Genomic DNA, 72,089 nt, shown 5'->3' on the forward strand with positions numbered 1-72,089 from the left:
GGCGTCAAAAATGTGAGCGTCCGCCGACGATCAGCCTATGCCAGGGGCTCGTTCCCGGCCACCTCGCGAGCTCGCAATTGCTCCGCTCACAGTCGGCGCTGCGCGTGAGACTGACGGTATACCGCCGCCAGCCCTCGCATGGCTTGCATATTGTTGCGCTTATTCTTGCGCATATTCTTGCGCGTACACGCCAGTGAGACAAGAAAAGTATCGTCATGTAGCGGCAACTGAGCTCTATCTCTTGGTACCCAATTTAGGAGTCTAGGCCAGGTTGCTGTCACGGACGGAGGCGTCTACCACACGCGACTTTTGAAAAAATGCGGTTTTTGATGCTTTTTGGATGCACAATAAAAGTGAGAGCGCGCCAAAGTTTCAGTGTCGGACTGTGGTGCGTGTAATAACCATGGAAGCGCTGCGGGAACTTAACTAGCCGATGTTCACGATTTTCTTGTGACAGCCGCTCGTGCTGTTCGTGCTGCTATTTGAGAACCCAAAGAGTAGAATATTTTCTCCAGGACGTCGAAAGCGGCACGACGGCTTCACAAGGACACTATAGACACATGTAGATTGAGGCTCTGTGTCACTGCTTGCGCGGTACGTGCATGAAAATTCCATGTTTACATCCAGCTCTCTAGACCATGCCAGTAAAAATGAGTCACTATTTATTTACATTTGATTGATTACATTAGCAGTTGTGGCAAAGATAATCCGATTCACGCACGTTACAATACTGTTCAGGCGTTAGAACGGTTCTCATCAACGCATCGTCGAACGAAGATACGCGGGCGAAGTTCCTTTGAATATGGATCTTCTGTCTGTGCATGTTCATGTAGCTTGAGCAGTAGACACGGTCTTTGCTTAATTGCATGTTCATGGCGAAGATACAGACGGCAAAGCTGCGGCGAGTCGAAATAGTGTCAAAACACAACTGTTACAAACGAAATCACTACTGGCAACAGCTAGAGGAAATACTCACTCTCGCAATGACTCCAAACTAACTTGGGTTTTGTACCTGAAGCCGGATACGGCTCCCGTGCTGGTGGCGCTAATCTTCTTACTCTCCTCGTTGTTCATTAGCAGCGGCGGCGGCTCCTGACACGGCAAAGTACTCGCCGACGGACACAGAAATCGTTGTCTATGATTCCATGCTAACTGAAGGACGTCTCCTTGGGTAGACTACAAGTACCACGGTCCGCTGTCTCAAGAAAAACTCGAATATCGACCAGTGAACTTCTCGCAGCACTTCCATGGTTATTACAATCACCACAGTCCGACACTGAAACTTTGGCGCGCTCTAACTTTTATTGCGCATGAAAAAAAAAAGTTGATTTTCTGTGCACTCAGATATCATATACGGATGCATGTACCTACAACGTTTGAAGAATAGTCGAGGTGGGCTTTTTTAGATATGGGCGCTCAAAAAACGCATTTTTTCAAATGTCGCGTGTGGTAGACACAGCCGTCCGTGACAGCAACCTTGCCTAGACTCCTAAATTTGGTACCAAATTATAGAGCTTAGTCTGCGCTACATGGCGATACCTTTCTTGTTTCACTGGCATATACACAAGTACAGCAATAAGCGCAATAATATAAGCGATTTTGGTCGTCGTTGCCGAATTTGCGTATTTTTAGCTTCAAAATAGCAAAACCACCGCCGGAAGTGATTCGACGCACTAGAAGCCAACATAGCTGAGAGTGCGTGGAAAAAAATTCAAAGCCGTGAACGCGTTCGTTGGAAAGATATTGAACCCTAAAATCGCTATGCCTGAAAGTGCGCCGGACCTGCCATACTCTTCCCGATTTTTTTTCTCGGGAACTACGGAAACTTGAGAAAAAATACTTGCTGTTCCCTTCTCAATCTGAGCCAGGCTACAATATATATTTTTTTCAATAAAAATTACTGCTGGTGCCCGGACGACCTTGCCTGAGTTGAGATGGAATCACCTAGACGGCGTTACATCAGCAACATATGCTCTTGTTAGGTGTCTTCGAGGAATCGCCACAGTTTTGTAACAACAGGACGTCGCTCGAGGGAGAAACTGCAGCACAAAGGACAGCCCAGTGGGAAACAATCGCTGCCCATCTGAATGCTGTTGGGCCACTCCACCAGGATGGGAAGGGGAGGCAGCAGTTGTGGAAAGATTGGAGATATAGAGTTAGAAACAGAGCAAGACAAGTATCTGAGAAAATGCACACTGCAGGAGGAGGCAGTGGCTTCATTGCTCCTGGGCCAGGTGCCGCACCAGTGGACATCTTATCCCTTCTGTCTAAAATCGATCAGCGTGTCGTGGCACTAGTTGGCTGGGACCAGGGATGGGCAGTATTTAAATACATTGTATTTGAAATACTATTTAAAATATAAATACATGTATTTAAAATACGTAGTTAAATACAGGCCAGAAAAATATATTTATAATTATATTTAAATACAACTTTCCGGGTATTTACACGTGTAATTACTGCGTAAATACGTGTAAATACAGGAAGTCCGTTAACTTCTCCTGTCTAATTTCCTCCCTCCTAGCCTCTTCACAGGAGCCCTGCATAGAGGCTACAGGCTGCCTGTTATTCACCCTGTTGGAAGGTCTAGCGTCGACCTAGAATTTCACCGTCACACACAGAAGCTTAGTTTACTGTCGCATTCTTGTGAAGAGAATGCAAACTTCGGACACATATCACGCAATGCGTGAGCTCTTTGGGACATCATCAAAAATCCAGGTTCATCGACTCTGGTTCGCTTTGTCTGTGGATGGAATGTATTGCGAGGAGCGGTGAAAAACTTCTTGAGGGCACAAACGCCTGACTCGCTGTAGCATTCCACGAAAAATAATTCGTGGAAAATCCAGGTTCATGGAGCCTTGTTGTCCAAGAGAACAAGAGGGCTTATATGGCAAAATCTCCGTGTGGTCACAAAGGGCTGGTTTGCTTTGGTATTTTAAGAAGAATGTGTCTGCTTAGGTATGCATAGCTATAGAACTGCGAACTTCTTGTCAACGGTACGGAGAACTCAGGTTGAAAGACCCCCGTTGCCCGAACGAAGATGTGACCCTATATAAGGAACTGGGGAAGAGCATGGACCGTTAGCTACCAGCTACGCGTAGGTCGGCAACGATGGCTGCGATGCGACGAACAATTTTGGATGGCAAGTTTTTCGCCGTGGTCATCGAGGATGGACAGTCCGTGCAAGCGCGATGCGAGTCGTGTAGAACGATCATAAAAGGCTCATATTCAGCAACATCAAATTTCAAGCTGTACCTCAAGGTATGTATACAAAATTCCTCGTTGTGTTTACTCTTGCTGCATATTCAGTTTCACTGTGAATGCGTTATGTTTCAAGTGATTAAAATGTACTAATTGCGTTTCTTGCCTTCCTTCGACACAGCGATCACACCCAGCGCTCTTGACCCAGTACGAAGATGCAGTAAATGCCAGGCCGAAACGAAAAATTAGCGATGTCAGCCATCTCGATGGGCCCAAAGAAGCAAAACAAGCACGAATGACAGAATTTTCGCTCAGGCCTGTCACCCAGCATGATTTCGACAGCTTGTTGAAGGATTTCATTGTAACAGGCCTCCATCCCCTCCAGCTTGTGGAGCAGCCGGAGTTTCTGCGATTTATTCGAGGTGAGTTCATGAAAAGTGAGAAACAACACGTACCACATATTAATATTGCATTGGACCTCCTTTTCAGTAATTTGCCCTTCTGTGGAGGTCATGTCCCGGCGAACGTTGGGTCGACGGATTGATGACGCCTACGTCGTGCACTTGTCAGCGGTTAGAGAAAGACTGCAGAAGGTGCCTTTCGTGTGCCTCACAGCTGATGTGTGGTCCACTACTACTAAAAGCTACATGGGAATGACTGCTCACTGGGTATGGTGCTCGATCGGCTCTCTCGTATTATGACAGCTTCCACATTTTGCCTTTCCTTCTCCGTTACAGATCGATCCTCTAACCCTAGCCAGGGGCTCGTGTGCGCTGGCATGCAGGCGATTTACTGGGATCCATTCCTACGACAGAGTGGCAGAACTGCTCCAAGACATCTGTGAGGAATACGGCATTTCTCTTGAAAAGATCTCCTCGACGGTAACAGGCAATGGCTCCAACTTCGTCAAGGCCTTCAAGGAGTACGGCATTCAGATACGTCTTACTGACGACGATGGTAACCACGACGCTATTTGTTCTTACTATGTAGTACGCAGCTGTTGTAGTATACATGCCTATGCCGCATCGTATATTAGTTAAGGGAGTTATTTGGTCGTCTGTTCCACGCAGATGATGGTGAAGAACCCGCGGCGGAATTCGAAGACATCTCCGAGGCTGTGCTGTCCCGTCACATCAGGTGTGCCTTCCACACACTGAGCTTGATCGCTACGACAGACGTCAAGCGGGCCATTGCGCAAAACCCTGCCTGCGAAAGGCTACACACCGCGTGCATCGCAAAGTGCGCGAAGTATTGGTCTGCCCCGCATCGTCCTAAGAGCGCTGAAGTTTTGAAGGAAGTTATCGGCCGGGTGCTTCCGACTCCATGCCCTACTCGCTGGAATTCGTTTTTTGATGCCCTTGCAAGTCTGCTGAAGAGCAAGGAACGGCTCCCAGAGGTAGCTCAGCGCCTGGAGCTTCCGTTGTTCCGTGAAACGGAGATGGACTTTATGGAAGAATATCACCGACTGCTTCATCCAGTTGCTGCTGGTTAGTTACGTAGATGCTGTCGTAGCGGAACACCATGAACAATGTTGATTACCTTGTCTTTTTATGATTGATTAGAATCAGTACCAAGAGAAGCAGCTTTGCTAAATTGCGGTAATGGTGTTATCTTATTTGTAGTAATGTCTTTTTTTCTCTCTATTTGCTGCAGCGCTTGACCGGCTTCAGTCCAGCAAAGACTGCTTTTATGGGGAGTTTCTCCCCGTCATAATGACGTTGAAAGCAAAGTTGGACTCCTTCAACTGCAACGTGAATCTGAGCGCTTGCCGCCGATTGCCCACGCACTTGTACAGGGTCTTCAGACAAGGTTCTGCAACTTCCTCAACTTACTGGATGACACGTCAATCGTCGCGGCTGCCTCGCATCCGTTTTTTAAGACAAGGTGGGTACCGAAAGATGGAGCAGAGCGCAAGAGGAAGGTGACGGAGCTGCTTCTGAGAGCTGCGGAGCAGCAGGCTGCTACCATGGAGGGTGAAACGGAACGTGCGGAACCAACACCTACTGAGGACCACTTCTTCAGCTTCGACGAAAGCTCGCCGAAGGAAGATGGCGATGGAAACAGCACCCACCTGGAGGTTCTGCGTTACTTAGAGGATCCCAGGACAGACATAACAATGCTGCCGGACTTCCCGGTAGTACGGGGCGTTTTCGTGAAGCATAACACCAACCTCTGTTCTTCGGCTCCTGTAGAAAGACTATTTTCGTTTGCAAATCTCGTACTGCGGCCTAACAGGAGACGTCTTGAGGATGGCATGTTTGAGAAGCTGCTGGTATTGAAATCGGGTAGTGATATCAAAATAAAATAAAAGTTGATAATGATTTGACGTTACAAGTAACAAAATAAACGATAACAAAAGTGGTACAATTGTGTCTGCTTGCGCTGACTGTAGTCAAAATGGCACTACTTGAATTGGCGTGATCCCTTAGCTTGATCACCGTATTTACGCATGTAGATACAGTATTTAAAATACTGTATTTATATTTTGTATTTAAATACACGAAAATTGAAAGTATTTTGTATTTATATTTAAATACGACGAAATCAATGGTAGTTTGTATTTATATTTAAATACATAAAAAATGTATTTATGCCCATCCCTGGCTGGGACAGGGTGACCAGCATCGCAGGAGGGGTTCAGGTGTCCTCCAGAGAGGAAGCGGCAGTGCCGATAGTTACTGCTTCTGTTGTAAGAGATATATAATGTCATAATCATAGCTGTCAAATATGTCACGTCATGAAACTGAAGGCAATTATATTAACCTGAATTTTGCATCAGGAGAATCAACGTGCTTCAGTCTCTCATAGTCTTGCTTTATTCTTTTTGAGATAGCATGATGTCTTTATTTTTCAGAGTGACATGGAGCCACTGCCATAGAGGAGACAGTTCCAGCAGCGGTACATAAGACTACTCAAGTACATTCTCTGTGGATGCTATTGTACCACAATGTTTTATGGCTCACAGGGGGAGGCCTCATCTGAAGCTCCTGAGGTTCAAAGTGAACCCCAGCAGCAACAGCAGCAGGAGCAGCAAGGGCTGCGAACGCGAAGACCCTGCCGGAGGCGAAGGCGGCGGATTCCGCCATCCATCGCCACTGATGTGCTTGAGCAGCAGCGACAATTGGTGGCGGGACAGAAAAAAATTATAGACAGCATGACCGCACTCGTTCAGGTATAGTAAACACAAGTGCACATGTTTATGTGTCAGAAGCAGTGTTGGGGAGCACATGATTTGCGTTACTATGTCAGAGGCTGTTGTCTCACGTACTCAAGCAGCAAAATGTTTTCAAAATGTTACGGAAACAAAACAGTCAAGGAACTAGCTTAAAAATGCAGACATTGCTCACGAAGGAAATGAAGTGCTCAGAGCATTTTATGGGACACAACGGAACATTCCATTGTGATAGCAGTTTGGCAACCTCTGAAGGCATGTTTCCAAATCATTGTTGTACTCGATAAAGATCTCATTTAATGCTGACGTAATGTACTTTTACAATAAGTACAGTTGTTCACTCCTATAAACGAGTACGCTGCAGTCCTGTTAGATCGGGAGCGAAGACATAAGTCAAGCCATTAAGGCAAGCTAGCATCCAGTGTGACAACCCATGTCATCAGCTGAACTGTAACATGCAAATGCAATGCACGACATCTTGTGACCTCTGTGTCGTCAGCCACTCTGCCATATCACTTTCTGCTTTTCTCCAGCCTCTGCACCCTCATCAACAGCAGCTTACCATCATAATTTTTTAGCATTTTACAGTTTCCTGACGCTGTACAATATCACTACTGACTGACTCATCTATTTTTTACTATGTTCACTTTTTATATATGTAAATAACTACACCCTCACTTACTGATAGTATAGCAATGAACTATTTATTCACTATGTATTTATTATGTATATACCAGTGTTGGGGTTAACTCGTTACTGTAACTAAGCTACGTTTTTCAGTACCTTTCAGCTTAATTTTAGCTTTTAATTTTAACTTTAGCTTTTGAGCTCCAGTAACTTCTTCAGGAACATGTTCATTTTTCAGTAAACTTTCTCAAAGTAACTTGGAGAAAGTTCAGTTTTATTACATGTACCTTTGTTAGTAACTTAGTTAGATTTCTTGCACTGTAACTTAAGTGGTAACGACTTCCCTTTATACAGTAATTTCCCAATCTCTGGTATATACGCATGTCCATATTTGATACGGGACACTGTAATCCTTCAATAAATCAGTTCTGTCAGTTTCGTTACTGGTGTCTGTTCTTGTTTATCAGTTTTCCTTGCTTATCACACACATTTCTTTCAGTTGATCCTCTGTGTGAGGAGGCTTTAGTTGTTCCCATCTTGAAACCAGGCACCTCTCAAATACCCTATGCTCCTTTCGCCCTGTGAGCCTAACAAGCTGTATGGGAAAATTAATGGAGAGAATGGTTTTGCATCGTCTCGACTTGTGGTTTGAAAAGCAAGGTGTGTTCCCTTACGAAATGGCAAGATTTCGTCGTCACCGAAGCTCCATGGGTCCAGTTCTCAACCTAGTCTCTACAGTCCAACATGCTGGTGCTCACATCATCGTGCCGGATCGTTGGATCGATTTTCCTGGACATCAAGAGCGCATATGATACTGTCTCGGACGTTTGTGTGCTGCACGCCTTGCGCTTTTTTGGGGTATCCGGTCGACTCTTCCGCTGGCTGCAAGACATCCTTATGGGCCGAACTGTCGCTGTCCCTACATCCCAAAGCCAAAGCCCTAAGCATCATGTTCATCAAAGAGTTCCCCAAGGAAGCATGTTGAGCCCAACACTCTTTAATGGGGTGATGGCGGGCCTATAAAATCGATAATTTCCCGCAAAGTGGCGTTCTCTGTTTATGCAGATGACGTTACCCTTTCGAAAGTAGTAAAATCACGACCAATTCAGTGCCGCTTTAAACAATGCACATGCGTACCTCACGGAACTTGGGGTTGACCTTTCGCCCGAAAAGTGTGTCGAGCTCCCTTTCAAACTCAAGACTATGAGAAATTTCCCTCTTTGGGTTGGCGCCAATAACCTTGCGCCTGTACGTTCCCATCGCTTCCTTGGCGTGGTCATTGATGAAGAAAGGAAACGTACACAAGCGAGCCGGTGTAACGCTGAAGTGGGAAGCATCACCTTGAGCTTGAGGGAACGAAGCGCTGGGCTCACCACATTAAGCTCCTTGAAACCAAAGTGCAGCGATGGCCCTCTGCAATTCAACATGTTTCTGGCTCAGGGGCTCTCAGGGGCTCTCAGGGGCTTTCATGGGGCTCTGATCAGCGCTCCCTTCTAGCAGTTCACACAGCTTTGGTGAGGGCGACTGTGCTTTACAGCCTTCCAATCATGTATAGCATTTCCACAACATCATTATATACCCTTCGGACCCTGCTTTCTCGAAGCTTTCGTCGCTGCCTAGGAGTTCCAAGAATGGCTGAAACACGGCAAGTCTTGGCTGAAGCTGGTGAACTCCCGGTTGAGGTTCTACGTGAACGTGAAACGGCTCGCCACTAACAACGTTTGCGTGAGCACATTCGACGTCACCCGCTCCTCAGGAAAATGCGATGCCCAATTGAAAGCGACTTATATCGACTAGCGAAGAGGACACGCCAGAGTCTCACTGGCTTCGTAGCTAAGGACGTAACACCGCCAGAAGCATCCTGGCCTGTGCTCGGAAAACCCACCTTCGTAAGTCTTCCGAACCTTCTGAAACGAAGACATCAGGCACCCCTCAGGTCGTTGAGCCCATTCTTATGCTGTGGTAGACGAGACGTTTTCTACGTCTGCAGCAGCATATACAGATGGCGCATCCAGAAACGGCAAGTACACCTCAGCATTCGTCATATCATCCGAAGACGTAGTGCAAGGACAACGCCTTTCGCATTCAACCTCCTCAACAGCTGCGGAACTCTGTGCCATCCTACTCTTTCTGCGGCACATCGTTGATTTTACCCCGCAGGAATGGGCAGTCTTCACAGATTCAAAATCTGCCCTCCGAGCTATTGAACATTCTGGCATACGAGGCTCATCCGCACTCCTAGTGACGGATGAGTTAATGGCTTACCACCTTGTGTACGAAGCAGGACGCCTGCTGCTTCTCCTCCGGGTTCCAGCCCATTGTGGTGTCGTAGAGAATGAACAGGCCGAGAGCGCCGCAGAAGCAGCTCTCTCGTCTCCGTATTGCGCTGCTGAGAGCAGACCGTTGTTCCTTTCTTCGGCGCGTCTTGACAACCCTATCTTCCCGCCAATAGACAACTAACATACTCCTCCCATGTATGCTGAGAAGAGTTGGTTCAACGCTCGCTTTCCGCATGCCAGGAAACACCTCTCGTCAAGATGCTGCATAATTCATCGGATGCGACTCGGTGTGGCTTTTACAGCCCAGTGGTGTTACCGCTTGAGACAGGTTGACTCTCCCAACTGCTGTCACTGCGGTACTCTAGAAGACCTAGAGCACATTCTTCTTCATTGCCCACACTGCCAACCTTTCCGAACCGCACTTTCCGGGTCTCTTAATCAGCTGGACTGTCGCCCCCTCTCCCGCAATTGCCTCATGTTCACTAGATATCACTGTTCGCGGATTCTTGTTGAGCTGTGACAAAAGTAAAAGCTTTTGTAGTCAACCCCTGTACATTCTTTTTGCAATCTCCTCTCCTGAATCTGGCCCCTCTATGTCAAATAAAGTAGTCCCCATTGCTGGTTCTAAGTTTCTGCCTCTGCTTCTTGTCGTGTTTCCTTCGTCCTCGAGGGAGATAGCGTGTAAATTATATGTATGCAGTATTTTGTTTTACATTCTACACCTTAAACCTTAGCTCTCCCTCGCCTAAGGTCTTCTAGTTAACTTTCGTGACAAAAAACGATGCAAAATGTTCCGAAGGCCAAGCCGCCTAGAGTTCGTGTACTCTCCTCTCCTGTCCTCTCCGCTCCGCTCCGCAGAAGGTTGCGTCAGCTCCAAGCGGGCGCTATTTTTGGTCGGCACAGATCGTCGCTCGCATTAGTGCCGACGTTGCGGGCTGACTAGTTTCGTCCCCAATTACGTCTTTCCTTTGGTTCTTCTTTTTCTTTTTTGCGCTCTTACAATGCACTGCATAGGGCGCTCACATAGGACACTCAAGTGGCCTACCTAACAGTAATTACACGTTTATTTCTCATATTTCAATGAATGTATCCAGAATGAAATATTAATGTGAGCGATACACTCAGATACCTGTGCCGCATATGTCGGTCACACGCCTTATACACAGAAAACATTTGGAAATTTTGGAAAAAGTTGAACACTTTTACAACAGTTAACACAATCCACGACAAAAGCACTAGTAATAAGGACTGAAGCAAATCTAAGTTTATTCTACAAGAATCACACCGGCACAAGACTCGCTGTTGTAGTCACCGTCCTCATATCTCTCATTTCTTTTTATCAGATATATTCTGACTCGCAGACAACAAACTTTCTTATGAATATCTCATACTTTGTGGCGTGTTCCTGGCAAAGCGGTAGTGTCTCACAGACCTGCTTTTTAATTTCGGAGACTACCTTGTTGATCGGTTATGTTATCTGAAAAAGTTATCTTGTGAAATCAGCCCTCGGAGGATACTTGAGTGATGACTTCGTGGCTCGAATGCTGTAGAAGATTTGCAGATCCAGGCAAATATACTCCCGTGGACCCATGCTCTTGCGAGGGTGTACCAGCAAGACCTGCTGAGCAACTAGCACATTTCTTTACCTCTGGAAGCATAATGCGTAAAACAAAATCTGAAAGATGTGCCAGTATCCCTTGGTAATGCATTGGAATAGGTTCTGTGTTTGTAGTTTCCCTACATACACTGTCCAACAAAATGTTTCCCTCGTCATTTATTCCATCTAAGACGGACGTGCAATCCACCATCAATTTTCTTCGAAAGTAGGTCCACGAGGTAATGGCTGTCATCTTCCTAACTTGACGACCTCGTCGTTTAACTGGCTGACTGTTACGAGCTTCAGTGTGTTTTTCAGGTTTAGCGCATTTGGCATGCTCTTCAGAGTCCGTATGAGAGAGAAGAGCTGTTCTAGACAGTCTTGTCCAATTCTGTTTGTTACGTGATGAACGTACATTGATAAACATTGAAGGACGATAAACATTGTACAAACACAGCAGCACGAATGTACACCCAAGCTACATACCTCGCAAAGCTTCGAAGAGTCGCTTTTATTTTAATTAGCTCTCTTAATCTGTATTTCCCAATTGTGTCTCCGCGCACGATCCTTCGGAAATAGAAAACATCGAAACCCCTTTGCGGTCGAGTTGCTGCACATAGGCGCCGAACAACTTTGCATGTTGTACCGCGTGAAATGCAGTCAGACAAACAACAGACCAGTGTCCAGAAATCCAACTCCTTGCAGTGACCCAGTAGGCGGCTTATATATAGAACGAGCGTCGGTACCACTGCGAAGGCCATACTTATTCAACAAAACACATACTGAACAAAGAACGTTGAGGATGTCCCCTCGAAGAAGCCCTGCTGTTGCAGGGTTCAATAAAAGTTCCCCAACTTGCAAAGGAAGCCGAGAAAAATGGAAGAAACAGGGCAGTGTTGTCACGAAGTTGTAATATACAACTGTATTAGAATTACTAATGATTGATTAGTGCGTCATGCATGAATATTAAGGCTCTACAAAATGAGAATTGTTGAAGAAGACCAAACAAGCATGTGTAGCATATCGCGACTCATCGCGACGCGGCGACGCTGCCACAAACACAGACTGTCCGCACGTAACAACCCCCGTCGTGATGACCGAAAATGGAGGACGCACTGTGAGTGTCGGCGAAGACCCTTCGAAAGGGCAGCGCACCCTCCCCGAAGTGGAGCGGAGAGAAGAATACAGGAACCCTAATGATATGTCCACATTACATCATCGAAAGCCGCGAACTCATGGAACTCCTTCCCCGCTTTTAATTCTGGTAATTCATGGTACGGTGAGCTAGTCATATGTCACTGTTGCCAGAGTACAAGGTGAAAGCTTAGTGGAATCAGTTGCTCGAAAAAATGCACGTAATGTCACAAATTTTGCAAATAAATCCAACAACTGTCTAAAAAAAGTGTCTGCAGGTACGTGTAAAAGTGTACCGAAAGGCATATTCAGTACTGCAAAAGGAAAACATGTTTATTGGCAGAGAATGCCTGGCGTTCTAGCGGTGCAGTAGGCGAGCAGATGACATCACCCCATACCAAGAAGCACTGATCTCGATTGTAAAAGGCTGGATCGCGGATAGGGAGCGCGAGCGTGAAGAAACCGGCCGCCATCTTACTGTACCCACAACAGTCGCCGGAGCGATCATGGCAACTTCTTGCAATTACGGTCGTACCAACCGTACTGGCAAGGTTACAGGGCCTAAATTTATACAGGTGCGTCACTCTTCATCAAGGAATAAATAGGCGTCCATTCTGTATATTTAGTTGACCATTATGAAGTGTTTTTTTGCCCAAAACGAGCACTGGATGCAGGTTGCTTGATCGCTCTTCCGACGTTCAATCGAGCACACTTGCATTTTACCCGGCGGCAAATACAGTTTGAGTGCATAATATGCTTGAAAGAACATGTTACACTACACAGGTAGTGTTGTCATTAATATATGTGCAAGCACTCGAGCGCTTTTTTGCATGCATTGCTAGCATGGTACACGGTGTTCTCTGCGCAAGCAAGTGGCACATTCATTTCTTTGAATTACCTTCGCGCACACGTTCGGTATTACCTCATAATGAGACCAAGATTGTCACCTTTTTTCATGTATTGGTATTGTTTTGTGCCTTGGTTTGATTTGTGACAAAGAATCCTACGTAACGGTGGTGTGGCGCGACTTGAATAACGCCTTTGTGTCTGAGCTGTATCGTCAGCTTGTTACGATAGTAGTAATTTGTAGCGTGTCGTCCTATTTGTAGCAGTTTTTAAGGCAAAAGTGATCTCTCAATACAGGTTTCGTCATGAGGGCTACCCAGTGAATAATCTGTGCAGTGTGATACGGCTGGGTGTACAGGTAAGTATCACGTTCCTCATCCACTGGTTTCTACTTTACAGGAAGGAACAACCTCAGTGCACGCACTGTCGTTAGCCTCTCTCAGTTTTGCATATTTTCTTACATGTTCACATCAGAAACACACCTTACACTTTAGGCTCCTTAACCCAGCAATATAATAATTAGAGATTATAATTCTTTTTAGAAGTGTTCCCCATATTCTTTTTAGAATTGTTTTTAATCTTTTTAATTATTAGAAGATACAGGGATTGTAAACCATGTTTTAAACTGATGTTTTAACATTTGTCCAATGCATTTATTAAGCAACATATTCATTTTTAACTGGTTGCACCCAAACCAATGTTCTGATGTATTATTTCCTTTGTTGTCGATGCACCATAAAAATTGGAATAATCATCATCAATGCAGGTTACTTCACAGCTGCCTCGACATACTCAAGAAATGGGTGCAGAACCTGCGTAATGCCCACAAACAGCACCTCCAGAAAGTAAAGGCATATGTGTCACATGGCATTTTTAAAGGCATTCACAGTATATAATACCTTGTATGAACTGTTGTAGATCTAAGCAGCCTCTACAGTACACTCTCAGAAATTAAAACTTGTCAGGGAACTGTGATAATTGTTTCAGTTAATAGGAATGCACATATATACGCTATAATAAGAAAATTATTTATTGAGAATGCACTTTTCTGGCTACTCATGTTGTTTACATCTACTGTTGGTCACATTCATTTATCACATATTATATTCTTATATATTATTATTATTATATTATCACATATTCGATCACATTAAATTTCAAATTTAGCATATATGAGAAAATGAGGGAAGTTGCTATTCATTGCTCATTCCAACCTAAAATTGAGAGAGCGTACCTGACCATTGTCATTCCTAAAATATATATTGCCATTGTAGCAAGGTCACAAAACAATAAATGTAGTCTTTTGCGACCTCCCTGCACGTTCATTGTATCCTGAAACGCATAAGTGCAAGAAATAAATCTTGAATTTGAATAAACTTGATGTTGTATAAACTTGACATAAAATGTTGAATAATATAATGAATGATATAAAATATTGAATGAACTTGAACTCGTATATTCTCTTTACTCATCATCAGTGATCTTCATTACAAAAGTATATCGTGTTAGACTTTTTCGTTGGCGTTTCACAGACTGGGTACACGAGGGCCAAAATGACAAAATCACAACAGTTTCAAACTCCAAATAGTCCTGTTGCAATTTGAAGACGTGGAGCTGCATTGTTTGGAACATGCTCCACATAATAAGCATGACAAAGTCAGCACTGGATAGCAGGACCCCATTCCCAAGCAGCTTTTCTCACGCTGCAGTTGTATTCAACAAAAGCATGTGAGTGCTGGAGAAGGACATTCAGTTTGGCACAACCGCGCCTGCAAATAATCAGAACAAATAAAGGAAGAAGCAAACAAACATAGAAGGGCTGTACTTCAAAGAGAGATAAGTCCTGTGTCTCAAGGAGGTGTTACCACTTTCTAAGTAACTTATTTGATTAAGCTTACATCACTACCTGATTAACTGTCCTAACGAGTGTGATCTAATTGCGTGAAGTAATTATTTGCGCTGCTTCGGTGTGTCCATATTTGAGAGGCAAAGCACCGCTGTCGTTCACTAAAAGACTCTTTCTGCGGCGATACTTGATATAAATCATACTAAACGCATACACGGCAAAAACAACGGCTGTGATTCTACAGAACGATCTCTTTCTGCCATGCGAGTATATATCATCCCGGACCGTTCTTTATGGAACAATTTTTGTCCAGAACGCAGCACGGGATATTACATACATGGTTGTTGTTAACCTCACATCGTTTCTTATTGAAATATTGGCTGGGAAACGTACTGTAGTACAATCCCCAGCGCTGCACTGCCGTGACGGTCTAGTTTCGGAATGCAAAACATAACGTAATTAAGAATCGAACGACAGGACACCAGTGAAATACTGTTAGGATACATCAGTATACTGGCACCTTACAAAATTGAGTGATGACAAACAACGATCAACGCCTGCAGCGAAATAAATACTCACAATCTCCCTTACCTCCCATTGTTTTCTATGGGCACACACTGCGTTTTAGGGCCTCCCAACATGGCGGCCCGAATGCACGCCTCTCCCCCACGAGCCCCTCTCCCATGCGCGATCCAGCCTTTATACATAGAGATCAGTGCCAAGAAGAAGAAGTAAGCGACTCACAGAGTCGGTCGACCACATGAGACGACGAGGCAGCGGAGCTGGCGGAGATTTGTAGCGGAAGAGCGCTTTGATTGGCCGGCCTCGTGTTCATTCTCAGTTGACGCTTCCGGAATCGCGGACGCTGGGCGAAAATATCTGTCAAGGGCAAAACGCCGGCGGACGCTCACATTTGTGACGCCTCGCGCAGGGCGCAAGACGCTGAGCGGAGTTCGCAGCCTTTTCGCTGTACATTCGCTCCATGGAGGTTGGCCTTAAAGGAATTTCAACTGTCGCGTCGCGTTGTTCGGCTCCTTCGCGGCCTTCCCGGCTCTCGCGTGTTGCTGTGTGGACGTGACAAGTTGTCCGGCATTTCCGTCGTTCGCGGCTTTCGTGGCGCTCAGAGCTCTAGTGTGGACGTAGCATAAAGCCGCCGAGCATCGCTGGCGCCTCCCAAGGAACCGTGGAGAAATCGCCGTATGCGGGTGGACTCGTCGGGCTGACGTCCCGACTGCTGAGCTGGGCGCTTTTCCGTTGAGAAAAACGTCGCATGCGGGTCCCGCTTTACATCACTAAGCATGCTGTGAAATTTGAATTCTGAGATGCCTAATTGCTATTAACGCTTTGTTGGCTTGCATTATGCCCGTTGTTAGAAAAGAAAAAGGAAGAGAAGGTGAAAAAAGGAAGAGGTACAAGCATCCTCTAGTGCATGAAATTGACGACGTAACCTCACCAGCCTTACAATAGCGAGTTCAAGAACAGCGCACCTAAACCGTTTTAGGGCTTATTGGGGCTTATTTGGGACGCTTAGGGGAAGTTATGTAACGTCACTCCGCAGGCTCAGAACCAAATCTTTTGGGATTTGGGAACATGCCCTACTTTTCGGAAATAACATGGGTACTACACCTCTCCAGAAGGTGAACTCACTTGACTTTCGCGCTGCACGAGATGTTGCGAGATAGGATGAGCCACGGATAAGTAACATACACACACATCGTTTAGTGTACGATAAATTCAACCACAATAATTGGCACCAGGCTTTGATTCTCTCTCTTTTTTTTTTTGTTGTTGTTCAATGAGTCTCGCGTACAGAAACAGAGTTGCTTTGAGGTGCTAATACGGAATTAAAATAATTCTGCTTCCATTCCTGACTGCATTTTCGTTTTCAGTTTTCACGGCGAAGCAATAAGGTACGTGGATTAAAATGATCTGCTGAACAATGGTGCTCAATACACAGTGTTCACTCGGTGATGATGATGATGGTGATGATTTGAAGTTTAACGGCGCAGCGGTAACTACGACCATAAGCTGTGCTTCGATGTTACCCATCGCAGTACAGGCCTCGACAAAAGTTTACGGAACACGCGAGCGGTGCGTTTTCTCTGCGGTGCGGCGCCCTAGTGACAAGTGGAAGCACGCTTCAGAGGGGTGGGGGAGTGCGTCGGCAGCGACACCAATTCAAACCGTCTTTCGAGCACATTCAAGCCATACCGAAACTGCCGCGGTGTGTCGCTACTAGCGCACTCCCTGTCCCCTCTGAACGACTGAACGAGCCCATTTCCGCTCTCTGGTAGGGGTCGCACCGAGGAGAAAATACACCGCTCGCGTGTTCCGTAAACTTTTGTCGGGTCCTGTACCCAATAAGCGTATAACAGCGAGTGACACTCAACTAAAAGTGTGGTGCTGTATTAGAGCGAGCTTAGCTCGATTTGCACCTTACAAGAAAGCGATATAGTACCTGATAAAATCTTGTTGCAAAATTGTGGCGTCTGTGCGACGTGCAGCCAACAAGAAATGTCAACGTTAACCCCTGACGCCGGAAAGCGGTGATGACCTCTTGCTTTCAATGGCTGTTTTTGCTCGTCGTCCTCGTCTTCGTCGTCCTGGGTGGATGCTTAGGATGGACCCCGCAAACGCCGTTGTAACAAATCTGTAAAACGCAAAACCCAAGAAGTGTCACTGTTATTACTTCATTCATGAAGCCAGAATAAATAAGTCTTGATTCAATCAATACGTGGAGAGACACCTTTTCAGGGTGTCTCATATTTACGTTCACTGAATGTGAAAGTTACTCGACGATGTGCATTTCTGCACCGAGGATGAGGAGAACTGGGTTATCACCAAGCACTTGCGCAACGTAGCTTCCACACACCCAGTACTGAGGCCTAGTCCTCACTCTTGGCTCACGGACCGACGCGCTGGACATGGCAATCGGCTCCACGACGTACCTTACGCAGAGCGTGTGGTTGATATGTCCTCATTAGCAGGTATTCGTGTACATACACTCTTTAAAAAAAAGGGTGTACTTTAACTCCTTTTTTTACACATATATAACACCCTTTTGGAGAGTACAATTACGCTCAAAAGGGTGTCTCCTCACTCCCTCAAGGGAGTAGCATAACACATTCTCCCTGCCGGGGAGTAATATTACTCTCCAGTAGGGAGAAAGGTGGGTCATTCCAGGCCAAATCATGGACTCCTTATTGCAGATAAAGACATTTTCCCGAGTTTTACTGGACAATGTTGAACTGTTGTCGATTTAGGCGGGGTCAAAGTTCGTCAGAATCGCGAAAACCAAGCTACGAAAAAAGTTATCTACTGAGCAGTAAGAGTCTAGGTGGACTTCAGTGACATAGAATAAAAGAGCGTGGCCCTAGCATTCTGCCAATATCAAGTTCTTCCTTGGTGATCAAGTTCTTCCCTCGTGTTTCATTTTCGGCCAGCGAAACAGGGCTGTGGAACATAGTGTTGGTTCTTGTCAGTAGTTCTAACTATCAGCAACAAGTAGATCAGGTTTGAAGCGCTTTTGAAGAGTAAAAGCGAAAGTATGTGAATATTGCATATCCTATAGAATCAAATGTCGCCTGTCAGTAGTTCTGCAGCGCATATTTACTTGATTGCCATCCGAAATACTGTTCCAATATTGTATCTAAAGAAATGCCATATGCTTCACCCGTTTGTTACCCAAAATAAATGCTCTTGCAACTCCTGTAGATTTGACATGCTAGAAACCACGAGGAGCTGATTCCAGACAACCGTGTCGCAAGCAGTACTGATACTTTTCCCATCCTTCTTTCACCTCGCGCACAGATGTACCGGTCACAGCATTTGTTAGGTATTCCGGGAATGATCTGTCCGCTGCTCAAGATGTGTGCCTATATGTGGACGGACTGAGGCTGTTCAGAGCCATAAATGCTGAAGAGGGGCTTGCAGCAATCATGACTGCATACTCCACCTTTAATATCGTATACCCCAGCTGTGTACAGCTTCCGCCAAAAGTCTACGGAACACGCGAGCGGCGTTTTTCTCCGCGCCGCGCCACCCTAGCGGCGGCCGGAAGTTGGCGGGAGCGGACAGGTCCATTCATTTTGAGGGGGCGCAGGGCATAAGACAGGCAGCGACCCACCGTGGCGTTTGCAGCAATTACCCCACAAGGGCATGCCCGTGGAGCGTTTCACCAGGCAAATGGGTGGTTTTCAAGTTGAGAAGTGGCGCTACGCATGCTGGGTCTTCGAACTTCCGGTCCGAAATTGCGCTCAATTGGAGCAAAGCAAAACTTATACCACCTGGCTTAAAAGACAACCAAGATGAGCTTTCCTGGGAATGCCTGCACCTCAAAGAAGTAAGGTACTGTAACAAATACTTCGCACGTACTTTTCTTGCGACAAAGATAATATTTCGTGACACATCGTGCATGTTTCGGTTTGGTTCGGCGTGCGCTTCAAAATTGCTATCTTTTGCTGCGGGAAATGTTCTGTTACAATGCGGTCAATTTGACGCTTCAAATAACAAAGATAACAGCAGCATTTCAGATATGGCACAACTAAATGTGCAGGCAGTATTTTACGCTGCAATCTTCGGCACTCTGACGATAGTACGCATGTAATCGTTTTCTTTTAGTCTGGGAAGAAGCTGTGGCTTTAGTAATATTCTATTCATATTATGAGTTGATAATCTCATCACAGCCACGAACAATTCAACGTGATAAGTACACAGCACGGCATTTGGTGACAAGTGCCTACACCCCCTAGTCCAATTTTCGTTTACGTTGACAACATTTTTCCAAAGGCGCAGGATCCAAGGGCATGCGATACATTATGTGTCCCTTTTCCGCAGAATTAGTGCATTTACGCCCGGAACATTAGCTTATTTTTAGGTTGAAAATCGCACTTACTCTATAAGACTCCAGCTGAACTTCGGACCGGAAGCGTAAATCCACGTGACATTGCAACTTCCCTTACGTCATTTTGACAGGAAGTTGCAAACCACCCATTCATATCGCACTTCTCAGCTGGAAGATAACAGGAATGACACAGAGCGACAACAGGCACAGTTGTCGCTCTGCAAGCGTCTTCTAATGCGTCTGCTGCTGCACTGCTTCTGCAGTTTCTTTTCTTTTTTTCGTTCTCGTATTCCTTTTATTTTGTGGATGGCGGGCGCTGGCAAACAAAAGCGTACGATATTGACTTAGAAACAAGAGAGGGAAGAAAGAGCCAAATGACACTTCATTAATATTTTATTTAGTATCGCGTGAAGCCCCCCGTTCGCGGAGATCACAGCGAACATGCGGTCTGGCAGCGATTGATAGAGCCGCCTCACGAGGTGTAGTACTACGTCTTCCTTGAGGGACGTCCATTCCATGTTTATCGCCTCCCGTAAGGCGTCCTGGACCGAATTGGCACCCGCTTTTTGCTCATTCGGAATTTCATCATGCCCCATATACTTTCATTCACGTTCAGATCCGGGCTGCACGCGAGCCACTCAAGCTGCATGATACCAAGATCGTCTAGTCTGCGCTGGACAGTGGACGACATGTGAACCGGGCTTCTGTCTTGCTGCAGAATAAAGCAAACGTCAGGGAAAGGACCGTCAAGGACGTATGGAAGCAGATGATCTTCGGTGGCTCTAACGTATGCTGCTCCGTTGAAGCGGCCGTCTAGGCGGACAAGAGGTCCCAAGCACTGGTGCGAAAGGGCGCCCCACATGCTCACGGAGTACCGTCCACTGGAGACCACGCTGTGAACGTACTGGGGTAGATATCTGAAAATGAAAAAAAAGATGAATAGGGCCGTCTCGAAGCAGGCGCGGACTCTCAAGGTATTACCTGCAGTTAGGAGGACGCCAAACCCACCTCCTCTGGGACCACTTCGTACTAAACGTTGCCTCATCAGTAAACAGCACGTGGCTCCACTGCGCGGGGTCACACTCCACGTAGCGTTAGGCAAAGTCCAGTCTTGCCTCTCGGTGTTCCGGCTTCAGCGCGGGCTTCTGAACCACGACTCCGGAACGGAGACCCCCGAGGCACACTAATCTTCGTCGGATGGTTGTACTCGACGCTTCGAGGCTCAGCTCCTTCTTTAGATCGACAGCCGTCAGAAACGGGTCAACCACGTTTGCAGCAATCCTTGCCCTGTCCTCGTCCGACGTCGTTGCCGGCGGCCGTCCAGACCTTCGTGCATCTTCAAGTTGCCCTTCATCACGGAAGCGCTGAATGATACGGTTCACCGAAGACAAGCAGCATCCCACCTCTCGAGCAATCGTTCGCTGAGAATGCCCTGCAAGCGACATGGACACGATCTGTCGCCTCCGCTCCAGACTAATCCTGTCGCCGGTCATCTTGAACTAGTGCTGAGGTGAAGAAGGCTTTGTCTTTTTGTACAGTTGCAGTGATGATGGGCTGAGGGAGACCCCAAGCATCATACAGCCGAAGAAGGTGTGGTCGGATGTTGCTGAATAGTCTAGAAAAATGATATCTTAAAGATACATCAAGGTAATAAAATAAATAAGATACAAAATAAAAGGAAGACGAGAACGAAAAAGAGAAAAGAAACTGCAGAAGCCAACTGTTGTCGCTCTGTGTCATTCCTGTTATCTTACAGCTGCGAACTGCGATAGGAATTTGCCTGGTGAAACGCTCCACGGGCATGCCCTTGTGGGTTAATTGCTGCAAACGCCACGGTGGGTCGCTGCCTGTGTTATGCCCTGCGCCCCCTCAAAATGAATGGGCCTGTCCACTCCCGCCAACTTCCGGCCGCCGCTAGGGTGGCGCGGCGCGGAGAAAAACGCCGCTCACGTGTTCCGTGGACTTCTGGCGCAAGCTGTACAATTCAGCATGTCTTTCCGAAAGGCTGTGTGTCTCGACTGATGCTTCAAAAATGAGACCTGTGGCTACAAAGTTCCAGTATATGAAGCCTTAATAAGTGTTTGAGTATTAGAAGTATACGTGTGTGAAGCAAATTTTTTTGAACACAATAAATGGCTCTGTAATACTCTAGAATTAATTTGTTTTGTAGGATGGAGCAACTCCTGGGTGTACTTCCACTCTTGTGCAGTTACTGCATGGGCTGCAGGCAATCACATACTCGGCACATAACCGCGAGGTTGCAAGTCTTTCTATGCGAAACTTCACAGTGTATATTGATTGTGCAGCAGCAGAGATAACACTGTGGTGTCGCTGCAGGACAGACACATTGAACACAGACACTGTCTGCTGACCCACCCGTCTTGACAAAGAAGACTCTGTAGACTCTCTTGCTAACTGCCGCAAGCGATTACTTGCAGCTGAGTTCCACCCCAGGACTGGTTGTTACACCCACTTTTAGGGTGTAGCTGCTACACTTAGAATATTGCTTGTTGGCCCAACTTACACTGAAAGGGGTGTCAAAAATGCATTGTGTACAAATTGAATTGCAAGAGAAATCGGGCTTAACACAAACGCAAACTAATTCGCAGGGTGCTTATCGAATTGAATCTGTATTTACCGAAAACTTTAGACGTTATAATTGAAAGGTCAGTTGTTTGGCATATAGACTTTGTTTTGGAGATGAGCGAGCGATAATAAAGGAACATCTGAAAGAAAGACCAACTGTTTTATCGCTCACACGTCGAGCATGAAACGGTCACTAGAATAGTTGCTTTTTCCTTGGACCTCTGGTTATGATCCCCACGTGTGGAGTATCCACGACGCTACCGTGGACACAGAACAAACAATTAGGCAACGTAGTACCCACGACTCCGAAGCGTTTTCGCGCACGGTCCTCCAGCCGTGCGGGGTCTTGTTGGCAATTTCAGTTTGGAATAAGCTGTTCAAACACACGTCCGTAACATTTTTGAAGTATATGGTCGAAACTGGCGGCTGTGCACATACAGACAAGGTTACGGAATCCCTCCCTGTAATATGCTGACCATGACAAATCACCGAAAGAGTTGCTTAAGGAAAACAAGTGCGCTGCTGAGTAACCCATAACAGTAAAACACCGAGACTAGGGACGACGAATACAGGCACACAGAGAAAGGCTTCAGAGTCTGCCTGTATATCTGTCGTTTTTCGTCGTTCCTCCCCCCATCTCGCAATTTTACTGTCACAAAAAGGCAATTATCCACGGCATCGGCTGCACAATCGGCTTTTAATATAAAAAGCAGAAAAGTGTGAACGCAAGTGCAAGAAAGCGAAAAGTGTATCTGATAAAACTTTTCGTGTTCTATTTTATTTGGTTAGAACCGATGCCGATATTTGTCTTCTGCAGTATTACATACAGGGTGTCCCAGAAAATGTGTCATTGAATTAAAAAACTACGCCACTTAGAATCTTGCGGTCAACTGCATTTGTTATTACTAGGTTTTTGCCAACTCCTGATGTGAATGTCGTCTACCGTAAGTTTAATTATGTAAATTTTTGCGAACTGAAGTCGGAAATTTGCCCAGTAAAGGTCACTTTTTTACCCCACCAATGTGAAGAGCGTGCCGAATTCACTCAAGTTAATAATAATTGAGAGTGATATTCATGAGCTATCCCATCGGAAAAAATAGCCGAGCGTCGTGCTTTTCGTAGCACCGAACCAGAACGCGCGACGACTTTTTGAGCGGAATCACTCTCAGACCGACGAAAGGAGGTTCCAAACCCAGCCCACAGAGTGATAGTAGAAAAAGTGACAGTTCCTGAAATTGGGAGAAGGAAAGTGCGATCCCAACGAAAGTCGGACGCGATCGCGCGCGTGTTATCTCTCCTATCCTATACACCCTCAAATCCTATACACAACCGTTTCTTTTCGACATCCCCTCTCACAACCAAGATGACGTTGGGGTTTCCTCGCTCTGGTTTGGCGGTGCGATAGGAAGACACTTGAAGAACTCCTTAAAGGGGATTGTGACATTTTGATGCGGTTCGTTGCGTACCCATTGTTCTGCACGTAAGTATTGAGGAACAACAATTTTTTTTTTCGTTTCGGCGTAGACCCACGGCGTGAGGGGACTGAGTGCCTCATCTGGTCCTATAGGCTTTCACAAGCATGTGACCGCTCTCAAGGCTGCTTCACTGATGCCTGCGCTGATGTCCCAGCCGCATGAGCTTCGGGGGTTCCGATTCTCTGTGTGTCACCCATACCATTTTGCTCTAAAACTTGAAGCGCTGAGTCATATCGTAGCATTGTAACCCTCATTTACATTCATTGTACATCATTTGGGTCGAAGTTTCACAACCCTTCAAGTATAAAAGATCATGTTGATATGTGCCGATAGTATTGTGACAGGCTATGAAGCACGGCGTACTAAAAGTATTTTTATTTTAATTTTCATTTTAAAATTGTCGCACCAAGTAACATCTTGTGTAGTTTGATGGGTGTCTTCGTGAAAAGGAACCTTAAAAAATGGGAACTATAACTTACCAGAAAGCGAATCTTTAAGTGCACTGTAACCTTGTTCTTCGGCCGTTCTTGCAACAACTGCAAAAACAAACTCAGCCGTGATGCGAGACACCGAAATACTTCTAACCGTAGTTCATGACCTTGTGACCGTCGCTGCTGGCGTCGATGTGAAACAGCTGATGAGCCACATGACCCTCTGGTGAACGCTCTCTAACCTTCATGGGCGTGATAGCAAGAGAAGGGCTAACCATGCCCTCCTACCCAAAATGAAATGTGATAGTGGCGAAAATGCCACGCATCCAACATTGACCATTTAAAAAGAGAGAGAGAGAAAAGAACTGCACTGCTGATATTCTTTACCACTTGCATTCCATGGTCGTAGGTTATGAAAACAGAGGCTATTTTCTCAGAGTCATGGTGAAGTCCCTCTTCATGCTTCGCTCCCTTAAACTGCCGAAGGTATTCCTCGTTACTTTTATCTGCACGTGTCTTGCAAAATGCATGTGGAATATGCGTTGACAGCACCAACAAATACATATAGTGACAATGAGTGATGAAATGTGTCACTTTACCGTACTCCATTAAGGCACAAAGGTTCACTGGCGTAGTCAGAGGGTTTTTTCGGGGGTTAGAACCTCCCTTCACCCGACCGCCCGAAATTGTACCTTTCAGAGGGTATGAGATAATATGAGATTATAAACGATGAGGTAGTGAGCGAATAATTATACTACACCCAAGCATGGGCATGACATGAAGCCTCATGGTTAGATTATGTTAGTGCGCAAAGGCATAAATCTTATAGTGTGAGTCAACTTCAGCCAATGCGTTTGTGGAGCTACATAATCAGCAACCACAACAGTCACGAACTCCAAGAGAGTGTGTTTTAATGGGGGGGGGGGGGGGGAGAGAAGTGAGGTCTGCCTGCTCAGCCAAGGCGGCAAGTTTACGGCTTGTATATGTCCGCGGCTTTGGTATGAACAACTGGAAAGCCCGAAGCTTGAAACCTTCATGTATAATCCCACAAATTACATACGGTATTAATCATGAATTCTTGTGTAGGGTACATTTTGTGCTCCACCAGACTTTTTAAAATAAAATATGCAGCATAGACTCTAAACCCAGTGACGGATAGGTGCCGTCTGATCAACTGGCACAAGTTTTAAAAAATGTGCCAGTTGACTTCAAGAGGCACGCGGTGCCTGCGAAAGCTCCAGGTGCTCTGTGCCCCCTGAAACAACTGGTACGACATCCCTGCTAACGCCAGGAGCCACAGTGTACCGGACGTATTGAAGGGTTACTTGTACCCATTAATACGCGAGACACATTGTGCCTCTCGAGTTCCCTAACAGAAAAATGACCTCCAGGCTTCGCAAAAAAAAGAAAAAGAGGTCCATGTCTAGTTTAGGTCCGCCACTCGATTCGAACCCTGAAATCTACGTACCCGGATGTAATTATGCAAGGTGCATCGTAATCTGTAATTAATATGCTGCGCTCGGTCTCACAAATTCCTCTATAGACCCGTGATTCACGGAAAGTTTTGGCAGCAGCGGCCATGCCATCTCCATGCGCCCATTGTTTACCTACGAGTGCCTACGCACACCTCACCCTCTTCCCGGCATTCTTTTCGCCGGTTCTCTCTCGCCCGTCGCTAGGAACGCGTACCACTTCCGCTAGCAGACAGCAGCCGCGCGTGTTATGGAAGTGCATTTGACTCTTGCATTTGATTCAGAGTGGCCGCATATGGCCGTTTTACATTTTTCTGAAGCGTCTGCCACCGAAACACACCTTCTCTTATAGATATCTGAGACTTTATTTTCCATGTGAGGCGCTCAGCCTCCTTGCACTGGTGCATTTGCTGTCAAGTGTAGTAGCCCCGTCATTATTTCTTCAGGAGGTCAATGAAAACGGAGATGTCTATAAGAGAAGGTTTGTATTGGTGGCCGACGCTTCAGAAAAATGTAAAACGGCCATCTGCGGTCACTCCGAATCAAATGCAAGAGTCAAATGCACTTCCATAACACGCGCGGCTGCTGTCTGCTAGCGGAAGTGGTACGCGTTCCTAGCGACGGGCGAGAGAGAACCGGCGAAAAGAATGCCGGGAAGAGGGTGAGGTGTGCGTAGGCACTCGTAGGTAAACAATGGGCGCATGGAGATGGCATGACCGCCGCTGCCAGAACTTTCCGTGAATCACGGGTCTCTAGAGGAATTTGTGCGACCGAGCGCCGCATATTAATTACAAATTACGATGCACCTTGCATAATTATATCCAGGTATGCAGATTTCAAGGTTCAAATCGAGTGGTGGACGTAAACTGGACATGGACCTAAATTGTATCCAGTACATCATCGTTTGCCGAATGGAAAGCATACACGGTTCACTAACCCCGACACACACATATGGAGCACATGTTGCACGGACACACAACCCATCCGATGCACCAGGCAGTCCTCCAAACGTCGAACACACAATCCTCGAAACTTCGAACAGGCTGGCACTGCCAAGCTCAATCAAGATCATCCTTAGTGACGAACACGACAGTTCCTCAAACGAAATGGCCGACGAACAATTGCCCAAGCAAGTGGCACTAGACACGCTTCGATGTGAGAAGCAGTTGCAATTTTGCACACGTATGTGCGACCGTTGAGACAGGAAACAACCTGTAAAGAAACCGAAGTGAATACCACGCTGCTATTGTTCCAACGTGAGTGCTGGAATAGTACATCATTATGTAACTCACGTCCTTGCAATCGATACAGCCCCACGGTCACCTATAACGAAAGAGTACAAGTAACCTCTCTTGTAACGTACGTAGAGCTGCAAAAAAGCCGGAGAAATTGATTGCGCGTGAAAAAAACCGTTCTTTTCCTGTTTTTTCCCGGAAAAATTGGAAAAATATAAAAAGTGTGTCGTGCGCAACGAAAGGTGTTTATTTTCTGTTAGAAAACAGGAAACAAAAAATAAAATCAATACACGCACACACACACGTTCAGGAATCAGGATGCATTATTCCGATCCCTCGCTATCTGAGGAAATGTTTCCAGTGTCTCTGACATCACGTACGCGTTCCCTCTTCTTCTTGAAGTTCAAGTAGGAGTGAACAAACACCAACTTTTCAACTCTGTCATTCTTCAGTCGGTTCTTAACTGCTGTGTGGATGATGCCAAACTCTGACCAGTTACGTTCACATGCGGCTGACGAGGGCAGAATCTTCAGAAGGCGAGACGCAATGTCTATGAGTGGCTGCGACGTCAGCATATATCGCGTCGGCATTTTGAACGAGGGCCTGATCATTCGAAACAGAGCCCTCCAGGCTCATTGTCAGGCAGTCGAAGAGAGATATTACTTGAGTAAACTGCTCTCGCAAAAGCAGAATCGGCATCCACCTGTGCCGCTGAAGACACCTTATCTATGAATCGATCTATGCCGCTGCTAGCCGAAGCCTGCTGACTATTCGCACCCGTCACATTCGCCATCGGTGATTTCTCATTAGAAGCCGTCGGGCTCCTGCTGCGAGAACGTGCTTTGTGACTTGAATCAACTTCCAATTTCTTGTCAGATGGACACCTCACACAGGACAGGATATGGCTTCGCATCCGCGTTGCGTTTTGGAAATGCGTACATCGCCCCGCAGTACTTGCATGTTGCTTTGCGAGCAGAGCTGTCACTCATGTCAGTCATGCCCTGTGCTGAAGTACTGCCAAATGTCCGATCTTGGCCGAAGCATATCTTGTTGTTGCTTGACATCCACAGGGGAGCAGCGGGCTAACGCTGGTGAATAATGTCAAGAGAAATCCCAACGTCACAACAACAACGACGTAATCCGAAACTTTGCGAAACTCGATGTTGCTCAGCTTGAACTCAAAAACGAAACTATGGGGTAACACTATAATGAACAAGCCGTCAATTATAGAAGGGAATTGTAACAGGAACAGGATGTGCCTTGTATGATTGTGTGGTTTTGTGACGACAGTTTTTTTTTTTTCACTTAAGGCGATTGAAAAAAAAAACATGAAAAAATGTTTTTTTTTACGAAAAAAAAACATGTTTCTTATAATGGGTTTGCAACACTAAACGTACGTCGTCGCTTCACCGATGTAGCCGATCCTCTCCTGCCGCCATTTGCAATGCGTCCACCGTCTGCAACAGAATGTACTTCGATGGTTAACCACGAGTAAAACACAAGCGTCGTACGATGCATCACAGCTAGGTTGACTTACCTTAAGCAAACATTAAACCTGTACTTAAAAAGCAAGGTTGTCATCCTTCTCAAAGGCGAGGTTGCATCGCAGACAACGGGCAACAAAGCGGGAAGGAATGCACTGCGGAAGAATACGCGGTGCCATGTCACTCCTCACTGGCGGAGCGCGAAGCAACGTAGTACGCTCCAACGAAGGCACACATATTCAGCCGGCACACGCATTACGCAACAAGCACACGAGTACACGGTTCAAGAGGCACACATATTATTCAGCGGGCACACAAGCCGTTTCATGCCGACGTGACGGCTTTGTACCTGCTGAAATTTGGCGATGGGGATGACTGGGCTTGCTATTTGATAACCGTTACGGCTGCTTCCAGGAGGTTACGGCTGTGTACCGGCTGCACTTTCTGCGGAAACTTTTTTAACCGGCACGTGTCCGTCACAGGATTTAGAGCGTCCATACAGTTTTTGTAGGTGGGTTGTACGGCCAGGAAGACCTTCTCTCGAAGAGAATATCTAATCACTAGTCAACTAATTATCCACACTTCTATAATAAACTCGTTAGTTAGGTGCCTTCGGGCAAAAGTGAATATCAGAATGGGAGATAACAACAACTTTATTTTGAGATGATGAATGGGGAGTTTCATCGCAAGGGGCTATACTCTACCCCATTGCTGGTGGTAATGTGGTGAATGAAATAATAAGCCCCTTCACAATATGAATCGAAGTCCTATGGTGCCCAAAAAGTCAAAAGAGCTTTGAGGCCAGAACGTTGATGGGATGGATTTGGCCATGAACCAAGCAATTTCGATAGAGAAAGGGGGCGACAGTGCAGGTGATTGGATCAGAGAGGTATCGGATGTGTAACCTCTACGATATTGTGAAAACTACGTCTATATAGAGGGTACACGTCGTTAGGAGTTACCGAGTTAAGAGTGGATGACGACACCGAATATTTAGTTGGGCGATCCGCTGCCCGGCTGTATCGAGGAAATGACCACGAGAATTCGCCATACGTCAGCGAGTGCCAGCGGCAGAACTCGAACATATACAGTCTACACTCGTTATTTTGACACTCGTTAATACGACATCCTCGTTTTGTGTACCGTTTCTCTAAGGAACCGTTTCGTCTCCATACAAGCACCATGTATTTCGCCCCCGTTATTATGACAACTCGTTAAGGCTGCGGGCCCACTCCTCCCCTGAAATCGGAGAACTTCAAATCGGAAAGAAAGGATTGCACCGCTCGTGCGTGTCTCTTCCTGACGACACTGACACCTTTGGAAAGCTGGTTTCTTTGGCTAGGTCACTCCAACCTCGGTTTTTAGGTGGATGTCTCGGCATAGGTACAATAGAACCGAGAGTAAGGTAATTTTCGTGTTAACTGCCGTTGTTCGTAAAGAGACTTAGCCAGAACAAAAGAAGTTACAACTGTATGCTGAGGGCGGTACAGCGCGATATTTTTGATAGATGGTGTGGATAATTTACAATGGCTTGTTTCAACCACCAAAAAGCGCAGTTCTGTCGATGGTCGTTTTCGACCGTTCTGCGACTAAATGGCACACAAGCTGTGCACTGAAGACGTAGGATTATGCGTACAAACCACTCCTAGAAGTTGTAGCCCAAAAAAGAAAAAAGAAAAAAATACAGCGAAGTTGCGACCTCAGAAATACACCCATGCACAACCACCTGAAACTGCCAGTGGTTTCTGACCACTCATGATTGCAACTCTAGATGTTCCTGGTGGCGCTGAAGTTGAACCGGAACCGGAAAGTACAAAGGAGGAGCTGCCAGTGGTGTCCATGTTGAGCGCGTCTGTGCTGGTTTCTTTCAAGTCCCTGGATGACCTTGTGCATTGTAATTCGAGGATAATTCGAGACAGGGAGGGAAGAAAGACAGAGAAACGCGAGAAAACGTGTCGTCTTCCTTCCCTCCCTGTCTGCCTGCGCCTTAGCTCTTTTGCCGTTGCCGACCTCGGTGGCTCAGTCGGTAGCGTGTCCGCCTACTGATCTCAAGATCGCGTGTTCAAACCCGGCCGACGACGGTGGCGACTTGGTGTAATGATACAAGTTGCTCAGACACGCCGTCTTCCGCGAGGGACGTTAAATGTGGTGTGCCGTGTGTCGTGATTTCAGCGCACGTTAAAGAACCCTCAGGTGGGCAAAATTAATCCACAGACACGACCACTGCGGCGTCGCTCAACATAAGATCACAGTTGTCTCGCGAGGTAAAGCCGCGAATTATTATTATTACATTTTGCCGTTGGGGGGCACATCGTGAATGTAATGTAGTGCGCTCTTAGTCAGATTAACGACAGTGGGGAATACTCCGTTCCTCTCTGTGTCGTTTGGAGGGTGATTGCCCCGTAGATGGTGTAGGAAACTTTCGGGTTCCGTACCTCTAAAAAAAAGCATGCACACACCTACAAAGGGAGAAAGCAGCTGAGAATAGGTATCATTCATTATGGAAGTCGTTTCCTTTGAGATAGGAAAACCACTTCTTCTTGTGGTCGGTTACGAATAAAAATGATTAGATTCGCCAGCATGAGCACACGACAGCAAAGGCCTGGCTAAGTATATATTATATAATATTTCATAACTGCCATTAGCATTCAGAACATCGTTCCTTTGTTATATTATGTACAGGGTGTTGCGCGAGAGAATGACCGCTACTTATTAAAAAAAATCCACGTCAGATAAAAATGGAAAACTTTCTGCGTGACACTTGTGAAGGTTTTTGCCACCCAAACAAGCGGTTTGCATGAGTGTACCTCATTAATTAGGCTAATTACCTTAAATAAAGTTAAAATTCGGGCGGGTTGGTGATCCATTCTAAAAACGATAAAATACCCAGTGTTTGTCTCGTTTTTTGTCCCTTTTGTTGTCCCCTTCCACTGGGAATTTTTATCGTTTTTAGAATAATTATCGTACTTGAGCTCAAAACGTTGCTAAGGAAAGGTAACGTTTTTTGCGTTAATTAGAAAGTCCGTTGCCACAACATGCTGTTCCAATCGTAATTATAGGTTTCTTCAGCTATTTCCCAACGATTTGACACCCGAAAACTTGCTATCCCAGAGAGCACGTCTTTGGATTTCATCAGTGCCGGCACTATCGGCAAGGCCCGACACTCCCACTGCGCATGGAAACAGCACAGGAGAAAAAAAAAAAAAAAAAAACAGGGAGGGCGGAGACCGACCCAGTCATGCATTTTGTCTCCGCAGCCTTATCTGTTCGCAGCCATCAGTTACTGATAATCACCGATATCGGATGTTCTTTGCTTTTTTCTGTGTTGTCCTTTCCTCCTCCCCATACTTTATGTCGGCGAACTTGAACGCGCGCGCCTTGATGAGCGACGGTTTTTCTGGCGTTTGTTACGTGTTTTGGGGTGTCAAATTTTTGTGGAAACATTGTGAAAGATCCTGGATTTGTGACTGAAATGGTGTGTTGTGGTCATGGGCTTTCTAATTAACGAAAAAAAAAAAAACCCGTTACCTTTTCTTGGAAATTCTTGAGTTCAATTAAACTAATTAGACAAGTTGAGGTACACAATGAGGTACACTCAGAGAAAACACCCGTTTGGGTGGCGAAGATCTTCACGAGTGTCGTGCAGAAGGTTTCCAACTTTTATCTCACGTAGATTTTTTATAATAATTAGGGGTCGCCCGCTCGTGCAACACCCTGTATAGTGATATTACACTACGTGTAGTGTTGCAGATATTGACATTCGTATGCATATAGCAACACATCTTGCCTAATTACGCATACGCATGCTATTGTACCTTCCACATATTTTTGGAATAGCAAGTCGGCTCTCTACCTGATTAACCTTTACTCTTCTGTTTTTAATAAACATATCCCTCCTTCCACAGCAATAATCAAGGGTGCGGTGGAGTCCCAGCGTGGAGCAATGTATTATAAGCATATGAGCTATGCGTGTTTAAAACCGAATGACGAGCGCGAGAGCTGTGGGTTTACGGATCGCTTATGTGTTCGTTCGCACGTTCATTCCCTCGTCATTCCAGGGGAGAGGACAATTACTCACCGGACATTTGCTCACCCCGTTCAATTTTACCATGAGCCCACCCTGACAGTTTCATAATTTATTTTCATGTTGTCCACTGTGTTGAACTGTGGCTGATAATAAGCGTTGTATTTTTTTCAAATCACGATTTTATTTTGCGAACCTTGTAGAAACAAATGCATCGTCCGACAGCTGCTGAAAAACCAGCTCCACGCCGAGACTGGGAGGTGATGCGGGTTCGAATCCCAACACCGGCTTTGCTATCTGCGGTTTTCCCTGGGTTTTACTGTTCTTTCGTATGAAGCTAGCGTGCACCACACATTCAGAGCGTTTCAGTAACAATGTCAAACACAGAACGAAAAAAGAAAGAGTAGAAAAAGCACGCCACAGAAAATATGTTTCGAAAGGCATTTGCCTGTAGGGTATATAATAGGGAAATTTAATTTCATGAATTGAAGTTTTAAACTCACCAAGTCAACCTAACGTTTTACTCTTTATTTTATTTTTTATTCTTGCAAAAAAGAGGAAAATGAAAACAAGAGTGTGAAGAACGTGACGTTAACTTTCCTGATGACGTCAATTTATTTTTAGAAACTGAAAAGAAAAAAAATACTCGTGCTGCGTGGCGTGACACTGACTCACAGTGAGGTGAGTACTCTGGTCCATCGCATTGCGTGAATCTCGAAAACAAACTCCCAAAACATTCATCCCTCCTCAAAACATCTGACCTTCGCCTTTGTGAAATAATAATAGCCTTGTGGGGAAACGCACGTCCAACTCGCTATTTTTACTTTTCGAGTACGGATTTTGTGGGGAACCTGTTCACAGTGAGCCGTGCTGCTGCTGGACACCAACTAGATAGGGGTGTTGGCGCCCCCTGGTGACCCATTTTTAAGTGCGAGATAAAAGGAGGATAGTGCAACCGCAGCCATAGCGAGCTGACGCGGTTTCATCAGGTCGCGAGAAAGGTCGGTTATACCTGGTGATTCAGGACTATGACCGAACTTCTGAGGACGAATCGGGTAGAACAGGTGTATTCTGCCCCGTCATTACGACAATCGACCTCCCCGACTATGAACAGAGTTTTGAGGACGAACGAAGGAGAACATTGGGGGTTCCGCCCCCATTATGACCATCCTGCTTCCAATCCTTCTGCGTAAGTACAGTGGCCCCGGGTGACGCATGTATGGACGACGTCGTCCAAAGCACAACCCCGTTTTCAGGTGAATTCATTGTGAGTCATAGTTCTTGCACAGTTCTTGCATAGTTCTGGCACTTTTCACCGATTTTTATCGGAAATAAATAGTAAATAAACCACTGAATCCTCTGCTTCTCAGAATATGTGGTAGATCCACTTGCGATGTGTGTGTGTGGGAGGAGGGAGGGAGAGAAGAACGATGTTTTCCCGGTGTTTCTCGTTAGTGTGACAATTCGCTTTACGACCAAAATCTGGCTGGAACGGACTTGGCCATATTATCGAGTTTTGACTGTACATATATCCGGTAGCCCCCATAAGCACCTGTTGATTTTCCGTGGGCTGCCCTCACTTGAAAAATGTCAGGCTTACGTGATGTGTATGTCATAATTGTTGAATCAGGGTTTGCAATTCACGTTGCTGTGGTTTGTCTTCTTTGGTGGTCCTAACAGTTGTTAATAAATGCTCTGATCCAACATCTGGCTTTGATAGAGTTGATACTTTTGTTTTATAACACCAAGCACGCTATTAAATTGGAATTCCGAGTTGTGCGTTATGCTCGTTGTTAGAAGAAAAAAAGAGCAGATGAAAATAAAAAGGTAGAGGCATTCTCTAGTGCAGTGGTTCTCAACAGGGGTTCCACGACCGTTGTCCTGAGGTTCTGCGAGGTGCCGTGAATAAAACCATGAGCGACGGCAATGCCACGATAACTCAGCGTTCAAAATCCGAAATTTCAAAACCACAATAACAAAATCCCAAGTTATAATTTGAAAGGCTATGTTTGCAAGGTCTGAGAATGAGCGTGTTTCAAAATAGGGTATCGCTGATCAATGTGTCAGCTTCGCGTGTTTTCTCGATGTCGGTCGAACGGCTAGGCTTAGTACGGCTGACGCGCTGGAGCAACACAAATCGAAGCGACGTTGGTCAACTTACGGTTAGGTAACATTGACTTTGCCTAGGTTATTCAGGCTTTGAGACGGCATTTTGTCGCGCGTTTGTTCTGGGCAGTGCCGGCATCACACTGTAGTTAGAGACGTAGCGATGGGGAGAAGGGGGGCGAAAGGAGCAGCCGCCCTCGCCAGAGAGGGCACCGAACGGCAGGCCCTGGGACGGCAGGCCCTGGGAGGTTTTCTGTACAGTATAAAGCGGGAATGAAGAGACGGAATTTACGATCTCGGCAGTGCGAATGAGCGTTTTCTTTTCTTTGTTTACAGGGCTTCCGACGGCAGTGAGAGAGAGAAAGGGGGGGGGGGCCACACTCGCTTCGCGACAGTTCTGACTGTAGCGATTTGCGATTTTTTACGTCTGGATTTTAAACCTCCGTGGATTGTTAACTGTGCAATTTGGGATACCCCTGTTCGACTCTTTCAGCCACCGCATTCGTGGCAAGATGTCGCAGATCTTGTCGTTGTTATTGGTATTGGCATACAGATCGCCGGACCAAGGTGCTGCTACAGACGCTCTTTGTAAAGAGTACAGCTAGTAGGTATCCTCCCCTTAGAAAAATAAGTTCGGCCTTTCTGTAGACATCCAGTGTACTTCTTGTATACCCTATGCACTCTCTGTAGACTCTTCCTTTCTGTATACCAAATGCACATATTTTCTGTATAACTCTTATAGACTTTATAAACAAAATACAGAAGCCGACACTGAAGATTTTTGTTTAAGTTTAATTTGTACAAGCTTTCGCGTGGAGGTCCACGCTTCCTCAGGTACAAAGTGAAGTGGTGACACACATAAGTATATATAGTATAGACATATACACTGCTGTACAAAGAAAGGGAAGAGGAAAGGAGACATGGTGCCACATGTCTGTGTACAATGAATAGCTGGGCAGACGGATAGGTGACCTCTAACCGTTTAAGAACAGTAAAAGGTGTTGTTGTGAACAAAAAGGCTCGCCAACCCAGTTTCGCGGAAGGGGGGTCAGGAGTATGGGAAACGAGTGGCCCAGAATGGACAAAAGGGAAGGTTACGGATTATCTAACGGAGTACCAGACGATGACTGAAAGTGGGGATTCAAGAATTGTGCACAAATAAATATAGATATATAGCTACTAAATTTACATAAGCGGATATAACGAGCCAGGACTAAGATTCAGACCATTTGGTGTGAGACACTTGAATTGCGAAATTAAGTAGGACTCTCTATTCTTACGTTTAATGTCGGTGCGGAACCCAGATTCTAGCAATATAATTTTCAAATCAGTTTCAAAATCGTGATTAGGTTGATTGAAGTGAATGGCGACAGGAGTTTGGCGGGCATTTAGGATATCAAATTTGTGGCCATAAAATCTTTTTCTCATTGTGTTGGAGGTTTCACCGATGTATTGTGAATTGCACTTGCTGCAGAATATCAAGTAACAAATATTGGGTGAATTACAGTGGAGTGAATGACGAATTTTCAAACAGAAGTCACCCAAAGTGCTACGGGCAATGGTGGACGGCGCGATAAATTTACAGGTCTGGCACCGTGTACTACCACAGGGATAACAACCCGGCGAGCGCTTCATCATGCATGATGACGTGAGGATGTCGCGCAAATTTTTCGATCTACGGAATGCTACTAATGGGGGAGTGGGAAAAATTTCCTTTAATTGCTCGTCAGCATGTAATATATTGAGGTGGCGTCTAAGAATGGAATTGGTATTGACAAGTGATTTATGATATGTGGTGGATAAAACTACATTACTTAAGTCAGTCTGATCTGAGCAGATTCGTTTCAGGCGCAAGAACTGACCATATGGAATACTCCTTTTTTGGTGATTGGGATGATAGCTTTCATAGTGGAGATACTGGCGCTTGTCCGTTGGTTTCTTGTATAGTTCAGTGGTCAGCCTACCACATTTACATGACACTGTCACATCAAGGAAGTTGATGGATGACCTTGAATAGTTACAGGTAAATTTAATTTTGCTATGCAGAGAATTGAAGTGATCAAAAAATGACTTCAGAGATGCCTCATCACCAGACCAGAGGACAAAAATGTCGTCGATGAACCTGAGATATATAAGTGGCTTAAGGGGGAAAGAATTGAGGGCTGAGTTTTCAAAACGACCCATGAATAAATTGGCATAATTAGGTGAAACCCGGGAGCCCATGGCAGCGCCATGAATTTGGACGAAGTGTTGATCGTTGAATACGAAGTTATTACAGCTAAGAACTAGTTCTAAAAGGGGGATGATAGCCGGCATGGGAAGAATATCGGAAGGGTGAGAATTAAGGAAGTGTTCAACAGCAGAGAGACCTTCGTCATTGGGAATGTTAGTGTATAGCGAAACGACATCCGTTGTTGCCAACAAAATGTCAGCATGGTTACTGAAATGGTCATGGACAGCGTTAATTTTGGAAAGGAAATCGTTTGTGTCTTTGACAAAGGATGGGAGAAGGGGTGGGATGTGTTTGATGCAGTGGTCAGCAACTAAGGATAATTTCTCTGTCGGTGTGTTTATTCCTGAAATAATGAGTCTCCCAGGGTTATTGGGTTTATGAACTTTGATCAAAAGATAAAAATTACCTGGTGTAACGTTCTTAGGACGCAATAATTTGGAAATATGGGACGGGATAAGTTTACTAGTGACGAGGTCATCAATTTTCTTATTAATAAGAAGACAAAAGGAAGGGGTTGGATCCTGATCGATAGCTCTGTAGAATGAGCGGTCACTCAACTGCCTGTCTGCTTCCGCGATGTAGTCGGATGTATTGAGAACAACTATACCGCCACCCTTGTCCGCTGGTCTGATAATAATGTCATTACGGGCTTTAAGATTTCGTAGCGCTACTTTCTCACAATTAGACAAGTTATCAGTGTGTACAATAGATTTCGAATAATTTGTCTTGATATCTTTGTGAACGGCCTTGATGTAATTGTCAATAAGGGGGCTAGTTCTAGAGGAGTCCGGCGTCCAGCTAGAGGGGTTTCGGAAGGGTGCAGCATCTGAGCTAGGTTTATCGTGAAAGAAGGTTTTCAGGTGCATTCTCCTACCTAAGTTGTGCAGATCGTGCAGAATTTCAAATTCATCAATATTACGCTCTGTAGGTACAAAACTGAGACCTTTTGAGAGAACACCAAGTTCAGCCTCGTCGAGGGTCACATCAGAAAGATTAAAGACGGTGTTATGGCCAGCCTTCGTGGAAGATGGTTCAGAATTTATCACGTCACAAATGCCATGCGCTAAAATGGGAGATAGAATAAGATCATCACGTTTCGATTTTTGGGTTTTGATTTCGTGAATTTTCTTCAGCTTATTGGCAGTGAATTCAGGGAGATTAAGAACTTCATGTTGAGAGAGTTGGTTCGCAAGCTGTTTGAGCTGGTTATCAATATCTTTCAAGACGTAAGAACTTTCCTGTCTGAGAATTTTAACTAGTTGGAGCGACGCATTATTGAGAGCGGTAGCCCACTTCATAGAGCTCAAGGGGGAATGGAACTTAAAAGACGGCGTGATGGACAATGATAAACCTTTGGGAATTATACGTTGAGATATACAATCTGTATAAAAACTAAAATTAGACAGGAATCTAGCTTTCCTAGCCAAAAGTTTACGCGCTTTCAAGAAGGGCACTGAATGACGTTCATTGTTCTGTACAAGTCATTGTGTCCGGCCGGACCTGCGTTGTCTAGACTGCTTACGTGTTGTCATAGGGAAGCGACGGCTAACTCTTCTCTGTGCCCTGGCTGGAGGAGAAGAGCGTACTTGAGCAGACGCACCACGCGAAGTAGAAAAAGTCCTTGGTGAAGAACCCACGTTCACACAGTCAGACACCCCTGGAGATGCATCGGGGTGAAGTGGGGATCGCAGGTGGACTCCGGCACTATGGTTAACACACTCCGCAGGAGAGAAGCTGATTACGTTGTCAGCGGCTGGAGAAGAGGCCAGGGGACTGTTGATGGGTGAAGCTGGAGCTTGTGGAGAAGAGGCCTTGGGCACAGGGGTTGTAGGAACCAACGCAGGATGGGAAGCAGAAGGGGCTGGTTGGTCGTTGCACGAGTTAAGTGGAGCAAGAGCGTCGGCATAGCGCGCAATCGTGGCGTCGGTTGTAGAAGTGGATGGTCTCTGATCGACGGGGAGGGAATCGGAAAAAATGTTCCCGGAAAAAATGTCCCCGGAAGAAATGTCCCCAGAAAAAATGTTCCCGGAAGAAATGTCCCCTGGAAAAAATGTCCCCGGAAAAAATGTCCCCTGAGAAACATGCACTTTTGGTACGCGTGGAATTTTTGCGAAATCCCCGGTTGCGATATTGTCGACCTTGAAGTCCTCGGATTCAAAATAAATACGAAAATATCTAACCACTTATTAAGTGTTTTTACTTTGAAAGCTTGGGCCACTTTCACTTATGATTTCGCGTAGAGAATACACTGCAATCAATTGTCACGTTTTTGATACAACGTGCACACTTGGCTGGGATATTCTTATTTTGTTTCTTTCTTCTTGTACTAAAAAGTATATCCTGCATGACGTCACACTGACTCGTGTGCAATGAGAACGCCGGGGTTTTGCGACTGTAGATTTTAGGCCTGACGACACAGCTATCCTTTCAGGTTTTAGGGAATTAAAAGCGGGACGTACATTTTTCTGTACCAGCTCGCATGGAGTAGCGGTTAGGATAATCGCCTTCACGCCGAGACTAGGACGCGGCGCGGGTTCGAATCCCCGTGCCGGCTGTGCTGTCTGAGGTTTTTCCTGGGTTTTCCATCGGACTTTTCTGACGAATGTCGGCAAACCTAGCCCTGAAGTCGGTCCTGGACGCATACTAACCCCCTGTCACCCTGCTGTCCTCTGTCCACGCCTGTACACCGCGTACAGCAAGAGTTGCTTCGCGGCGCTAACACGGAAAAACATTTTCTCTGCTAATTCGCACAAATGTGAAGTGTCGCAGAAAGGCGTACGCCGCCCAGTTTCAACAAATCAGGAGAGAAGATGTCATTTGGAATGGCTAGGAGCATGTCAAGTTCTTTTTTAAAAGTGCGCGGATCGACGTGCAGGATGATGTGTAAAAAGGAAAATAAAATGCGGAGAGAAAGCAACAAAATTTACAGGCAAAAATGTATTTCAATATGTTTAGTGGTGTCGTGCGTTGGGCCTCGGGAGCCCCATGACTGTACAGGCCCCTTTATTGCAAGACACAACGAAGTAAATTCACCAAAACTGACCCTGGTCACCCGCAGCGACTCCCTAGGCAAAGAAATGCTTAGTAATTTTAAAACGGAATTGAATACGAATAAATTAAGCGACTCGTCGAATAACCGTAATTGGATACATATACAGCATATATTGGAATACAAACATGTACGGTATGCGTAAGTATAGCGCTCACTGTTCTATGCCCTCCATGAGCCGGCCTTACGTGTGCAACTTCGGGACTATTCAAATATATTCGGTTTAGAAGAAACATCAATTCGATTTGGAATTCGAACACTGAATTCTATATTTGATTCGGAAATGGAATATGATATACGATTACTCGCTTCGGTGCTCAAAAATCCAAATATTCATACCGTCCTAGTAAAACGTCGACGTCCGAAGTCAACCAGGCCACGCGTACCAAAAGTGAATTTTCCTCCGGGGACATTTTTTCCGGGGACATTTCTTCCAGGGGACATTTTTTCCGGGAACAATTTTTCCGGGGGCATTTCTTCCGGGGACATTTTTTTCCGGGGACATTTCTTCCTGGACCCAGCCGAAGGGGGGGGGGGAAATCTTACAGACGCAGCTCAAAGGGGGAAGACGTCACAGCTGGGGGTGGGAGGTCTTGCAAGATGTGCGTGAGGATGCAGTTACGGTAGTGGGAAGCCAAACACCTCGCGCCCCGAAGGTTGAAGTGGTGGCCGTCCAGAGCCAGGAAATTCCAAGGTGACTGGTCCATCCGCAAGTGCTGGATGCTTCCCACTCCGGAGTTTAGCAAGGATAAGTACCAGAAATGGTGGTTGAGGAGACTGATGTTGCGGTTCACATTCCGTAGGAACTGGCTCTGGTCACGGGTTGTGTAGAAGGATGGTAATCTAGGTGGAACACTGGAGATAATACAACCAGCGTTTGCGGTCGTGAAGATCGGATGTGCGACAATAGGCAATCAATTCTCTCAATGGTCGTAGCGATAGGTTCTGTGGCCACGTCGATAGAGCAAATTTGCAATATAATCGCCGAAAAGTCACCAGGGAGATCATCCACCACTTTCAGGAAATCCAAAATTCTTCCGCTACTCACCGACTTGATGTAGATGTTGGTTGAACTCAAAAACTGTGGCACCAATTTGATAAGAGAGTTGCCGATTATGGCAATGCGTGATGAAATCTCCAGTGTCGCAGGACGAGACATGGTAAGTAACAGATGCGTATACGAAGAGGGGAGTCAAGTCCTGTAGATCACATAAACAAAATACAGAAGCCGACACTGAAGATTTTTGTTTAAGTTTAATTTGTACAAGCTTTCGCGTGGAGGTCCACGCTTCCTCAGGTACAAAGTGAAGTGGTGACACACATAAGTATATATAGTATAGACATATACACTGCTGTACAAAGAAAGGGAACAGGAAAGGAGACATGGTGCCACATGTCTGTGTACAATGAATAGCTGGGCAGACAGAATGGTATCTGATTTCGAAAAAAGAAATTATCCATTTGAACTCATCCATGACTCGTTTGCCAAATCATCTAGCCTATCCAGGGAGTCCTTATTCACCCCGAAACGCAAAGAGGACTTAAGTAATGTAGTTTTATCCACCACATATCATAAATCACTTGTCAATACCAATTCCATTCTTAGACGCCACCTCAATATATTACATGCTGACGAGCAATTAAAGGAAATTTTTCCCACTCCCCCATTAGTAGCATTCCGTAGATCGAAAAATTTGCGCGACATCCTCACGTCATCATGCATGATGAAGCGCTCGCCGGGTTGTTATCCCTGTGGTAGTACACGGTGCCAGACCTGTAAATTTATCGCGCCGTCCACCATTGCCCGTAGCACTTTGGGTGACTTCTGTTTGAAAATTCGTCATTCACTCCACTGTAATTCACCCAATATTTGTTACTTGATATTCTGCAGCAAGTGCAATTCACAATACATCGGTGAAACCTCCAACACAATGAGAAAAAGATTTTATGGCCACAAATTTGATATCCTAAATGCCCGCCAAACTCCTGTCGCCATTCACTTCAATCAACCTAATCACGATTTTGAAACTGATTTGAAAATTATATTGCTAGAATCTGGGTTCCGCACCGACATTAAACGTAAGAATAGACAGTCCTACTTAATTTCGCAATTCAAGTGTCTCACACCAAATGGTCTGAATCTTAGTCCTGGCTCGTTATATCCGCTTATGTAAATTTAGTAGCTATATATCTATATTTATTTGTGCACAATTCTTGAATCCCCACTTTCAGTCATCGTCTGGTACTCCGTTAGATAATCCGTAACCTTCCCTTTTGTCCATTCTGGGCCACTCGTTTCCCATACTCCTGACCCCCCTTCCGCGAAACTGGGTTGGCGAGCCTTTTTGTTCACAACAACACCTTTTACTGTTCTTAAACGGTTAGAGGTCACCTATCCGTCTGCCCAGCTATTCATTGTACACAGACATGTGGCACCATGTCTCCTTTCCTCTTCCCTTTCTTTGTACAGCAGTGTATATGTCTATACTATATATACTTATGTGTGTCACCACTTCACTTTGTACCTGAGGAAGCGTGGACCTCCACGCGAAAGCTTGTACAAAGTAAACTTAAACAAAAATCTTCAGTGTCGGCTTCTGTATTTTGTTTATGTGATCTACAGGACTTGACTCCCCTCTTCGTATACGCATCTTATAGACTTTCTGTATCTTCCCATAAGAAAAAAAGGTGCAAACGTTCTGTGCACTGTGTATAGATTTTTTGTGTGTGATATTTTGTGGCTATAAATTATGCGGTCATGAGAGGTATAATTCCCACTCCGGCCATGAAGTCTATTGTCACTGTACTGCTTCTGCAATGTCCACTATTGTATTTAATTTCCAATATTAGCAAACAACAGCAGACATGTTCAATCAACAACAGAAAACATGTGTCGTATATCCACATACACTGAAAGATGAAAAAAGAAAGAGATAGATAAAAATAGATAAAATATAGAGAAAGAAAAGAAATAGAAAAAGTATACCTTTCTGTAGACATTCAGTTATACTTCCTCTATACCGTGTCTACTCTTGTGAACACGCATTTTCTTTATACTATATACGTTTACATCCACAAAAAGCGCGAAAAACGAATAAGAGAGGCATTATTTTAGATTGTGTACGAAATTATAATGTACTGGTCTTATAACTATTATTGTGATTAAAATATAACGAGCATATCGGGAAACTCTACAGCGCTGAAGATGTAACAAAAACAAACAAAATAACGGCTGCCGATCGGCATCGCCATTGGCGATATTATCATCAGCTCTCTTATCCGGTTCCTGTTTGAAAGGTGGCATGGTGGCATGGCACATGCCACGTGGTGCACGTTTCCTTCGTCGGATGTTTGAATCCTTTGTGTGCGTTGGTGAACTATATGTAGGACAGCAGGGAGGATTTACCCTCGTGTGTTGTTTGTCTCCACATTAACCGTAAGAAATGGGAGACAGCTTGTGATAAGATCTTGTCCTCTACTGGACGCTGTGGTGGCCGAACGCGATTTGGTGGTGATCGCAGACACGGAAACTGACGGGCGTCAGAAAAGCTCGGCAGCTTTTGAGAATGGCGGTTAGTGTATTTCTTACGCTGTTCTACTTGCACTGATATGCTCTGATGTTCTTACAAATGTTGTGACTTCTGCTGATCGTATTTGCAAGACGATCTGTCTGTTCGCAGCGAGTGCTGTGAATGCATGCGCTGTATTTGTCTGGTTGTCACAGTTACTTTATCCAATTCTTCATATACTCTTTACAGAACCGACTTGCTTACTTTTCAAGCGTTTCAAGAGTATTTTGTGTCACCTTGGGTGACAAGTGTTATGTAGACAATCTGCAGAAAAATGTGTACCAATTGCACTTAGAAATTAAACAGGGGTGACAGAAAGGGCAGAGAAAGTTTGTGCATATTCTGTACTGCATCAGGAGGTATACAGACTCTTTACATAAGGTGCAGAACTTTTTTTTTTTGTAAGGGTCATCATGGGCTGGCTCCACCGGCAACACCACGTGGGGTGACTAGGGCAAATGTTTCACCACCACTTGGGACTCTTTTTCGTTTTCTCTTGCCTTCCGAAAGCCTGGCATACACGTGGAAAATCGGAGCTAGTTCCGAGAAACTTTCGAGCTACTCCCTTGCCTACAGAAAGTGTAGCTTTACAACTATCAATCCAGAATGCGTTGTTGGCGGAGAAGTACTGTCAAATAGCCCAATCAATCCGTCGAAGCTCAAGCAGACATCTTAAATAGTTAAATAAATTATATTTAAAAATTGGTAATTCGAAACTTGTCCGACATCTAGTTCGCCTGACCCCCGTCTAGAAAGCTTCCAGGGGTAGGTTCGCCGGGAATGAACAGGCCGACAGCGCGCCGCACAAGCAGCTCTCGTGTCTCGGAGACGGACGAGTATTGCGTTGCTGAGAGGAGACCGTCGTCGCATTCTTCGACGCCTCGTGACACCCTTTGGCTTCCCGCCAATGCACAACTGACATCCCCCCCCCCCCCCCGCCATCTATGCTGAGAAGAGTTGATCCAACGCTGGCGTTCCGCTTGCCACGGAACACCTCTCGTCAGGATGCTGCGTTAAAGGGGCCGTAAACAGGTATACAAGGGGTGCGCATTTCTCTGAGTTATATTATTGCAACTTAGGCAGTGAAAGCTCCTTGCAATTACTAGCGCTCAAAATCAAAAGGCACTTGCATACGGATGAAATATTCACTGCACTCTTTCGCTTTTTAGCTCCGCAGTGCGCTGTAACTTTACGTCATTTTGACGTGCCGTTTTCCTCACCAATTACGATCAAGGGTTCCCCGTAAGATTTTACCTCACTTGCGGAAATGGACTATATGAATGTGAGTCTTCTTCTATTCGAAGTCTACACAATTACAACCTCAAACTGGAAAAGAAATGTGTTCAATTCAGGTATCACACGCGCACTACGTTTTCCGCCTAGTAGCACACGGCGAGTGCGAATGAATATCCGGCGGATGGGTCATCTTCGTCATCTTCGAATGGTTCCGACGACTGGGCTGCCGTACTTTGGTTTGAGCCACGCGGCATCGCATCACCAGCTCTGACGCTGAATTTCGGAACCACGGAGCTCAAAATGTAGTTACACACAAACAAACGGAGCAGTCCGCATAACAGCTGATAATGATGTTGGTAATTTGAAATGTCATGTTCAGAGCTCGGCCCCCCGATCGGAAGGCAAAAGGGTACGTAGCCATGTGACCTATGCGCAGTGGAGAGACGCGCGCTGGTTACTCATCTTTGAAAGCAGTTATATGGGTCACTGAGCTGGCACGACCCAAACGAAATGCATATTTGGGTATTATCACCTGCGTTCTTTCATGGGGTACCATTATTTGCGAAACGTTTGGGGGCCGCTTTACGGCACCTTTAATTCATCGAATGCGACTCCATCTGGCGTTTACAGCTCAGTGTCGTTACCGCTTGGGACAAGTTGACTCTCCCAGATTCTGTCACTGCGGTGCTCTAGAAGATCTAGAGCACATCTTCTTCATTGCCCACACTACCAACCGTCCGGAACCGCACTTTCCGCGTCTCTTAATCAGCTGGACTCTCGCCCTCTCTCTCTCTCAAAATTGCTTGGTCCCTGGCCAAATCCAGCCCACCAACGCTTTGCCCTGAAAGCTCGTTTGACCTTTTTGAACACCATAGGACTGCGATCCTTATTGTGAAGGGGCTCTTATTTCATTCCGGACATTCCCACCAGCAATGGGGTAGAGTATCGCCCCTCACGATGAAACTCCCCATTCATCATCTAATCATCCCCATGTTTCTCTTTTTTTTTTTTGTTGTTGTTGTTAAATGAATTCCAGGTACAGAAACAGAGTCGCTTCGTGGTCCTAATACGGAATTTAAGCGTGGGCTAAAAATGATCTGCTGAACAATGCTTTTGAATACATAGTGCTGACTCGCTGTGCTCCGGTGTTACCCATCGCAATATCCAATGAGCGTATAGTAGCGAGTGACACTCAACTCAAGGTGGAATATGGTGCTTGATTAGAGTGAGATCCGCTCGATGTGTACCTTACAAGAAAGCAATATATTATCTGATAAAATCTTGTCGCAAAATGTGACGTCTGTGTGATGTACAGCCAACAAGATATGTCAACGTTAACCCGCGACGCCTCCACGCGGTGATGACGTCTTGGTTCCCTTCACCATTTTACTCGACGTCGTCTTCCTTCCTAGTCGTCTTGGGTTGATACGTAGGATGGACCCCGCAAACGCCGTTGTAACAAATCTGTAAAACGTTCGGTTATTTTACATTAAGCACTGTGCTGTAGATGAGTGCAAAATGCAAAGAGTGTCACTGTTAGTGCTTCATTCACGAAGCCGGAATAAATAATTGACAGAATGGCGTAAATGCAGGCCAGCTGGTGGATAAATTCCATGATAGGAAAGTCTGAGCGATGGCCAAGACACGTAAACAAACACAAACACGAAGGCTCAACCTTCGTGTTTGTGTTTGTCTACGTGTCTTGCCCATCGCTCAGCCTTGCCTATCACGGAATAAATAAGTCGCGGTTCTATTGATACGTGTAGACACAGTTTTTGAGGGAGTCTCACATTTAGGTTTACTGAATGTAAAAGTAACTCGACGATGTTCATTTCCGCACCGAGCATGAGGAGAACTGGGTTATTCCTAAACACTTACGCAGCGTAACTTCCGCACATCCAGTACTAAAGCATAGTCCTCAAGCTTTGCTCATGGACTGATGCGCGGCATTCCCAGAATTGCGGGATACCTACTCTTAAAGTTGGCTTCACCTGCGTACTCGCCGCCCTCCATTGGAATTATGGATTCCGTCTGCTTTCGATAGAATATCCGTTTGCCTTGAGGGTTAGAAACAAGTGACCTTGGAAACAAGTGACCTTGGAAACAAGTGACATCTAAGCGTGACGACGGAAGGTTCTACGACTGTCCAGAAGTGGAATGGTATCGCATGACCGCCACTGTTTTTTTTTTTCTCTTCTTTTTCTCGGGAGACCTATTATCACCGTGTTGGCTTCATCGTAGAATACATTAGCGTGTCTTTGTCCTTTAATTACGTCAAAAACAGGGCCTCGCCAAAAAGTGTCCGCATCGGACATGAAAGGGGACCTCTGTTCTGCGCTCTGCAACCTTTTGCGCAGTTGCAGGAGGCCCCGATATTTTTCCCCCCGACGAAAGTGCACGATAGACCTACGATGGCTTTCATAGCATTTCTAACCTAATCCCTCATCGATTTTGTGTTGCGTTATTGGCCTCGCTAGTATATACCGTTTACAGTAGAGTTACCTGGGCGCCGCCATCTTAGCGCACGTGACCTTGCGCGCCGTTGCTTGACTTCGCTTTCGGCTGCCTGTTGGCACGGCGCACGCAGTACGGCGGTGCAACCCGGAGACGTTTTCCCCGTTTTTCAACTTTTTGCAATGAATTCCGGATGGAAGGATGACACGAGGCTTTGGTCGAAGTTTCAACAGTCAGGTGAGTGCGCCTTGTTATATAATTTAAGTTGCATTTGCTTGGTTTAGACTTTAGAGTGATATTTCTGCCCTCGTGCGTCCCACATGATCGCCCCCACTATGCTCCAGTTACTACACATTTCGGCGTTTTTTTCTTTTCTTTTGTTGCGCATACGTTACGTTATGGATACGTTCATAATGTAATATCGTAAGGTTGTGATTCCTTGCTTTTTATCTCAATATTTGCGGTACAGCTACCTGAGGAAGATATGATGCATGTAATGGCTGTTATGTTCTTGTTATGAAGTAGCATACTTTTATTGTCGATTTCAGATGTTTACAACTACATGATCAACGAGATAGAGGGAGACGGGAAGCCTGCGCTGAACTACAGTGGGTTTGCAGAGGGAACGAACCTGTTTGACAGTGGCCATGTCGATGTAGTACTGTTCCAGTGCAACGATGGTGTATGCATTTTAAAAGCCGACAGCAGGTCGGCACAAAGAGTGAACAGTATACAGAGCGTCGATAGCGTGATGCAGAACCTATGGGCAAGGTCAACCTCCAACAGACCAAGCCTCAGTCTCACCAAGACCAAGAAAAGTTCGTTCTCTGTGCTGAACTTTCCCTTGCGGTCCTTTCCAGGGTTTGGCGCGTTGTCACCCTCGTCACGTAAGACATTGCACGTGTTTTTTTCAGGGTCGACGAATTCCATCAAAGCCCTGATGTGTTCATACCCTTGTAGCCCGGTGTTCAGCAAGACATCCTCCTCACACTCGTTGAATCTTTCAATAGAAAACTTAGAGTTTCTTTTTCTTTCTTCCGCAGTCTGGTATACAAGAGGTTCTTTCTCCACTCTCAGCGCACGAGCCTCAGGCCTGGCTGAAGACGGCTGTTCTTGAAAAAGTTGCTCTCGTCACGAAGTTATGAAATCTCATTTTCTTTTTCTTTGATGACATCTACAAGAGGTTCCACCTCCTCAACGCTGGAGGTGTGGCAACTGGTGGGTTCCACTTGTTTTGCAACTCCTGTATCATTCCTGCTGAAGATAGTTTCATCATGGTTGCTGGTAATGTCGAGACGCTCTGGAGACTCAGTTGATTCTTGTGTCAGAGGTGCCTGATCTTGTGACGTGACGGTACATGGTGGTGGTGGTGCACGCTGGTTTGGTGGCTTGCGAGTGCTGTGCTTCTTGCAGAATGCCATCACTGATTGAAAAGCGGTGTTCCTGAGGAGGTTATGGCCACTTGCTACACCAGCGATAAAGTCACATGTGCAAAAATGTTTTGAAAACACTTTTGTCGTGAATTGTGTTAGTTTTCATCACTGTCCTCACAACCCTCATCTCGTTTAATGTCAGTAATCCATTTCTTGTAGAATGTTAGGTATATAGTATCCACAAGATTCCTTAATATTTCGCTAATGGGTTGAAAATGTGACGCTACATACAGAACACAGCTCAAGAAGTACCAACACCGTCACGTGTCCTTCAATTACTCAGCCGCAGAGTTACCTTGAACGTATCTGCATATCTTTCCGAAATAGCTCGTAACGTTCTCGTCTAGCTCCCGTGGTCTAGTGGTTAGGATGATCGCTTTCCACGACGAGGCTGGGAGGTGACACCGGTTCGATCACAGCACCGGCTGTGCTGTCTGAGGTTTTCCCTGGGTTTTTCGAAGACTTTCCAGACGAATGTCGGGACAGTTCCCCTGGAATCGGGCCAGGACGCATACTAACCCACTTGTCCCCCACACCTTCCTGCTGTCCTCTCTCCATCTGTCTTCGTGTGTACGCCGCTCACAGCCACAGTTGCTTCCTGTGGAGCTGCTAAGCAGAATATGCACTTCATTGCGGAACAGCTCCTAACCGATTTTCATCAAGCAGGACGGTTCACGGGACTACAATTATTCGAACGGTATTTATAACCTAAAACATTGCGGTACGTACCTCGTTCCCAGCGCTGTCTATCACTCCACGCTGTTTGCACAACGGAACGCAACAATGCGAGGGCATTTTCCATAAGAAGCAGCGAGATGACTCGTGCAGAAAGCTTGTTCATACGGCATTCGCTGTTTCTCTTTGCGTAACCATGATGTCGGGCGTAGTGGTGGTGGTGGTGGTAATGATGGTGAAAGGGCTCGTCGTTGTCGGCCTCACAGAGGTGGGCATAGTTACTGTCGTGTCTGCGAGATGACGCCCAAACTTTATGCATGCCTTCTATTCCGCTGCCGCGCGCTATAGACACAGCTACACGTGCAACAATCGGCTTCAATCCTCATCGCACGGTGGGCGGGGCACTTGCGAGCAAGCACCTCTCTCGCTGATGATCGTTGCGTTTACGTCATAGCGGAGCGGAGCTTGACAGACATTTCCCCAAGCCCCTCACATGGCTTTCTATGGAGAGCCGTCGTAGCCACCAGTCGCAGTCGGCGCATAGGATTGCGGGATAGTCCTGCCCACAGAGTCGAACCGAAACATTTATCAGCTCGGTTCGACGATAAGAATTCAGTTCCGGTTCAGCTCCGGAAGGGAACTATAATGGTTCGAACCGCCTTCTTGTATACGGTCTTCACGAACTGGTTCAGGGTCCACGGGTGGGAATGAAGCACAAAAGGCAGGTTGAAGCACCGTTCTCTTTGTGTGGTACAGTGCTTGAACTGGAGAGGAAACGTCAGCGGTCAGGTGTTGAAATATTTTGCGTGATATAAAATACAAGATTAGTAGTGGTTACGGCAGGAGCATAACCATGAATTGTTTGACTGCCCCCGCACGTAGCTCATGTCGCGGTGGATAACTAAGCCAACGGGTTGTTCGAAGAATCTCGACAGGGGCATAACATTCAACCAAGCCTGCTACCTTGGTCTAAGTCATAACACGTTAACAGTCAGTAACACGTTAATCACCAAACTGCGCTTCATGGTAGTTCGATTGGAGTGGTGCGATTCTGAGCCAGGGGTCGTTATGTTGAAGGCGCGATATCGTTCATCACTGACCGCTGCCGGGCTGCATGCCGCCGTTAGAGTGAGGTGTTTGTGGAAGAGACAGCACGGGTAAGAGCAAGCGCAAACAGAGAGTTCGACTTATTTCACACCCATTGGTAATGTTTAAATACGACGTCAGTATGGTTGTTTTTACCTCTTTTATTTCAAATGCGCAAAGAAAACTAGCTTGGTGCGTTCTTTTCATTCTGACCAGCATGAGGGTGGCTGGCCCTTTGCTTTCTAACGGGCTTATGCAAGTTCACTCACGCATGTTGGGAGTTTATCCTGCTGCGTCGTACCCACGGACGTGTGGGTCTCCAGGCCGGAAGAAAAGAGACAACCAGCGGGGTAGAAGGTTGGTCGAAGAATGATTTAATTCTCGTGCCAAGACTGGTGCGCGAGAGTAGCCGGCCATCATTGTCGTCATCTGCCGGGGGCGCCACATCTGCTCCCTCCCTTCAGGCCTCCGGAGGAACGAAGGAGGGTAGGTATGAGTGCAGGCGCCCAAGAAACTGTCTTGGCACTGGGCGCAGCCGATGGCTCCGAGCGGGGAAACGGGGTGACGTCAGAGGGAAGTGATGTGGGTGCGTGCTCGAAGAATGCAGGCTTGAGACGATCCACAGTGACAGATTCGGGTCGCCCGCGGACGTCGAGAAGAAAGGTCTTGGGCGATCGACGTAGGACCACGTAAGGACCGGTGTAGGGGGGCTCGAGGGCGCGACGCAGCCGGTCGGTGCGCAGGAAAACGTGTGATGCAGTGTGGAGCTCGGAAGGCACGAAAGATGTCTTTGCGGAGGTGGTGCGCGTCGGGGTGAACTGAAGACTAGCTAAAGCTTGGCGGAGGGCGGTGACGAAAGCGGACGGATCCGGAGGAGGGTCGACTGTGGGAGTGAACACCTCACCCGGAAGGCGTAGGGGAACGCCGTAGACTAACTCTGCTGAGGAACAGCCGAGGTGGGATTTTACGGCGGACCTGATGCCAAGAAGGACCAAGGGGAGCTTGTCCGTCCAGGTATGGCGGCCGTCTTTCGCCATGATGGCCTGCTTGAGGTGACGATGGAAACGCTCGACCAAACCACTGCATGCGGGGTGATAGGATGATGTGCGCAGACGGGTGGTTCCGAGTAGTTTGGTGAACGCCTTGAAGAGGGCACTTTCAAACTGCTGGCCACGGTCAGTGACAACTTCTGTGGGAACACCGAAACGGGCGACCCATGTGTCCAGGAAGGTGGCCGCAACGGTCTGGGCTGTAGAATCAGTCATGGGTGTCGCTTCGGGCCAACGCGTGAACCGGTCGACGCAGGTGAGGATATATCGGTGGCCCTTGGATGGAGGCAGTGGCCCTACGATATCTATGTGGATCTTAGTGAACCGGTCGCTGGGTGGGAGGAAGGCAGACAAAGGCGAAACGGTATGCCTCTGGACCTTCGTGGTCTGGCAGGGTACGCAGGCGCGCACCCAGCGGCGGATGTCCTGCCGAGCTCCTGGCCAAACGTAACGTTGTAGGATGAGCTTGGTGGAGGCTCGGACTCCTGGGTGGGAGAGACCGTGCATGTTGTCGAAAACCAACTTGCGCAGAGCCGACGGCACGACGGGGCGAGGCTCAGAGTAGGTGGTGTCGCAGAGCATGGGGAGAGTGGAGCCAGGTAGCGGTACGTCGGCAAGGCGGAGGCTGGTGGAACGTCGGGCGCGGAGCTGTGCTATCTCGGGGTCGGCCGACTGCTCTTGAATGATAATGTCAGAGGTGAGTGGGGTAGTGGTGGAGACGGAGTGTATCCGACTGAGCGCGTCTGCGGCCACATTGAGCGCACCTTTGATGTGGCGGATGTCTGTTGAGAACTCTGCGATGAAGGCTAGATGACGTATCTCTCGTGGACTGTATTTCTGGCTTGAGGAAGTGAACGCGCCGACGAGAGGTTTGTGGTCGGACCAGATAGTGAAAGTGCGGCCTTCCAAAAAATGCCGAAAGTGTCGAACGGCGGAATAGGCTGCTAGGAGCTCCTTGCCGAACGCACTGTACTGCGTTTCGTTTAGCTTGCGTGAGAAAAAGGCAAGAGGTCTTCTCGTGCCGTTGACCTCTTGCTGTAGCGCAGCGCCTATAGCGTTGTTCGACGCATCGACAAGCAAGGACGTCGGGGCGCCGTGCACGGGATGGGCGAGCATGACTGAGTCTGCCAGGGCTTCCTTGACGGAGTCAAACGCAGTTTCGGCCTCGTAGCACCAAGTTAATTTGGATGAGTGGCGGGGTGTCTTGAGGAGGGTCTCAAGAGGGTGGACCAGGACAGCGGAAGAAGGAACAAAACGCCTGTAGAAGTTGACTAAGCCCAAGAAACGGCGGAGCTGCTTGACAGAGTCGGGGCGGGGAAAATCGTGAATAGCCTTAACCTTGTCGGGCAGGGGTGATATGCCGTCGGTTGAAATGCAGTGGCCGAGGAATTCGATTGATCTCTTGCCGAATTCTGATTTCTGAACGTTGATTACGATCCCATGTTCTTGGAGGCGGGTGAAAACTTGGCGTAGGTGGTCTGCATGCTGAGCTTCGTTCGTGCTGGCTACTAATATATCATCGATATAAGTGAACGCAAACGGAAGGCCTCGTATAACGGTATCAATAAATCTCTGAAAGGTTTGGGCTGCGTTTTTGAGTCCGAACGGCATCCTGAGGAACTCGTAGAGTCCAAATGGTGTAACGATTGCTGTCTTGGGGATGTCTTCCGGGGCCATAGGAATCTGATGGTAAGCTTTTACCAGGTCGATCTTGCTGAAACAGGTGGCCCCGGCCAGGTTGTTGGTGAAATGTTGGATATTTGGTAGGAAATACCTGTCGGGCTTCGTGATGCTGTTGAGGGCCCTATAGTCGCCACAGGGACGCCAATCCCCAGTCTTTTTGGGAACCATATGAAGCGGGGTGGCCCAATCGCTTTTGGATGGGCGAGCGATTCCGATGTCAAGCATGTGTTCGAATTCAGCCTGAGCGATCTTGAATTTCTCCGGGGCAAGCCGTCGAGGACGGAAGTGCACTGGAGGGCCTGTAGTTTGTATGTGGTGGACGACGTCATGACCGACGGGTTGGGTCCAGTCGGGAGGCTTCATGAGTGACGGAAATTCGTGCACCACGTCAGCGAAAGGCGTCGCGAGCGAGGAAATCATGTGATGGGGCGCAGCTGGTATAGGATGCTGAACACAGCGGAGCGTAGGGGTGTGTAAGCGAGTCGTAGAATCACACAGCGGTCTGCGATGAAGATCGACGAGGAGGCCAAAATGGTGGAGGAAATCTGCTCCCAGGATGTTGTGGGTGATCCCTGCCATGCGAAAAATCCATCTGAAGGTACGACGAAGGCCTAGGGAAAGTGTGAGGGAGCGCTCGCCGTACACAGGGATTCCGGTACCGTTTGCGGCAGCAAGATGATAGAGTGGGTGGCCTAGTCTTTCTGCCCGTTATGTACAGGAGGCGACTGGGCGTGGGGGAAGGAGGGGAACCGCACGTCGCCGCTAGCGATTCCCTGGGCGGTTTCCCGGCCAGGCACAGGGAGGTTGACAGTTGCGTGCGCTGGCGCCGAAAGACCAGTGGTAAAAGCAGAAATCTGAGGGGTTTTCCAGAGGTTCCCTAGTGCGTGAGCGTGGTCGCCGAACTGGACGGGGGGAACCGGGGCGCCGCCAGGACCGTGGCGCGTGTGGGGCGGAGGCGGCCGGGGAATCTTGATGCGGAAGGACGGCTGCGAGGAGCGATGACATCTGGTGAACCTCTGCCCGCAGGCTTTCGAGGCTGTCGGGAGCGTTTTGAGGCAAACCTTGGTTAGGGTTGACATGGGCCGTGTTAGTACATGGTATCGGTGGCATGGCGTTGGGCGAAGTGGCGTCGAAGGCCTTAACAGAGGCGATGGTGGGGACAGCCACTTCCATGATCTTATCGGCGTGCGCCGCCAAGTCGACTATTGGCAGATTTGTAGCAGTTGCAAGCAGCATCTGCACGGTGGGCGGGAGTCGCTGCAGGAACATTTCTTTGAGGAGGGGTTCGTCAATGGTTGAAGCCCTGGTTCCAAGGAGATTCTGCATGTGTCGAAGGAGTTGGGATGGTCTCCTGTCGCCAAGGTCTTCAGCGGACAGCAGTTGCTGCAGACGTTTACGTTCCGAAGCGGTTGTTCTCTCGATAAGCGCCTTCTTCAGAGTGTCGTAAGGGTCAGTGGACAACGGGGCACAGAGAATGTCAGAGACTTCGTTGGCCACTTCGGGAGGTAGTGCTGCGGCGACGTGAAAGTACTTGGTGGATTGGCTGGTAATACCTGCGAGGTGGAACTGGCATTCCACCTGGGAAAACCAAACCGCCGGATTTGAACTCCAAAATGGCGGGATCTTGACTGCTACGTGGGAGATGCTAGGTTGGACAACCTGAGGGGTGGAGATACCGGTCGCCGCGGTTGCTGGGGGCTGCGACATGGCCGCAAAACTCATCACGTTCGGGTCACCAGTTTGTGGGTCTCCAGGCCGGAAGAAAAGAGACAACCAGCGAGGTAGAAGGTTGGTCGAAGAATGATTTAATTCTCGTGCCAAGACTGGTGCGCGAGAGTAGCCGGCCATCATTGTCGTCATCTGCCGGGGGCGCCACAGACGCATGCTGTATAGTTGAGCTCAGATAGTTGTAGGCTGTACTCTTTGGCGCAATGCCAAACGCGTATGGAATGCGATAGCATTGCTAGCATTACAGCAGATGAAGGACGACGACTCCATTTTGGATGCGAAAGAAGCAACTTTTGGAAGTTTTAGCAGATCGGCAACAGTCTATGGAAATGATGCAATAAAGGAAGCTGTCAAATTGCTGCTCGAGTTGCTAGTCAGCGCTCTGTGTGTGCACTTGTTTCTTCTTCGTGTCCCGTCTCTGCGCTGTTTTTACGTAGTCACTAGGGGCTTTCAGCAGGGCGCAAGCGCTTTACGAAAACGATACAACAAAGGAAGCTTTCTATAACATAATGCCGACGACTTCAAAGATATAAGGGCTTATCGTGTCTTAGGAACCGCAATCACGAAGACCTTCTAATCTGCTAAATCCATGCCCGCCGAAACGTTTATCAGCCGAGGCGCTCAATAAGGAATCAAACGAGGGGCAGATAACGCATCGCGAGAGTGAAAGTGTCCCTCTCCACTGACAACTACACCTTCGAGGCAAAAAAGTGCTGGCGCATATAAAAACGAAGAGGTGAAAATTTGAAAGGTCGAAGGTCGCACAGCCGACGACATATCCATCGGTTGGTCCGCGTACTCGCATTTATTTACAGGATGCCCACGATAACAGTAGGAGAATGTGTCACAGCGCTGTCAAGGAAAAAGAGACACCTCTCCTATGATGTTTGTGTTAGAAACAGGTGCTGCATTGTAAGATCAGCCCCTTTGAGCCATCATTCTACAGTTAGGGTGGACACCCTGAAGAGCTGAGGCTGATTAGTACGAGGGGTGTTCAAGTCAAACCGGGACTTTTCATTTTTCGCAATAGTAAAATGGACTTAAAGGCGAGAAATTAATTTTATTTTCCAACGTATTCTCCAACTCCACTAATGCACTTGTCCCAGCGTTTCACGAGGGCGTGGATGCCAGCAGCGTAGAAATCCTTACCGGCGCGTAGCAGCCATGATCAGACCGCATTCGTGACCTCGTCGTCGCAGCTGAAGTGGCGGCCCCCAAGGAACGCCTTCAGTGGCCCGAAGAGATGGAAATCACTGGGGACGAGGTCTGGACTGTAAGGGGGACGTGGCAGCAACTCCCAGCCAAGTTCCTATAAGGTGCGTGTCGTGACATGCACGGTATGCGGGCGTGCATTGTCCTGTAGGAGGAGGACTCCTTTAGTGATGACCCGGTGACGGCCCGGACGCTTTCGCTTCAGCGCCTTATGCACATCCCTGAGAACCTGGCCGTAATATGCACTATTGATTGAACTATATGCACTATTGATATCGAGACATGTTATCCGTCGGTCCTTGAGGATAAGGCGCTCCACAAGTTGGATGTTCTCAGGAAAACTGACACTGGGCTCTGAGCCGCCGCGGCCGGGATCGTCTTGCACTGATGTACGGCCGTCTCGGAACCGTTTGCACCACTCAAACGCTTTGCTGCGGCTAAGTGTATCGTGGTCATACTGAGCCTAAAGTCTTCTGTGAATTTCAGACGACTTTACACCTTCATTCACGAGAAACTTCATGACAATTCGCTGTTCGATGTGCGCGCTCACCTCGTTGTCGGCCATCTTGTCCAGCACGTGTCTTCTGTTTTGCACAAACTTTGGACCACCACGTGGTGAACGCGGAGGCCTGTCGCATGTGAAAATAACAAAAAAGAAGTAGCGCGAGCCATTTGTACACTCAGGAGACAGAAAGTCCCGGTTTCACTTGAACACCCCTCGTATATTATTATAATACATGTCACTTCATGAATGGTACCCAAAACTGTCGTTGATTCCTAATTCCGATATATATTAGTAGCCATAACAGTTTTCAGTTAGCATCTTTGTTGTTATTTCGCCACTCCAGAAAATGCAGAGCATTCCTGGAGGGCACCACTTTTTCGGCAAGTGAGAGGAAGGCTACGAAGCTACTAAAAGAAGAAAAAAAAAAGGCAAAAAACGTCAGTTTTTATGTTTATGCGCAAAGCGCAAAGTTTCGGCCCGCACATAGCACAAAGCCCGGGTTCCGGCACCAATATTATGAGAAGAAAAGAGGATATCGCAGCAGGGCAACGATTCAACTGATTAATGATACAAGATGGCGCGAATAGAAAACCAAATGAGGTAACCAGTCCCGGGCCATGAAGTCCGTGAATATGGAACGACGTCTTTCTTCACACCGCTCTTAATTCCGTATGAACCGTTATTTGAACCGGTTACCGGTACTTTTTAACGGTTCAGTTCCGGTTCAGCTTCAACATGGCGCCGACTGTTTCGGTTCGGTTCAGTTCCGGTTCGGCCAAAAATAACGTTTAATAACGGTTTTCGGTTCGGGTTCGGTTCGAGTCTCTGGTCCTGTCTACCACGTAATCGCACACGTGACCCAAATAACACAGTGCCCTGATGGATGGAAAGGGATCCGGGTGAACCTGGTGGAGAGGGAGTAATGGCGGTTGTGACTCGAGCGACCGCCATGAGGGGTCCCACGCATATTCTGTTGGAAACGGCCGCGCCTATGTTTCCTTTCTCCCTTCTCATACGACAGATAAACTTGCCACAATCTTCCCGTCATGTGAGAAAAGCGCTAGCCACTGTCAATACAACCAAGTATTCATTGTAGGAGCAGCTTCTCGCAATCTGAGATAAGAAAGAAAAAGTGTGCATACCTCGTTAGTGCCGCATGCCATACCGTCCACGGCAGCCATTTCTCCCTGTCCATATGTGGCCTGCATGTATCGTGTCCCGTTAATCACGATCGTTGTGTTAGTGTACTCCGTTCTACAGGCGATTGTGCAATTTTTCATGGGCTTGCTCTGAAAAAAAAAGAAGTCCGTGTTATATTACACTACTAGGTAATGTAATGTATTTGGTAAAAAAAGTACAGGACGGCTACGATTGTGTAACGCAATTTCAGCGTTAGCCGTTGTGTGTGAATCTTGACACTTGTATTGCTCATATATGCGCAGATACTTTAGAGTGACGAGTACTACCTTGTGATCTGTGAAGTGAGTGGTGACGTGTAGATCTGGGATTAGCGGGACAAAAATATTACGGGAATTAAAATCGGGACAAAAGCGGGACAGGAAACGCTGAAAAATCTGGACACTCTCCGGGACCCGACTCTGAGTATGTCAAAACCAGGGTGCCGAACCGCAAAAAATACGGGTTCGGCTTGGGTTCGGGTTCGCGTTGCTTGGGTTTCGTTCCGGTTCAGTTCCGGTTCGGCTACGCCAAAAATCGAACCGGTTCGCAGCCCCGAACCGGTTCAACGCTTTCATTTTATATCTCCCACAAAACTGATTTGATCAGGAAATGCGCGGCTAATAGCTTACTGTTGTCTGCATTGACGTTTTTAGTGGCGAGGTACTCCTTTTAGCGAGAGAAAGGAGAAATGTATGAACACTTGGAAATAGCGTCTACGCTGATAAAGCGGTGTAGTCCTGCTACTTTCTGTTCTCAAAATCTATTCTTTCACACGCACAATGCCGGCAAGATACACTAAAGGAAGCCTTATAAGGTGGACAGCATTTTACATAGACGACGGTACTTTCTGGCACATGCATTCGGGGGTAGGGGGGGGGGGGGGACAGGGTGAATAGATCTGAAACCGTACTGAGGCATGTCGAAACCCTCCGCCGTATTCTTGAACCAGCTTCGAGTCGAAACTCGACTCCAGCTGCTCCTCGAGGCCGGTTTTGCGCTTCATAAATCGACCTTGACTCGAAACGCTCCTCGAGTGGAGGAATTCCTCCGTGCACTCCTCGAAAATCTCGAGGTAGCATCGGTGCTTCCTCGAGAACGCTCCTCAACTCGAGTTTGGCTTGTGTCATGGCGGAAGACAGGTCGTTCACTGCGTCCATCGATTGCATTTTGTGCCACGATGGCCTTTAACTGGGTGCTGACAACATTACCACTGAGCTACAACGTTAAATAAGGGACCATTAAACTCCTTTTGACCATTTTGATGATCACGAGTTCCTCATATGGTATACGGTACCGCTTCATGAAGACAACCGTACGAAGCCTTTTGGATATATTGCCGCTGGAGGAAAATGTGTGCAATCGTGGGCTTCCGCTACCTCCTGTGCTACAGCTGACCGTCGACATGTGATTTTATGGTGTTAGGACTTTTCGAACTGCCACGGGAGACATTGTGAATGTGTCAGAAACGACGGTGTGCCGCGTTGAGGACAAAATCCCACACCTTCTCGCAAGCACACTTTTCAAGACAAGGTGTAATAAATTTTCCTTCTGTCGCGCTATTTAGCATAAAGAAGGTGTGTTTGAAGGATGTTTTCACGCAAAAAGTGGTGCAAAAAAAAAAAAAAGAAACACTGCATTGACTGGACATCTAAAAAAATAAACATCTGATCTGCCTCCTCAATGTTTTCCGTAATCTTTATACTGTATCAAGCTGGCCCAACCCCTGCTCCAGCTATCACCGAAAAGGCTCAACAAATCTTCCATTTATGTTTTTTTTTTCCTCTCGTTTTCTTTTTCTTTTTTTGCAGTCGAAGACAAAGCGGCAAAGCGTCCATCTTTCGTCTCAAACGGTCGCGAGAGTTCTGTCGCATCCCTCCCCCTTTTATAGGGTATTTGGGAGATGTCGCAATAGTGTCACCCCAGGTCATAGTCATGATTTTTTTTTTAGTTGTTGTTACAATAGTACGAATTCCGTTTGTTGGGTGGGATAACAGGCTCCACCGTTTAGGCAGAGCGCGAATGAGGGCCATAAAAGTTCGTACGACATGCTCGTGGTGACTCCCCAAGAATGGTCTCCCTGATTCTTTGCTCAGGATGTTGTTGTGAAATCTGTTTTGTTTGTTTGATTGTTTATAGCTACCCTCAAGGCGTTGGGTAAACGTAGCCATCCGCTAACAAACAGTCATTCACGCCACATATTGTAACATAATAGAAGAGTGACAAGCAGTGACATCATCTTTCATATTATTTGATACGAGGTGACCTTGCCATTAAAGGAGCAGTCTAGAGGCCCACAACTTTGTTTCTGTTTTTGGTCAGTATGGAATGTTAGGCGGCCGAAAACAGTTTTCCCACAATTAGTGCAACCGTAGCGAAATTGGGACGCCTGCAATAGCTCCCCGAACCTCCCGTGCGCGAAACACCCTCCTTCGCCTTCACGAGAGGCACGTGATGAGCGCCACCACGCGCGTCACCATGTGACGCAAGTGGTGAGGACGCTCCTCATTGGACCTGGGATCACATGATCGAGGGGAGCAACATCGCTCAGGCCGGTGCGTCTGCTACCGCTTCGGAGACGCCATGCGTTCTCCGGCTACGTGATGTCCGAAACGGAGGGTTTGAAGGCTGTCCACGACACAACCACGATTTGTTTAGACCGCAGACACCACGGGAAGAACGAGTGGTGCAGCCCGAAATTAACTGCGCTTGTACATCGAAAACCCCGTGCTTCTCAACGATGTGCAGCCTCTCCGACCGTTTTTACGGCGCAGTTGGTTCAGTGGCTAACAGGTGGCGCCACAATACCACCGCCATCGCTTGCTTTCTGCTACTGTGAATTCTGAGATTGCACAGAAGCCACGGATATATTACTCTTGTGATCGTAATCTTATTTTCTCAGGCTGCATATATGCTTTTTTTATAGAAAACGTGATATAAATCATATAAAGAATAGAAGTCAACAAGACACAGCTCGCAATGTTCGTAGCAGACGGTTTCTCGTACGAACGAATGAGGGGCTCTCTACCACCAACGTCACAGTAGAGTGGGTGTGGTCTGCAGTTGGAGCGCTCCGGCCTGTCACCGCGGCAGCGATTTCCCAAATTAATTGCACCGTGGTGAAACAACTTTGGACAGAAATATTTTGTGGGAATGCTTTTCACATACTGCTTTACAAGATGACAGCAGTTTTTGGCCATGTTAGATACCACTTTAATGCTCCTTTAAGCTAGCTGCTTCCGTTGTGGTTGTAATTACCAGACCAGAAAACTAGGAAACCTATCAGTCTGTCTCCCTGTTCGAAACACCTGCACCCTTCTTCAAACACTTGCAGACCTTTGTGTTTGTATTTGTAATGCACATTGGTCGAAATAAAGTAAAGAATTACATTTATTTTTCATGCCATAAGTGTGTTTTAAGCACGATAATTAACATTTTCGAGTGGTCCCGAAAGACGGCTGGGGACGAGAGTACAGCTTTATTCGAGGACGGTTTCTCGAGGACCGCCTTGGCGGAGGAATCCCCGAAGCAGGTTCATGAAACGCATGGTCTCTTTGAGTGGAGGAGCGGTGCTTTCCTCCACTCGTTGGAGTCGAGGCGGAGCGTCGAGTCGAGGCTCGTTCATGAATTCGGCCGTCAGTCTACCAGCCTTGCTCTGTCCGAGCTCGAAGCAGTGTACTAGTTAATCCATAACACAAAAGCAATGTGTAATGACACAATTCCACTACCAGCAAGCAGGACTACATTTACTTTTCAAACCACCACCAATCATACAGGCGCCGTTCTGCGTGCGCACCTTCTCCACTTCTCATGTTTCGGACTCGATTAATTTTTACTGCTCACGTCTAAAGGGAAATGTTGAGCGCTTGCTTAATCACATATTCGTCCTATAGAGCTACACAACTGGCCTACTCCATTCCTGCTTCATTCGTCCGCGTCGCGCCTCCACTCTGAAGAGCAGACGTGGTAGAGCGCGCATGGGGCGCTCACAAGGACAACTGCGCTTCAATTTGTTATAAAAGACGCTGAAAGCATACTTACTGCACGTCCTCGTTTTACTGCCAGGTGAAAATTTGCGAAATTCATGATACAGAGACCAATGTGCCCTCGTTTGGGGTTTGAGCGGCATGTGAACTCTTATGCTGACTTCTTTTATGCCCGTATCGTTTTGTTGCGAACCGGTTACCGCTATTATTTTTTCCGGTTCTGCTCCGGTCCGGGTTCAACAGTGTCCTGAAAATTTCGGTTCGGGTTCGGTTCCGGCAAAAATAACTGTTCGGGTACGGTTTTCTGTTCGGGTTCAGGTTCGGTTCGACACCCTGGTCAAAACTGCTTTTGATAGCTTTAGATCATTTTTACTTGTTTTGCATCAGCGAAACCGAGGGTTTTGTTATACAGCCACAGCGATTTCCCTATACCTTCCCGTTCACAGCTACCGCTGTAAAAATAGAAAATGACAGATGACGGAATATCTTGCTCGGTTTTCGTTCAACCACTGTTCCTTTATCCACAGTGCCACATGTGCGGATCTGCCTTGTTGCATGAAAGAGGAATGTACGTACGCCAGAGCACGTGACTAGACTAACACCAACTTCACAGATATAGGTACGCCTTTCAAAAGGGCAGTTTTCCCTTCCCAGTGTTGCTTGGCTTAACATTCGAGCGCTCTTTTGTAACTCGTCAACAACTTAGCAATGCATAGCAATAGCAGTTTCTAGGTATGGGCTGCCATCTGTTTAAAATGATGCCTTTTCTGTCCATGATATTGCCCCAGGTGTCAACAGTTTACATTGACATCGAACTTCTGTTGTTTCAAAGACACAGGAGGGAACAACAGGTTATTCGTTTGATTACCTTGTCCTCAAAACGTTTTATTCCTGAAGCCTTATAGCGGTGATAGCAGAGGGTATCAGCCGTGACAACGTATCACGGTAAGAGGTCACTTGTGTACTCCTCCTTCGCAGTGCATGTCGTACTGACACAATGGGATTCCTCCAGCCTGTAAAGTTAAAAGTTGAAAGCAAAACTACGCAAGTCAGCTGGTTTAAACTTTTTCTAGGTGTCATATACTTGAATACTGAGGCAACAGATAGGCGAGTGAAACGTATCGTCATCCAAACTGCATTTTCGCTGACTGTCTTACTTTAGCACGTTCTCCATTTGCTTGTCGCAGCAGGGTGAGAATTGATGCTCATGCACGGTTCCTCTCCGGTAGCTCATTAAATAGCCCAGATCCCATCCACAGGTCTCGGCCCCCGGGTGGCCTTCATAGAGCGGTTCTTCGCCGTCGTGCACGCAACCTAGGCTGTAGAACGGAACATAAATGGAATAACGCCCGCGCTGAAACCGGCACTTACGAATGTGCCACCTCGTGAGCGAAACAACGGACGAGCTTGTAAGATTGGTAACCATCTTCGCATATGGCCACTTTGTATTTCGTGCACACTCCAGCAGCAATCGCAATGCCTGCAAAGCACAACATAATTCTTTGAAATCCATAAAGCACCAGTGCTGGGGACAGGGACAGAAAGAGGACACAACAGACACACTCAACTTCAACCACCACGCTTTACTTCAAAATCTGTTATTAGCGAGTTTTAGTACATTGGAGGAACTCTATGGTGGTGGTGGTGGTGGTGGTGGTGGTGGAACTCTATGAAAACGATGCGAAAAATGCAGTTATCAAATCCAAGCTTAGCGTTGTGATGTCAGCCGATTCAAAGAAGTGGGGCGATTGACTTATCATGTTTTCGGAACAGTTATTGTGAAGCGATCTACTAAAGCTCCTTATTTATCACACTTGAGTTGACTTTACTCTCGGCAGACGCCTCCAGAAGGCACTTTGTTCAAAATAGTATTTTTGCTGCAGATGGCCTCTTATCATGAAACCATCGAATCTTATCCGTGTAATCAACGGAAGCTTTGCAAATGAACTTGTCGCTAGCCTTGTTTATCAGCCTAGCTTCATTCCATAATAAACTTCTAATCAATTCCGTTATTATAAACTTTCTGTATTCTAAATTATGCTTTAGATAATTAATAATAATAATTGGGTGTTTACGTCGCGAGACAACTGAGATCATGAGCGACGCCACAGCGGTCGGTCTGTGGATTGCTTTTGCCCACCTGAGGGTTCTTTAACGTGCGATGAAAGCTCATCACACGGCACCCCGTATTTAACGTCCCTCGCGGAAGACGGCGTGTCTAAGCAACTTCTACCCTGCCACCAAGTTGCTGGCGTCCTCGGCCGGGTTCGAACCCGCGATCTCGGGATCAGAAGGCGAACACGCTACCGACTGAGCCACCGAGGCCGGTAAATTATGCTTTAGAACCGTCGCAATTCCTGAAGTGATCTCGCACAGTTGAATTATGACTACTGTCTGCTGCATGTTCTCAGAGTGGAACATTTCGCATCTGAAAGCTCGATCCATATAGGCGAGAATGCAACTCAGCGGACGCTTTCAGATTACTTTCTTCATGTACGGTACCCATTCAGTTTAGCGATGAATATTTTATTTCGCTTTCCGATCTTCATTGACTTTTTCCGAAAGCATAAATGGGACGTCTCAGTTTTGAACAACGTCAGCACAAAAATTTCCCCATTTTTTAGAAAGTATCTGCTGCAATGTGAGTATGCTTAAGAACAACGTCGAGTTTTTTATCAAATTTAAAGGGACTGTCGCCTCAGTCCCCCATCGATTCCGAACCTATATGGTAGGCATTTTATTCGTCGTTCATCACTGACCATGGTACCGAAAATCCCATTCGAATTATTGGTGTAATTTTCGTTCGATGCGATGGAATACACCGCACGAGCAGACGCCGGATATTGAGAGTATGGAGAAAGTCCCTCTCTGGAAAAACGAGAAAACGTCATTCTGTAACCGGGCGAATGATGGCACGCCTTGGAAAAATGCAGGCCGTCTGTGAAATGGTCGTCCAGAAGGCGGGAGCGTAGATATACCGAGCGAAAATGATTTCCCGTCGTTGCCAAGTGTCCGTGTTAGTTGAGGATGATTCATAATCCATACTCTACGGATACATTGCCGCTACATGCTGCCGACGGTAGAGGCCTAGTTATCCAAGATGAACCACGGGACGACGATCTTAGGTATGTTTTAACGCTGGCATTGTTCATCATGTCCAGAGCAACTTCCCGACTGAGGTGATCGAGAGTTGTTGAGTTCGAAAACAAGAGGTGCCTATGCAGCTCGGAGAAACCAGACAAGTACCTATGAAACACAGTTCAGTAAGCCGGGTAGCAGCGTTTTGCAATAGCGCAGGGGTGCGGTACGTATATAAGAGAGCAAACTCTTTCCCCCGCTCTGTGCCTCCGGGGGAAGTTGCCGGTCGTCTATGCACCACACTATTTCCCCTACAACCACCGGTTGCGGCTCCTGAACCCGACAGAGAACGGGTATGGTGTAATATAACGTTAGAATTCCCGTTGAGACATATACGTACTACGACTGCACGCGTGTCCCAAATGGTCCTAAATCATCTCATAGTTATATGCAACCATTCGAAAGTTTTTCGTAGATGCATAGTATCCACACATGAAATATGCCTCGGTTTTTGTACACGCCAACGTCGTTTTCGGAAGTTTTCATGATTCAATAGCAAATGTAATTGTTAATAAGTATAGAGGGTGTCCCAGAGAAGGTGCCATTAAATTATAAATTAAAAAAAACTACGCCGCCAGGAATCAAGCGGTCAACGGCATTTGTTCTTACTAGGTTTTTACCACCTCCTGATGAGAATGTCACGTAACGTAAGTTTTATTATGCGAAGTGAACACGGAAATTTGCCAACTAAATGTCAGTTTTTTACCCCCAGCAATGTAAAGAGCGTGTCGAATTTACTCAAATCAATGATAATTAACAGGTATATTGAGGAGCTATCCCATCGGAAAAAATAGCCAAACATCATGCTTTTCGGAGCACCCGGCTATTGTAAGGCTATTCCTTCCGATGGGATAGCTCCTTAATATCCCTGTCAATTATCATGACTTTGAGTAAATTCGGCACACTCTTCAGATTGGTGGGGTAAAAAAGTCACCATTACTCGGCAAGTTTCCGAGTTCAGTTCGCGAAAATGACATTCACAGCAGGAGGCGGAAAAACCTAGTGAGAACAAATGCCGTTGCCCGCATGATCCTAGGTGGCGTAGTTTCTTTTAATTATAATTCAATGACACGTTTTCTGGGACACCTTGTATAGCTGCTGTGCATAAGCAGGACCCTCCCCAGTAATCCTTTTTATCGGTAGCTACATTTATGCGGACTTGATTGTTTTGAACAGTGTGCTAAGAAAAGATATCTTAGGAATTTTCCACCTCTCACAAACTTGCACGTAAGTTCCAGACTTGTACGTAACGCGTTACAAGTAATTGTGTTACATGTAATGAATTACTTTTTTGAGTAATTTTTCAAGTAATCGGATTACAAGTTTGAGTAATCAATTACCCAGTAATCAATTACTTTTGAAGTAGTGTCTGACTCAAAATAACAATGCTCTATGACAAATCTCCTGTGTGTTTGTTGGGCTATTCTACTGCAGTAAGCGGAAGCCATCGTAATAGCGTTCTGGAATTCTATGCTGGACCCTCTTCCTACTCTCTGTACTCCTCCTTCCCCAGTGTGTTGTGTAAGGTTACAGTAGGCCAAGCTCCGGAATTCTATTCAGTGAGTCATGTGGAAGTTCCCAGTGACATACTAATTGTCAGTCCCTCAGGTTTTCTATTGTTGAGCCCTCAAAGAGTCAGCATCTTGACAGGAAATAAGATGTCGTACAGTCGGCTGCTTAGTTTGGCTGGTCCCTGTTAGTTGTGGTTCTGCGTACACGCGACGCTGTCATCGCACTGAGGAAGGGACTTGGAGTCGGCAGTCGATCAACGAACGATCAAAGAAAGATAGTCACGGAGGACTACTTCAGCTTCAACATGCCTGTGGTCGAAGTCATTAGGAATGGCGTTGCGTACCGGTATCCAGAGCCGGTATACCTATCTTGTCCTTGCAACGCTTCCTTGTCAGTTCTCACCAAGTACCCGATCATACGCTAAGTGTTTTTCAGACTTACAACCAGGGTGTCGAACCGAACCCGAACCCGAACCGTTAATTTGCCGGAACCGTACCCGAACCGACATTTTCGGTAACAGCGGTAACCAGTTCGCAACAAAACGGTTCGGACATAAAAGAAGTCAGCATAAGAGTTCCTCTCAATCCCAGAACGAAGACACATTGGTATCATCATCACACGTCCACATCATGAATTTCGGAAATTATCACCTAGCAGACAAACGAGGACATATAGTAAGTATACTCTCAGCGTCTTTTTAACACGCTGAAGCGCAGTTCTCTTTGTGAGCGCCGTGTCTAGCGCCCCACGCACGAGCTGCGGCGTCTACTCTTCAGAGACGAGGCGCCAAGCGGACGAATGAAATAGGAATGGAGTAGCCGAGTAGGCCAGTTATGTAGCTCTATAGGACAAATATGTGTTTAAGTAAGCTCCCAACATTTCGCTTTACACGTGTGCAGTAAAAATTACACAAGTTAGAAACATGAGAAGTGGAGAAGTAGCGTACGCAGAACAGTGCCTGTTTGATTGGTCGTGGTTTGAAAAGTAAATACAGTTCTGCTTATTGGTAGTGCAGTTGTGTCGCCTGTTGCCTTTGCCTTTGTCTTGCCTTTGCCTTTGTGTTGTGGATTAACTACTACACTGCTGTGAGCTCGGACAGAGTAAGGCTGGCAGGCTTATTTTCGACATGCTTCAGTACGGTTTCAGATCGATTCACGCTGCGAATGCAGTCTGCCGGCAAGTACCATCGTCTATGTAACGCTGTCCATCTTATTAGGCTTCCTTTAAGTGTGTCTTGCTGGCACTGTGCATGTGAAAAAAGAAATTTTAGGAACAGAAAGTAGCAGGTCTACGACCGCTTCATCCATTTCTCCTTTCTCTCGCTAAAGGGAGTACCTGACGTTAAAAACGTCAGTGCAGACAACAACGGTACGCTATTAGCCTCGCATTTCCTGATAAAAGCAGCTTTATAGAACATATAAAATTGAAGCGTTGAACCGGTTCGTGAACCGGTTCGAGGTTGAAAACCGGTTTGCGAACCGGTTCGATTTTTGGCATGGCCGAACCGGAACTGAACCGTAACGAAATCAAAGCAACGCGAACCCGTACCCGAACCGAACCCGTATTGTTTGCGGTTCGACACCCTGCCTACAACACAGCATCGCCATCAAGTGCAGCTGTAGTCTGGGTCTTCAGCGCAATCGCTGATATCTTCACAAGAAAATACGGGAAAATGGAAGAGCACAATTTTGAGCACTGACTGGGTCTACGCGTAAATCAACATTATGTGGCTCATTTGTTGAGACATGCAAAATATTATTGCTTAGTTTTCACGCGTGAGTCTTTCGCGCTATTTCAGCTGTCCCAATCACTTGGGAGTTGGGCTTCTTTATTTTTGTTTTTGTTTTTTTCGACGCTCACAGGGGCGGAAGTTATTGCGTGAACTGGAAGTAACTGCCCGAGTGACGCGTTACTCTTATACTCATTCCTCAGTTACACTTTGAGTCGAGTAATTTGTAAGGGTAATCAATTACTTTTGCTAGACCATTTGGTAGAAGAGTAACGGTAATCAATTAAATTTCGAAATCGAATCAATTTCGATTAAACATCAGACATACATTACTTTAATACGACGAAATTAGAATACGCTGCTTCTGTTTGGGATCCTTATCACTCTAACCTCACTAACCTTCTGGAAGCTCTCCAAAATCGTGCCACCCGGTACATAACCAGCACTTACTCATATCGTTCAAGTGTCACGTCTCTCGAACAATCTATTGACTTACCCGAGTTACATCTACGGAGAAAATATCTCCGGCTTTGTGTGTTCTTCAAGTTTTTTAAAATGCGATAGCATTTATGAGCGAACACACTGCGTCTTGAGGCAGGGTATGTCGCCGCGTAAGACCTGCACTCATTGGCTGTTGCTTGGAGATCATGTGTGTTACGATAACGCCGAAATGTACCCAGGCGACAACAAGCGTGGCCACGAAACGTGGAAAAACTCCCTCGCAGTGACGAGGGAGCGAAGCCGTTAAATGCGGCAGTGCCAACAGCACGAAGCAGGGAGAAAAAGAAGAGACAAGATGAAGCTGAAGGAGTGGTCCAATCGCAACAACAGCATTGCACAGAGCAGACAGAAGACAGTACAGAGCTCAAACACGACAGAATTGCATGTAAGCAAATTAACACCTTTGCTTTTCGTTAAGTTGTACGCTGCTGTGTTCTCTGGGGCAGCGGCTGTGGTTTAATTCTGATGCAGATCATCGACTGGCTCACTAATTCTATTTGAATCGCAAACGAGATCTCCTCTTTCGAGAAGGAGCGGTTAGTGCGCAAACACACACACCGGCTACAAAACGTCGATAGGATAACTGCACGTCTCTTGAGAAACCTTTAGGATGACCGTGTGTCAGGAGCATGACACCGTTATAACCACTAACATATGAAATCTGCAACTGTAATCAATGATATTCTAATTGTGGGTAAGTGTTTTGAAGAAGAAACGAAATTGGAGCATTGTGAGCATAATGTTTGTTATCCCAATTAATAATGTATGTCCGCCAACACCCGGTGTCAATAGAGGTGTACTACAGTGGAAATATATCTCCTCGCGGAGTGAAATACGTCGTTACCTTGACACCATCACAGAATGAACGGAACTTCATGTGGTGTGTCATTCGTGATTTATGAGCGAATGTTGCCGCTATTTACCCTCTCCCTCTCAAGAAGGTCGACAATGTGGAGCGGGCTCTCATTCGTATCCTCGAACAATTTGTCCAATCATCGCGGGAGCCCGTTTGAGGAGATGTATACTGGACTCTACGCACTGTCGCGCTTCCTGAGAAGTAGAGGAAGAGCGTAAGCGTACATTGGGGTTCCTTCTTGAAGCAGCCGTCGAGCCGACGATGGAGTGCTGCTTTGCGGCGAGCTTTGGCGTGCTCTGCACGTTGAACCAATAAACAGCTTCGAATAGGCTTTCACCAAGTTCGGACATTTTTCCTGGAACAAGCTAGTTCCTCTACACTGGTGACGCGGACGGACCAAATTGAACCTGCCATGGACTGCAACCAGCATGCCGAAGACGGCGACTCCGGTCGTAACACTGGCCAGTTCATCATCTGCCTCCTGTCCTTCTTCCCACAGCAGCTCCAACTCTGGTTCGCGTAAGTGAAGGCACAGTTCAGCCTTGCAGGTGATACCACGGAACTCCGGAAATTGCACCATGTCATTTCTGTTCTGCCCCCTGGAGGTGACCCTTGAGGTGTCAGACTTGCTGCTCTAACCTTTTACAACGCATCCTTTCTCAGCTCTGGACGAAACTGTAATCATCGCACCATGGCTGCAGACCGCAAGCGCCTCCCAATTCTACTTTCGACCGAAGAACTTGGCGGCCGCAGGACATCCCAGATGCCTTCGTGCCAGATGTCAGTCCAGATGCCAGATGTGTCTGTCCCTTCGTGTTCCCTAGTCTCGGGGTTTTTACATTATGCATCCCAGATGCTCCGCGACGTGGGGAACCCCCTCGGCTTTCGTGGCCCTACGTTCGATCGCGGACTATTGAAGGACCTCTTCATTCAACGTTCGCCCAGCCGCGTTCAGATGGTTCTGGATACCGCGTCTGACCTCGATGTTACAGCGCTTCCCGGGCTGGCCGGACATGTGATAGAAGTTAGCTAGCTAGCTAGTTCCACCATATCAGCCTCTTCGACTTCCCAGCCACTTCAGCGTGCGCATGAGCCTGTAGTAAATCAGTTTCATCACCCAGTCCTTGCTGCCATTAACGCGGTTCCCACACCAGCTGACATTGCTATTCTGGGTGCAGAATTTCAACGCCTGTCCGAAGTCGTTGCGGCTGCATTTACTCATGCGCTCCCACAGTGCCGACCTGCTTGGAACCGTCACCGTAGTCGGGACAGACAATCACGCAGCTGTTCCCCCCGACTACCCCTCCATCGACCAACTTCCCGATCTTTTCGGCAACGCGCCCCCAAACCCCCAGCAAGTTTGCAACCTTGCTGGCATCATGCTGAATTCGACGCTTCCACAAGGAACTGCTACGACTTGTGGCTTGCCGTCGAACACCAGCAACGATGGCTAACGGCGACGGCCGGCCGTCAATCCCCGGTCCAGGGGTCAAGCCCCCATCAAGTCTCCCATTCAAGTCTTCCCCGAGTGTTCCCTCACCCTCGACTTGGGTTTGCGCCGAGAGTTCCGCTGGGTGCTCCTCGTCGCCTCCGTTTCTCATCCTTGGCGTCGACTTCCTGAATCAGAACCGCCTGATCGTTGACCCATCTCAGTGCCACCTCCTTGAGTCGACTACCAAGCTCTCTGTGAAGGGCACAATACCCAAGCACTGCCCTCCCATCGAATCCCTTCATAGTATTAAACTGCACAGCGTTCCTCCACCATACGCCGTCTTATTAGAAGAGTCCCCGTCATTCACACGCCCACCCGATTGATCTGGTCACTGTACGACGTCATTCATGACATCAAAACCAACGGTCAACCTATTCGCCAAGTCCCGTAGGCTTGCGCCTGAGAAACTCGTCGTCGCACGCAACAAATTTGAACACATTTTGCCCACCGGTATTGCTCTGCCTTCCAGCAGCAATTGATCGTCACCACTCGATATGGTATCCAATGAGTCCGGATCCTGTGGACCTTGCGGGGATTATCGGGCCTGACCGTCATCACTGGGCTAGGCCGGTATCCCATCCCTCACGTCCAAGATTTTACGTCAAGCTCGCATGGCGCCGACATGATTTCAAAGGTCGACCTTCGAAAGGCGCAACCACCAAATTCCCATGGCTCCAGAGGACACTCCGAAAACCGCCATCACTGCTCCTTTAGGGCTCCTGCAATTTCTCCGTATGCCTTTCGGCATTCGGAATGCGGCACAGACATTTTAGCGATTCATCGGCACTGTGACACGAGGTTTGCCTTTCGTCATTGCCCACGTTGACTACATTCTCAAAGCCAACTCCTCCCACTTTGCAGCCAACGTCCTTGTCGAACGCTTTCACCGCACCCTCAAGGCAGCCCTCATGTGTCGCTGTAGCTCATACACTTGGGTCTCTTCTCTGCCCGACGCACTACTTGGCATCCGCAAAGCCGTCATGTCGGAGATAAACTGCTCAACTGCGGAGCTCGTCTACGGGACACCTCTAAGCCTTCCCGCAGAATTCTACTGTTCACCTCCGCTGCCGGTAGAACAACAACCGAGCAGCTACCTCACAAGCCTTCAAGAGGCATTTGCAGACTTGTGGCGTTCGCCATCTCGCGTCTCGCACAGCCTCCATCCCTCCTCATCAGCCGTCTGCTCCTGACACCAACCCTCCAGTTTCCCAGCGCCCATCCCGCAAGACTCTGACATGGGAAAACGTTTGCTCTTCGAGCGGGGGGCTATGTAGCGGCCGTCACAACGACGATGGAGTGTGGCATGACGGTGAGCTTTGGTGCGGTCTTCGTGTTGTAGAGAATAAGCAGTTTCGAATCAGCTTTCACCAAGTTCGGACCTTTTCCCTGGAACAAGCTGGCTCCTCTACACGCTCGCATTTCAGGAATG

The 72,089-nt window shown here is 46.9% G+C and overlaps 1 protein-coding gene and 1 long non-coding RNA gene across 2 annotated transcripts; both read right to left on the bottom strand.

The window, feature by feature from the left end:
• Window positions 1-10,605: 10,605 nt before the first annotated feature.
• On the bottom strand, window positions 10,606-17,314 carry LOC135401682 (uncharacterized). Its single transcript, XR_010424882.1, has 2 exons — window positions 17,161-17,314; window positions 10,606-10,927 (listed from the first exon to the last, which is right to left on the bottom strand). It is a non-coding gene; the product is annotated as an uncharacterized LOC135401682 (long non-coding RNA).
• A 36,273-nt stretch (window positions 17,315-53,587) lies between these two features.
• Window positions 53,588-54,673, bottom strand: LOC135377827 (uncharacterized). Its single transcript, XM_064610532.1, has one exon. It carries the CDS (start codon window positions 54,671-54,673, stop codon window positions 53,588-53,590), a length of 1,086 nt encoding a protein of 361 aa, XP_064466602.1.
• Between the last annotated feature and the right edge of the window lie 17,416 nt (window positions 54,674-72,089).

The sequence above is a fragment of the Ornithodoros turicata genome, chromosome 1 (genome assembly GCF_037126465.1).
Source record: "Ornithodoros turicata isolate Travis chromosome 1, ASM3712646v1, whole genome shotgun sequence".
NCBI lineage: Eukaryota > Metazoa > Arthropoda > Arachnida > Ixodida > Argasidae > Ornithodoros > Ornithodoros turicata.

What these genes read in the sequence shown, in the direction of transcription:
- LOC135377827 (XM_064610532.1), bottom strand. Translation starts at nt 54,673, where the DNA reads ATGGCCGGCTACTCTCGCGCACCAGTCTTGGCACGAGAATTAAATCAT.